This window comes from Cnephaeus nilssonii (genome assembly GCF_951640355.1).
Source record: "Cnephaeus nilssonii genome assembly, chromosome: 3".
NCBI lineage: Eukaryota > Metazoa > Chordata > Mammalia > Chiroptera > Vespertilionidae > Cnephaeus > Cnephaeus nilssonii.
This window is the reverse complement of record NC_137074.1, coordinates 73,312,254-73,384,342: the sequence shown is the minus strand read 5'-3', so window position 1 is coordinate 73,384,342 and position 72,089 is coordinate 73,312,254. Positions and strand designations below refer to the sequence as shown.

Genomic DNA, 72,089 nt, shown 5'->3' with positions numbered 1-72,089 from the left:
CCTTAATGCAAGCCTCCTTTTTGTTGATATTTCATACTTTTGGCTTCTAGTATTCAGATGCAGCTAAATCTCACCTCCAGGTATATCCCAAGTGACAATCCCACATTAAAATCTATGTCTTCCATAGTCATGTCTTTAGGAACCTTAGTTACTCTTGTAAATTAATTTATTATAAACTTTAGTTATTTCATGTTTAATATCTCCCAAATGTACCTGCACTTTAACAAGAGTCTTAATGGATATGTAATGTCTTAACACTGGGGAATGATCCACTAATGATGAAATTGCAGGCTGTTCTTCCTATGCATATGGCCAGTTCCATTTCCTACACACATATTTCTTTCCCATCCAAAAAAAATGTAGTATAACTTGGTGCATAAAACACCTAATTATAAGCAAATTAAAATTTTCAATATGGAGGTCTTTTAAAATAAAATCCTTTGTTGACATAATTATACATATTTTACCAGCACCACACCAGAAGAAATCCAGCATCATTACATGAGGATGAAAGAAGATGGCTTAAAATTGGAAGAAAAGAAAAAAAATCTAAAAAATCCAAATTTATATTTAAAAAACTTTTAAAAAGGATATTAGGGTCTTTATATTCCAACTTTTAAAATTTCTAGATAAATCAACTGATGTCATTAAAAAACCCCACAAAGTAAAGGTCTCCAGGGTTAAGTAACTTATTCACATTGATGAAAAATCCAAGACAATAATTGAAGTCACATGAATTCAATACTTCAATTAGGTTTTTTCCCTAATACTTAATTCATAAAAAATATCCATCACAATTCTATTACATTCCAGTGGAATGAGAACATATAATGATGGCTTGATTGGGATTATAATAGCCAGGTTTTATAATTTCTTTTCATTCCATTTTAATAGAAGTTTTTATAAATTTTCACTGACTCATTGAACTCCAATTTCATGAAGCAAGAAAATGTATTTTATAGATTTCTTCCTAAATCATGGGTTTTTGGTGTTGTGTTTTTGTTTTTGTCAAAATTGTTCCCATGAAGTAGCTTGAACAAATCTTTCCATCACACATTTCTGACCACAGAAATGTTTCTTTCTTCAGTTCTTGGAATTAGCTCTTCAGAAAGAAGCCACTTTGAGGGCCTGGCTTCAAATTCTTTTTGGTAGAAGTGGAGTATAAATAGATTCAATTCAATAATACGAGATTTTTAGGCTTCTTCTTTCTTATCCCCAGCAATACTGGTTACTTAGAGACATGGAGACTAAATGTCCAAAAGTTTTCAAATTGCACACTCTCAAAGGACAAGTGAAGGAGGCATGTGAGATGGGCCTGCAAGGAGCTTTGTCCTCAGACCTCACACAGAAAAGGGTGGCAATAAATGAGAGGAGATGATGAGATGCGTTCAAAGCCATTCTTCAGAGCCCATACACATATACAGCTATGTTCAAAACCAAGGTGCTGACATCATAAACTACCTGAAACAAATATATAAAATATGAAAGAGATTTGTAATGAAGATAGGCAGAGTAGAGCAAAGAACAGTTAGAAAACAAACAAGAAAAAACAATGATGCATTAGCAAAAGATTCCTGGGTCACTCCAAATAGCATATTTAATCATTTATAACTGTAATTAAAATACAAAATAAGAATAATTTAACTTTGTTTTTATAAAGTGCAAGTTGACATCTATTCTTAACAATTTAATGAGAGATAGAGTGAATTTTTAGATAAACATGTATGTCATGTATGATTTATCAGAAAATCTAATAATGAGTTTTGGGTTTGCTGAAATATGAGAGAGAGAAGGAGAGAGTAGAGCATTGCATAAATGAAAAAGGATCTAAAATGATACACTGATTCATTTTTAATTCAAAACAAGAGTACTAAATTAGTCACCAGTAATTAATGCATATCTGTCAATTAGCATTGTCAAAAATAAACATGTTTTGCTGTGATATGGGACTCAAATATTTTTAACTATTAATTACATTCTCAGGTGCTTTAATTCTAATTCTATTATATGGATTAATTTAATTAATATTATATAGAAGTTTTATTCAAATCTCTGGAACAACTTTAATACAAATTTAAGATATGATAGGTATCCACTTTGAATTATAAAATAGGTTTAATGTAACGAAGTTGAGAATGCAATACAACTAAAGACTATCTGCAATTTTTAAAGAAAAGACTTGTGTAAATCTTTTCATGATTAACAGTCATGCTGGCTTCAAGTGATCAAATAGCATGTTATTGTTATCAACTACCAATAACAATAGGTAGTTGTGTGTGTGTATGTGTGTGTGTGTGTGTGTGTGTGTGTGTATGAAAAATAGATGGAAAACTTTAGATGTTAATTATTTTGCCTATACTTCATCACAAGATAGGAATGCACAAAGAGGGTAAAACACATACATTTTGCCATTTAAAAAGATTCAGTGAACATTTATATAAAATAGAATGGTAAAACTAATATGTTTGGTTCCTTTAATGTCTCACTACAAATTTCAATATCACTTTCCTTAAAAATAAACAAACAGTGATTTCCTCAAGTGTTCTATTTCCCCATACTCTTAAAAAATTGGATGTTAATAAGGAGGTGTGATGTAGGCCTATGGCAGTGTGTCTGAGAGAGAAAGAAAGAGAGAGAGAGAGAGAGAGAGAGAGAGAGAGAGAGAGAGAGAGAAGGAGGGAGAGAGGGGGGAAGGGGGAGGGAAGGAGGGAGGGAGGGAAGGAAGGAAGGAAGGAAGGAAGGAAGGAAGGAAGGAAGGAAGGAAGGAAGGAAGGAAGGAAGGAAGGAAGGATCCATTGCCTCAAACTATCATAGGTTCTTTCTATTCTGTTCAGAATTTATGCCTCATAGCAATGCTACACATCCAGACAAATCTATTAGGAGGGAAAATGTACTCCAATGCAAAACAATTTAAATTGTATTTAGAAGCAATCTTTAAATAGTAAGTCAGGCAATTAAGATTTTATGAAAGGTGCTGCATATGAAACCTACAGAAAGTTTCAAATGTCTCAAAGAGCAACCAAAATCAACTCCTGAAGCAGAGGATGAAGATGAGGGAAACACAGAGAAAAAGTAATAATAAATAAAGTCATATGAAATAAGACATTAATCCTTTCTATTTTAATATCTCAGAATAGGATAAACACTACAAATGAAACACTTTAATTTTGACACATTGTCTATTTGCTTCAGTAAATGTACTTTCAAAATTGAATTATGTTTACATTATACTTGCTAAAGATATTTTAGATTGTGTGACTAGAGTACATAAACCAGCCATGCTTAATGGACATTTTGTATATCACTCTATTTTTAAAAATCAAAAGATATCTGTTTTACGCATTCTGTGTGCTTTGCTCTTAGTTAACATGACATTAAAAGGTTTTGTGAATTTGACAAAATATCCTAGATATAATAGCAAATTTTCTCATGTAATTTTTAAAAGCTCCAAAATTATTGGAAACACATTTAGAATTTTGATCAATTAAGAAAGGAAAATTACCTTGATGTTTATAGATTTCATAGAATAACATTGCCCTTTGAACAAATCAGATGTAATTATACCACAGTGCATCTTCATTAAGTTTAGTCATTATTCGGTATACACTGAATTAGAATTTTACTTCTATTCTTAGTTTTGAAAAGGAGTTTATCTGGCATGATAATTTGTCTTATTTAAAGTGCACAGTTCTATAACTAAAATGATAGATCTACTTTAGCAAATGAAGAGTAAATTAGTTATTAAATTACTATTAAAATCTGTTTTTAAAATATGTACAATGCCAATTTTGTAACATGAAGAAAGCAGAAATGCTTTGAAAGCTAAAATGTGGAGTTTTATTAAAAATACAGTAAATATAGAAGGCCTTTCATTACCTTCCCTCATTCTTTTTTTCTAATCTCACCTCATTGTGCTACAGTCATATCAAATGATTAGCTAATCTCCAAATAAACAATTTATTTTAAAGTATGTTACTTCTGTTTGGAATGCCTTTGCCACTCATGGTTTAAGTCTTTAAGCTATAAAAGGTAAATGTCTATGAAGGTTGTTGGCTTAGGATAATATAATTATGGGTGATTTGTCTATTTTTTCCTGTTTGTCATTATTACTATAATAGTGGTTTTGTAAATGAAAGAGAAAAACTACATATAGGTATTCATATATATCTGTGTGTGTGTGTGTGTGTGTGTGTGTGTGTGTGTGTGTGTGTGTACTTTAACCCTTTATAAGTAGCTCCAAACTTAAGGCATAAAGTTAGTATTCAAGAAACAAAGTGATTTTCCTTCCTCGTTATAGCATATATGTAGCTCCTTCTTTTTTTGTAAAGTATTATCACAAAACACATGCTTTTTGACACGAAAGCTTAAAATCACTTTCCTTTCTAAACCTGAGATAAAGCTGGGAAGGAGGTCACTCCTTACGGCCACCCACACGGGAGTGCTGAAAGCACTTCCCTCCGTGTGAAATAAGCCCAGCAGGCAGGGAACATGGTCCTGCACTCAGGGTGCAGCCTGGGACACCTCTGACAAGTAGAAGGAAATTTAAATGCCAGCAGAGCTTGTTTCTACACACTAGCTACCTACAAACATTTCTGCTCAAGAACAAAACTACACCCCTCCTGAACTGTCTACTTGTGCCAGTTACAAAACTTCAATTTGTTCTTGAGAAAATGTTATCCCTGTAATTCTATCCAGTCAGTGCATCCTTAAACGCTCTGTTTTCTATGTGAGGGTTGTTAAAATTAAACCATCTCCCTTCCCAGAATATTTTTTGTAATCATTTCATGGATGAGAAAAAAAAAACAAATTTTTTTCTTAATTGTGCCATTTTTTAGTGTTTACTGCCTCTCAGAAGTGGATACATTGCCCATTGACCCCCATCAGGCATCAATTTATTGCTTCTTACTTGTAGAGCGCAAACTTCTACTTCACATGTACTTTCTAAGTAAGTTATAATAATACCCACGGGGAGCTGCATAGTTTCAATTGTTAATAATAATATCCTGAGTGAGAAGGAATTTACTTTTTGAAGTTAGATTATTTATGTTCTCAGTTGCTATCCAAACATGTTTAGGGGTTGGTTTTGGGGGCATGTTTTATTTTTTTTTTCCCTTGGGGAAAAAAGAACACATACTTGTTGAGCTTAAATTGTCCAAAATGTAGAGCTCAGCCATTTCAGAAGTCATGTTTAATACTCATAATTCACAGATAAAAAAACACACATTTATCTATAAAACAAAGCAATCTTCTTACCAAAGCATGTCATCAGATATAACTTTGTTTATAATACAGTAATCTTTACCAAAACCACATTGGCGTCACTGTGAGTTATTATTCTGTTCACCTCTCCCTTCCCCCTGTTTTATAATTAGCACTTTAAAAAAATGTGCATAGCTTCTAACTGATGTTCTCTGTTTGCTCTGCACTTTTTAACTAAAAAAGCAAACGCAGTTTCTGGAGAAGCTCCTCTGACCATTCTTCACCTCAGGCCAATGCCATGGAGGAGATAGCCACTCTGCCCCTGGGGAGCACCATGCTAAGGATGTGGCTAAACGAGGGAATTTCAGTCTGCTGAATATCAGTGACTCATTCATTTGGTGACTGATTCTCTTTCACCTCTCGCACTGTGTTTTCCATAAAATAAGGAAGTCCTTGTGGCTTCACAGATCCAAATCTACAGTAACAAAGAGGGGCATTATGACCTGGTCGGACTGGTCCAGAAATAACTGAGAAGAGTCAAAGGAGTTGTCAAGTCGTGCAAGAATGTGGCTGTAAGATTCATAAATTAACATAGTTTTTGGACTCCAGATACAAAGTATTTCTTTAACCTGAAAAAGTGACACATGTAATGTCTGTCCAATAAGAAAGGGTGTTTGTTTATGTATTAAAGAGTGTATGGTTATTTTTTTATATAAAATTAAATTTGGGCACAGCTGAACAGTGACAAAGAAAGATCAGGAATTACATAAGATGAGAAAAAGTCAGATAAAATAAATATAAAACATAATACTAACAAAAATATTAAAGAAATGGTAAAACCACATGATTTCCAACCAGAATTATGATATATTATGTCAACAGAATTACTAAAAGCATGTCCCAGCATTCCAATTAATTGGTGAAGCATTTAATATTTTAAAAACAAATAAATAAAATGTATTGTTCCACCATAGTTCATAATATAAAGTAAAGACACATCCTATATAATAAAAGGCTAAAATGCAAATTGTCCCCCCAGGAGTTCAACCACTTGCTATGACATGTGTTGACCACCAGGGGGTGGTAAAAAAAGAAGGAAGGCCCCAGCAAGCAGCCAGAAGGCTCTGATCGGCCCTGATCACCGGCCAGGCCTATGGACCCTACCTTTGCACAAACTTCGTGCACTGGGGCCTCTAGTTTTTAAATAAACAATACAAGGCCTTTCATTACCTTCTCTCGCCTCATTGTGTTATCCTAATATATAAAAACCCTGGGTTGTAACGACCAGTAATGACAGGAGGCTGACCAACCAGAAGTCAGTGCTGGCCCTGCCCCCAAGCAAATGGTAAGGAGCAATCAGGCAGGCAGGCAGAGGGGTTAGGGGTGATCAGGTAGGCATACCAGCAGTTAGGGGTGATCAGGTAGGCAGACGGCCCCTCACCGGGCTAGACCCGCCCCCCAGCAAGTGGTTAGGAGCAATCAGGCAGGCAAGCAGAATGGTTAGGGGTGATCAGGTAGGTAGGCGAGCAGTTAGGGGAGATCAGGTAGGCAGAAGGCCTCTTGCAGGGCTTGCTCCGCCCCCCAGCAAAGAAAGAGGGAGGCCCAGGCCAGCCAAGCCATTGAACCCCAGACTGTCACCTGCAGAGGGAGGCCACCGGTGGCAAGGAAGTGGGGGGCAGCGCTGCACAGCTGGCAAGCAGTGGCAGAGGTGGGGGTGGGGCCAGCTGTCTGCAACCTAGAGAAGGAAAGCCCCGATAGGCCCTGATCTCAGACCAGGTCTAGGGATCCTACCCAAGGGGTCCTAGACTGTGAGAGGGTGCAGGCTGGGCTTAGGGATCCCCCCAGTGCACGAATTTTCATGCACCGGGCCTCTAGTCTATAATAATAAAAGCATAGTATGCTAATTAGACCAGATGTCCTTCTGGATGACCTTCCAGACGAAGCCAGGTTTGCAAGGGATGAGGCAGCCACGTGACTGCGAGTGTCAAAGCAAGTTGCCATGGCTGCGAGGGAAGCCCAGGTCCTGGGTGCCAGAGGGAAGTTGGTGCTGGTGGCCGGGGGAAGGAAGGCATACTCTTGCACAAATTTGTGCATCAGGCTTCTAGTAGTCATATAAAATGATTAGTTACTCTACAAATAAACCATTTATTTCAAATTATGTTACTTCTGTTTGGAATGCCTTTGCCACTCACTCCTCACATTTTTTCTTTTATTTCCCTGCCCAATATACTTCTGATTAATATGAATGCTATTCAAATATTCCTTCCAGTGCAAATTCCTTCTTATAAACTCCTGTAATGTATCCTACTTACCTTTATTACAGCATGTGTCTCATTGTCAAATAACTGTTGACCTGTCTGTGGCATTGCCTAACCTGAGTAAGGAAGGAGTTACATTTTGTTTATTTTAGTATTTGTAACACTCCACACATATTGAAAAGCAAAATTTTTGTCTATGTTATAAAAATGATTGAACAATATTTGTTTCAATACTTTTCTCATAGGTTTGTCAGTAAGAACTATTTTAAATATGCTATTTTATATTCAAAAGCTCATCTTAAAGATATCTTCTGATTAAAACTTACAATTATCCTACCAAGAGTATTTCTTAGCAGCAACTCATGTTTTTGATGTAATTGTCAAGCCAAAAATTATTAATGTATACATTTCTATTAGTAATCAAAGCAAATTATGTAGAAAACATTACTGTATATATCACTTAGTAGTTTTTAAATTAGATATTATAGAGAGACTAGGAGTGCTTAGAAGTCATCAATAAACCACTTATGAAATGATAATACATTAGAAATATTGCTGTCACAATTGACTCAACAGTGCATATTTTCATAACACTTTGTCATATATAATAATTACCTTTTATCAGTTGAAAATACACAGATTTATAAACTTATGTTTACACAAAACCTACACACAAATGTCCATATCAGCTTTGTTCATAATTTCCTAATTTCCTAAAGTGGAAGCAATGCAGATGTCTTTCAAAAAGTTAATGGATAGACAAACTGTGGTACATTTATACAATGAGATACTGTTCCACAATAGAAAGCAAACCATCAAGTCACACCTTAGTCGATACATTTAAAAAACATTTGGCTAAGATAAAGAAGCCAGTCTGAAAAGCCTACATAATATCTGAATCTACTTATGATATATGATAACCTGAAAAAGGCACAATCATAGAGACTGTAAACAGAGCAGTGGTTTTCAGAAGTCTGGGGCAGGGGGAGAGGGGGCACGTTGACTAGGGTTTTTTTACTGTTCTGTGTCTATTCTGAATGGCACTACAATGCTAGATATATGACACTAAGCTCTTGTCAAGACTTTAAAAAACAAAGTGCAAATTTTAATGTATGCAAATGTTTAAAAAAATTGTATGGAAGCTTGGGAAACTCTGTAGGATGGCATGCAGAATGTGACAAAAGAATCCAACTGCACTACATATGTATGAAATGACTTCACTGGAGGGGATGGAGAAAAGGTGTTGACCTCAGTAACTCTGGAAATGAGTGAAATCTATAAGACTAAAGGCAAAAGAAAAAACACAAATGTGTGCACTCTAATAGTTTAACAATTTTTAAAACAACTGTACTGATATGCTGGAATTGAATCATTAAGTAAATGAATAGCCAATAATGGGAGCCAGGTTTCTCACTGCTGGAGTAGGAGGTTACAGATAAGCAAGAGGATAGAATGAGCCATGTGGCAATGGAAGAGATTTGGAATCATCAGTATAAATTCACGCTTAGCTTAATACAGATATGGATAGTTATCCCAAAATATTTATAGAAATGTGCATAAATATATGAATTCGTATATATGTACTTTTTCTGTCAGCTGAGAAGGCCAAGAATTAATGACACCCCAGGAACAATGAGTATACCCAGAGATCAGATCTTGGTTTCTAATACCATTCTCCAATTAAATTAAATAGTGCTCCCTAGCGAAATGACTGATTTTAGAATTGGGGCAGGCAATATACAGATGAACCTAGAGCATTGTATAGTGCCAGAAAATAAGGAAGTGCTCAGAAAACAAAATCTGCAATGCAGGTAAAAATAAGCCAACTGAAAAAACTCCAAATACTAAAGCTGGAACATTTGAGCAACAAAATGAGGTAATATTAGATTCTAACCTAAAGTATAAAATAAATTTTCATGAGTCACCACTACTAATAAACATAAGTGATTAAAAATATAAATAAATAACTGGGGATAGAATAAACAAATTTCTTGGGCAGAAAAATTCCAAAAATATTATATACATACTTTGCCCCTAAGGGCGTAGAATGGAAGTTCTCATTCCCTAAATATGATCTGCACACAGTGACTTCCTTCCAAAAAGTACAGTAAGAAGAGTTGGCGGGGGGGAGGGGACTTTAGATCCAGGTAGTCAAAGTTAAAACCCATAGATACGTCATATTGGTAGTATATTCCCTTAATACAATGGATGAGAATGTACCTCTGTGATTTTTCTCCCCAAAACATTTAAACCCAGTACAATCTTGAGGAAAAAATAAGACAAATTCCAATTGAGGGATATTTTGCAAAATAACTGACCAGGACTCCTCAAAAGTAAGGTCATCAAAAATAAAGTCTGAGAAAATGTCACAGCCAAAAAAAGCCTGAAGAGATGTGACATGATGACTAAATGTAACACAGTATTTAGGATGGGCTTCTGGAACAGATATAGGACACTAGGCAAAAACAAGAAAAACCTAAATAAAGCATGGCCTTTAGTTTATAATAATGTATCAATATTGCTAAAATAATATTCCAAAGACTCTTTTCTTGTTAACCTTTCATTTGCTCTCTCTCTCTCTCTCTCTCTCTCTCTCTCTCTCTCTCTCTCTCTCTCTCTCTCTCACACACACACACATACACACACACACACACACACACACACACACACAAAGAGCGTACACACAATAGTGACTCACATAGTGCACCAAAACTGACACACTATGGCCTGATAAGTATTTACCTTCAGTAACGCTATAGTTATTTCATTTAAAAGAAGACATACCAAGAATAAGTTTGCATGTTTATTTAACATCTGTTCCATGATAAAGATCACCTCTAAAAAAAACAAAATTGTTTTTTTGTGCATATAATTTTTATGAGTCTTTTTAAGTTATTGGGACTTTTATAATTAAAAATTTTTATAGCAATCAGAAAAAATGATTTCATAATGTTCTCATACTTTACAGAAGTACATTTGAATATTAATTATACTATTCTTATCTTCTCAAATTTAAATTGCATAATTTAGAAGTTATTTTTAAAATAACATCTCTCATGTATTTATTGCTCCATTTACCTTTACAATTAACAAAAGGAATTTGGAAGACTTTTGTATAACTGGCAAATTAAAATATATTTTTTGATATTTTGCTCATTTTTAATGGAAAAGTTTTGAAAGTATTTTTATAATAGGATATATACAAGGATAATGTCATCATCTTAAAAATTCTGTGAAGTATTTATTATAACATTTCTCATATAAAAACACCCTTGGTCATGTTGGAAGGTATTTAAAAAATTTGTTTCACTTTCTTGATACGCTGAGAGAAAACATGACATCTTTGGTTTGTTTTTTGATTAGAGGAAGGAATTGCAGATCATCATTGGCACTCATTTAAATTATCAAAATTTCAAGAGCAAATTAATGTTGCTGATTTAGTTGATATTTGTATACTAATATTTGATATTTATACCCAGATAATTAAAATAGAAGAATACTTTGAAAAAGCCATGATGTAAATGAGAAGTTTAAATGACTTTTCAAATCATTCACAGGTAGGAGTGATGGAGCCAGGAGTGTCATTCTTTTCCTTATGATTTCAAATTTTAAAATTGTCATGTAGTAATAACTTATAGTTATCAATATGAAGTATTATATATGGCTAAATGAATCATTACTGTAATATATGGAGTTATGGAGTCACTCAAAATTTTGCTTTGGGATCCAGGGTCAGTAGTTACTCCAGAAGCTCAATGGGCAGTCACTATGATAAGAAAACCAGTGACCAACTAATTATGTCTAAAATCCAGAATAATTATTTAAGCAAGTATATAAATATACAAAGCAAAAATGACAAAACCTCACTCTGCATTTGACTTGGTATAGAGAGATGAAGATAATATTCATTTCATAAATTATTTTTATTTTCTCTCAACAAAGTCATTGAAATTGGGAAAATTTCTTCATTTTTCTGTTTCCTTTTATTTTGACATATTCAAAAATGCATTGTAGTGACTTTATTAATAAGCATTATTTTATAAATATTCTGGATATACAAGCTGCATTTGTAAATACAAAACTAATAAAAACAATAATAACATCATTGAAAGGTGATATTAAAAAATATTATTTCAGCATATTACATTTCAAATTGTGTCATGATAAAAATTTCTGAAAATCTGATATCAGCTCCCCTGAGTGATTTAATTATAAAACTCCAAAATTATTAATATCATCACTGCCTTTTTGTAATACCTGTTAGACTCTTCATAAAACATTAAAGCATAACATCAGATATAATAAAAGTATACTGGCAACAGACTGAGGGCTGCCAGAGGGGACGGGGTTTGGGGACTTGGTGACAAAGGTGAAGGAATTGAGCAGTACAGATTGATAGTTACAAATTAGTGATGGGGATGTAAAGTATAGCATAGGAAATGTAGTCAATAATATTGTAATAATTATGTATGGTGCCAGTTGTGTACTGAAAATATCAAGGGGAACACATTGTAAAATATATAATGTTATACACCTAAAACTAATAAAAATAATATTAAATGTAAACTCTAATTGAAAATTTTTAAATTAAAAAATGTAAAAATATATTACCTGGCACTTTACTCCTATATTATTTGTGGAATGTGGTTGTAGACAGAGGTTATTATGAAAAGTTGGGGAAAATAAGAAATAAATTTAGGTATATTGTACTTGATTTGCACTTGGAAAAAATCCAGAAGATATTAGAGATGGGTAATTGGGAGGCACAAGCATAGTGGAGACTGAATGAATGAAAAGTCTTTCTACTTCAGGTGTGAAGAAAGACTATTATCTGGGTCAAATTATATTTGGGTTGTTTTATGCTTTTGGGAATCTATACTGCTATGTCTGACATATTGAGTCAGTGTCCCAATAGAGATTTTTTTAAAAATATCTCCCAACAGAATCAAAATTAACACTAAAAAAGAACCAATTTGGGTTGGAGTTGGAGAAGGGATAAAGAGGTGGCACACAGGATTTTTAGGAAAGTGGAAATATCCTGAGTGATACAATAATGATGGCTACAAGTCATTATACATTTGTCCAAACTCATACAATGTAAAACACCAAGCATAAACTTTAATGTAAACTATGAACATTGGATGATTATGATGTGTCAATGTAGACTTATCAATTGTAATAGATGTACCACTTTTGTGGGGGATGTTAATAATAGGGGAGACTATGCATGTGTGGGGCAGGGGCTAAATGAAAAATATCTTTCCCTCTAGTTTGCTATAAACCTTACACTGCTTTGAAAAATAAAATCTCAATATTATTAGAGGTAAAAAAAAAGAACCAATCTATTCAGAATTCTTTTAAATGGAATTAAACCAATGAAAGAGTTTTCCTCATCCAACTTTGTGAGCAGTCTCTCTATGTCTACTCTAATTTGGACTCCAATGTGCAAGATTAAATTAACCCCCAGAGGCAAGTAGGTTCTATTGAAGAGGCACCAATAAATTAAGCATTTCTACCTGACTTTACTTGTTTCTTATCATGATAACAAATCTAAAATTATTACTCTTGAGGCAGAATAACTTCTCACAAAAACTTTTACACATGTTAGTTTTAGAGCATGCCATTCCATCCATATTTCACAGAATTAACTTTGCCATATGCCTAATTTCCTTTAATTTCTGAAACTGAAGAATAACTTTTGGAGGCCAATAGGGAGGTCCATGCTAAATACTTCAAACACATAAAGGGTGAAAATGTTTTATACTTCATTTAACTATTTTACTATTTGTACTATAATGTGTTAATGATATGGAAAAACAAACAATATGAACTTTCAAAAGTTTCTTTTTTAATTAAATGTTTTAAACTCCTCCACAAATTCCTTTTTTTCTTATTATAAATACCAAAAATAGCAGCCACATTGTTCTTAAGCAAATGCTCAGTTTAGGGACTGCTTCCAATTATTTCCCTTTAAACTTCTGACCTGGTGAAAGAAGCAGGGCCTCTTTCCAACAGGATAGTTTACTTTTTTTGTGATTCTTAGATGGGGGAGCATTGGGAACGGGAATAAAAGTAGGCTTCATCTCATTTGTCTCTATCTATGGGCACGAGGCCAGAAAGTCAGCATGCCTCCAACTTAAAAAGAGCTGAGAGTGTTATAAAACATGTTTCCACCTTTCTGCCCTTTGGGGGTTAAATACAGGGTGGATTGTCTGCTTTGGCAGCTCCTAAAATTGGTCACAAAAAGATACAGGAAGTCTCATAAAATTCTCACTTTCTAGAATGACATTCGTAGCTATGGGACTGAAAACTGCACCATAGAAAGAGGCAAGATGTAATAGCTTGAAATGCCAAAATTTCATGAAAATATTGTTTCTTGGAAAACTAAGGGGATTACACAGATATTCACAATTTTAAGCTTACCCAAAAGCATACTAAAGGGGCTGTGGCCACCCCTCCCCGACACAGCTAGATTCCAAAATGAACTTTTCACCAGCCCTAACGACTGATTCAAGTATGACTCAAACAGAATTCCATTTGCCTGGTTTTGTTTCACCAAAAGCAAATTGACATTTGCACATGTGAATAAATTATAAGAGCCCCCAGTCCACAAGAATTCATTGAAGCCTACAGAAAATTCAGGTTTCTTACACAGGCATGCTTCATTTTATTGCGCTTTGCTTTATTGTGCTTTGTAGACACTATGTTTTATACAAATTAAAGGTTTGAGACAACCCTTGTTGAGCAAGTCCATCAGCATCATTTTCCCAACAGCATTTTCTCACTTCATTCTGTGTGTCATATTCTAGTAATTCTCTCAATTTAAACATTTTTAAAATACTATGTTTTTAAAATTATTACTTGTTTCTATTATTATTATTATTATTTCATTATTATTTGTTATGGTTATCTGTTATAAGTGATCCTTGATGTTACTATTGTAATTGTTTTGAGTTTCCAAGAGCCTTGACTCTATAGGAGGGTGAAAGCAATGGAAAAACGTTGTATGTATTCTGACTGCTCTACTAACCTGCTGTTCCCCAATCTCTCTTCCGCTCTTCAGGCCTCTTTATTCCCTGAGACACAGCAATATTGAAATCAGACAAATTAATAACTGTACAATGGCCTCTAAGTGTTTAACTGAAAAGAAGAGTTGCATGTCTCTCAATTTAAATCAATCATTAAAAATGATTAAGCTTAGTGTGTAGGGAATGCTGAAAGCTGATATAGGTTAAAAGCTAGATCTCTTATGCCAAACAGTTATCCAAGTTCTGAAAGCAAAGAAAAATTCCTTAGGAAAATTAAAAGTGCGACTCCAGTGAACACAGAAATAAGAAAGCAAAACAACCTTATTGATTATATGGAGAAAGTTTTAGTGTTCTGGAGAGATCAAACCAGCCATAACATTTTCTTATGCCAAAGCATAATCCAGAGAAAGGTCCTAACTCCCTTCAATTCTTTGGAGGCTGAAAGGTAAGAAAGCTGCAAAAGAAAGAGAGAGGTTCGAAGCTAGTGGAAGTTGATTCATGAGGTAGAAGGAAAAAAGCCACGCCTATAACATAAAAGTACAAGGTATCGCAAGTACTGAGGAAGAAGCTGCAACAAGTTATCCAGAAGATCTAGCTAAGATACTTATTGAAAATGGTGACACTAAACAACAAATTGTCAATGTAGATGAAACAGCCTTCTACTGGAGATACCATTTAAGACTTTCATAGCTAGGAAGGAGAAGTCAATATCTGGCTTCAAAGTTTCAAAGGACAGGCTGACTCTTTGGTAGGGGCTGATGTAGCTGGTGACTTTAAGTTGAAGCCCATACTCATTTATAATTCTGAAAAGCTTAGGACCCTTAAGAATTTTATTAAACTGCTCTGATTTGTGCTCTATGAATGGAACAACACAACCTGAATGGCAGCATATCTGTTTACAACATAGTTTTCTAAATAATGTAAGCCCACTGCTGAGACCTACTGCTCAGAATAAAAGATTTCTTTCAAAATATTACTGTTCATTGAAAATGCACCTGAAAACCCAAGAGCTCTTCTGGATATGTACACCAAAATTAATGTTGTTTTTATGCCTACTAACACACCATCAATTCTGCAGCCCATAGTCTAGGAGTAATTTTGACTTTCAATTCATATTATTTAAGAAATACATTTTGTAAGGCTACAGATATTGAGTCCTCTGATGGATCTGGACAAAGTATATTTAAAACCTTCTGGAAATGATTCACCATTCTAAATACCATCAAGAATGTTTGTGATTCATGGGAAGAGTCAAACTGTTAATATTCAATGAAGTTTAAAAGAAGTTGGTGCCAACTCTCATGGATGACTTTGAGGGTTCAAGACTTCAGTGGAGGAAGTAATTGCAGATGTGGAAAGAGCAAGAGAACTAAAATTAGATGTGGAGCCTAAAGATGTGACTGAATTGGTTCCATCTACACTAATAAAAGAGAAACATGCTAATTGACCATAACTTTGCCTTTCCCACCAGACAATCAGGAGTGAGTATGCAAATTAACCCAACAAAGATGGTGGGAGTGGCCAGGGGCAGGGTGGGACACTTCGGTCGTCGCCATGGCAATGACGCAGGTTTCCGCACCACCCCAGCCACTCCAGGCCTCTGGGTAGCGTGGGAAGATGGAAAGGCAGCTCTGGGCCTGAGCAGAAAGGTGGCTCCAGCCAGAGCAAAGGCAGAAGGAAAGCCCATTCTTGCACGAATCTTTGTGCATCTGGCCTCTAGTTTCATAATAAACCTTTAATGGAAAAGGAGTTGCTTCAGATAGATGAACAACAATGAGGTTTCTTGAGACAGAATATAATCCTCATAAAGATACTGTGAAGATTGTTGATATGACAAAAAAGGTTTTAAAATAATACATAAATGTAGTTGATAAATCAAATTTCATAGTCTTATTTTAAGTTACTGACACACCTACCCCAGCCTTCAGCAGTCACCACCTGATTAGTGAGTAATCATCAACTTCAAGAAAAAAAACTCCACCAACAAAAAGAGTATGAATTGCTGAAGGGTCAGATGGTAGATAAGATTTTTAATCAATAAAATATCTTAATTAGATATTCCAGACTAACAGAGACTAAAGAGATGTGACTGCTAAATACAACAAGTGATGCTGAGCTGCATTTGCTTGCTGTAAAGGAATTGTTGGAAGATTTCAAAATGGCGTCATAGTAAGTGGAAACTACACTGACACGCTCCCAGGACCAAATGGGAATTACAACTAAAATACAGAAAAACATCCTGAATAACCAACTGAAGACTAGCTGGAGAGAAACCTGATTACCAAGGATGAAATGTGAAGACTGCATAGAGACTAGTTGGGTGGAGGCATGAAAAGGCTGGCCATGCTCCCCCAGACAGCAGCTGAAGTTCTGGAGGGATATCTCAGCTATGGCAGGGGGTGGGAGGGGGAGGGAATTTTACACGGAGAACTCTGGGGTCTAAACACAAAGTTGGGCTCCCAGCCAACAGCACCTAAACTGAAAAAGTTGTTCAGAGAACATCTGGCTGTGAAAAGCAGCAAGGTTGCAGTCTTCCAAGGAGAGATGGCTGGAAATGCAAACACCTTCTTAAAGGGCCAAATCACAAAATTTCATCTGCAGCCACTCACCTTGGGCTCCGGCAGAGGGAGGGCAGAGTGGACTGGAGCTGTGTGAGGAGAATCCAGGGTTGGGGGATCTTTGGTGAGAGCACAGAAGGCAGACACCTCAATTTCCCATGCTGAGTCATTCCCTCATACAGCAGAGGACATCTTTCTCCTGCAGACCTTTACCATTCAGGTATCTTTTGCCTGGGGGGTCTGAGGGAACAATTTCCACACCCTGTTAGAAAACCTCTTGCCCCACCCTGTAACCCATAGCTCGAGGCTAATCAATCCAACAATAGTTAGACTACAGGCAAAGGTGGGTCTCTGGAGGCTTTGAGTCTTTGTTTGATCAAATTTGGAGCTTGGAGATAGGAAAAGCAGACCCTGGTGCACATCTTGATCCTTCCCAAAGGCACCCAGCCCAAGCAGAGGGAGCCACAAGCTGTGGCTTGCTAATAGCTGCAAACAGATACTCAGGGCCAGTCACAAGCAGAGTCTGGTACTACCCAGTACTAGAGATTGGGAATTATAGCTGATACTAGAAGCCCAGTGCATGATTTAATCATGCACGTGTAAGCTGTCTGTTCACTGGTCGGCAGCTCCGAAGTCCCTGGGCCCCTAGGGCGAGGCGGGGCGGGGGCGTGGTCCTCCTGCCGGAGCCCAGACCAGGGTCTTGCCTTTGTCTCCCGCCCAGGAAGGCTGGGGCCGCCGCCACGTGCTCCTGCGGCCCAACTGCCACCAGACTCCTCCCCGGGGAGCCGCGCCGCCCGCCCACCCCCGCCGCCTCCAAACCTCCAAAACGCCAGCTCGGCTCGCTGCCCCAGAGGCCTGTCTGTGCCGCAGCACAGCCATGGCGCAGATGCTGAGCTCGCGTCGCCGCTGGCAACGCGAGCTCAGCGTCCTGCCGGCCCAATCACCACCCCAGCCACCCCGAGTCCCGCCACCTGTGTCACCCGCTGGCCCAATCATGGGCGTAGCGGAGTGATGGTAATTTAAATATTACCTTTTTATTATGTAAGATACCTAATATATAGACACAAACCCAAACAGGTAGCCAAAATTGGGAAACAAAAAAACAAGCCCCAGATGAAAGAACAAGAGAATTCTCTAGAATAAGAGCTAAATGAAATGGAGATAAGAAATTTATCCGACATAGAGTTCAGAATAATGATGGCAAGCATGCTCAACAACATGAGAAAAGACATAGTAACAATGAAGAATGACATAACACTAATAAAGAGCACAGTGGAAGGAATATACAGCAGGTTAGGGGAAGCCAAGAATTGGACCACTGAATCAGAAGATAACCCAATCAGGGAACCAAAAAGAAAAAACAAAACAATTTAAAAACAGGAGGACAGCTCAAGGGAGCTGTATGTCAACATGAAACATGACAATATTCACATATTATGATTGCCAGATGGGAAGAACCTGAGCAAAGGATAGAGAACATGTTGAAGAAATAAGGACATAAAATTTCCCTGACCTGGTCAAGGAAAAAGTCACATAAGTTTAGGAGACACAGAGAGTCCCAAACAAGAAGAACTAAAATAGGACCATGCCCATACACATTATAATTAAAATGCCAAAAAATTAAAGACAAAGAGAGAATCTTAAAGGCAGCAAGAGAAAAGCAACTTGTTACCTACAAAGGAGCTCCAGCTGGTTTCTCATCAGAAACTCTCAGGTCAGAAGGGAATGGCATGAAGTATCCAAGGTAATGAAAAGCAAGGATCTGAGACCAAGATTACTAAATCTAGCAAGGCTATCATTCAAAATACATGGTGAAATAAAGAGCTTCCCAAACCAAAAAAAAAAAAGGCTAAAGGATTTTATCAGCACCAAACCAGCACTGCAATAAATACTAAAGAGACTGCTGTAATGAGAAGAAGAAACTGAAAGAGAAACATAGGCATAAAGAATTAAAATGGGCCGAAACTGGTTTGGCTCAGTGGATAGAGCGTCGGTCTGCGGACTAGAGGGTCCCAGGTTCGATTCCGGTCAAGGGCATGTACATTGGTTGTGGGCACATCCCCCGGCGGGGGGTGTGCAGGAGGCAGCTGGTCGATGTCTCTCTTTCATCGATGTTTCTAGCTCTCTATCCCTCTCCCTTCCTCTCTGTGAAAAATCAATAAAAATATATATATTTAAAAAAAAAAGAATTAAAATGGCAATAAATAAGTACATCGATAATAACCTTAAAAGTAAATGGATTAAATGTTCCAATCAAAAGACATAGGGTAACTGAATGGATACAAAAACATGACCAAATATATTCTGTCTACAAGAGACCCACCTAGAACAAAACACTCACACAGGATGAGAGTGAAGGAATGGATAAAATATTTCTATGCAAACAGAAACAAAAACCACACCCTGCAGTAGCAATAGTCATATCTGACAAAATAGACTTCAAATGGAAGGCCAACACAAGAGACAATAAAGGTCACTTCATAATACTAAAGGGATCGATCCAACAAGAAGTTATAACTTAGGTAAACATATATGCACCCAATATAGGATCACCTAAATATATATATATATATATATATATAAAACTTCTGGAGGACTTTATGGGAGAGACCAACAACAATATACCCATATTAGGGGGCTGTAAACCCTACTGACTTTACTGGATACAACTTCCAGGCCAAAAAGTAACAAGAAAAGAGTGACTTTAAATGACACACTGGATGAGATGGACTTAATTGATATTTATAGAACATTTCACCCCAAAGTTGCAGAATATACATTCTTCTCAAGAGTACATAGGTCATTCTCAAAGATAAAGCACATGTTAGTACATAATACAAGTCTCTACAAATTCAAGAAGATTGAAATAATTTCAAATATCTTCTCATATCACAATGGAATGAAATTAGAAATTAACTACAGTAAAAACAGTAAAAAATATTCAAACACATGGAGGCTCAATAGCATGTTATTAAAAAACTAGGGGCCCAGTGCACGAATATGTGAACCTTGAAAGGAACTGTGGGCCATGATGCTGCGGTGTGCACAGGGGCGGGCCTTGGCCCATCCTCCTTGCCCCCGCCTGGCCTCTCCCGCTGTGGTCCCTGGTCCCCTGTCTGCCAGCAGCCTCACTCCCTCCACCACCATTCCCATGCACTGACAGCGCCAGCTTTACTCACACCCGCTGATGGTGCTGAGCGATTGGGGCCAGCACCAGCAGTGGGTATGAGCAGGGCCGGTGCCATCAGCAGGTGTGAGTGACGGCTGCTGCCCTGATCACCACTCAGGAGCAGGGGGAGGTGGAGAAGCCCTCAGGGGCGATCAGGGCTGGAAGCTGCCATTCGCACCCATTACAGGCCAACCTCAAAAAACAAGAAAAATTAATAATAAATTATTTAATCCTACAACTTAAAGTATTAGAAAGGAAACAACAAGAAAAGTCCAGAGCAAGTAGAAGGAATGAAATAATAAAGATTAAAGCAGAAATAAATGATATAAGACTAAATAAACAATACAAAAGGTCAATTAAACCAAGAGCTGGTTCTTTGAAAAGATAAATAAGATTAATGAACCTTTATCCATACTCATCAATAAACAAAGAGGGAGGACCCAAATAAACAAAATAAGAAATGAAAGAAGAAAAGTAACAACTGACCCCACAGAAATAAAAAGGATTGTAAGAAAATACTGTGAACAACTATATTCCAAGAAGCTGGACAACCTGGAAGAAATAGACATATTCCTAGAAAAATACAATCTTCCAAAACTCAATAAGGAAGAATCAGAAATCCTAAATAGACCAATAATAATTGATGAAATCAAAGCAGTAATAATAATAAAAAAATCTCCAGCAAACAAAAGCCCTGGTCTTGACAGATTTACAGGGGAGTTTTACCAAACATTCAAAGAAGAACTAACACTTATGCTCCTCAAACTATTCCAAATTATCCAAACAGGAGTAACACTTTTCAGTTATTTCAATGAGGCCAGCATTATCCTAATTTCAAAACCAGATAAAGACACTACAAAGAAAGAGAACTGCAGGCCAATATCCCTGATGAACAAAGATCCTAAAATCCTCAACAACATATTAGCAAATAGGTTCCAGCAATATATTAAAAAGATCATACACCTTGACCATGTGAAATTTATTCCAGGGATGCGAGGCTAGTACAATGTTTACAAATCAATAAACGTGATATATCACATAAAAAAATTGAAACACCAAAATCACATTAGCATATAAATAGATGCAGAAAAAGAATTAGACAAAATGCAACACCCGTTTTTGTAAAAACTTTCAGCAAAATGGGAATAGAGGGATCATAACTCAATATAATAAAGGCCATATATGACAAACCTACAGCCAGCATCACACTCAATTGGCAAAAACTACAAGCATTTCCCCTAAGAACAGGAGTAAGATGGATTTTCACTTTCACCACTCTTATTCAACATAGTACTGGAAGTTCTAGCCACAGTGATCATACAAGAAGAAAGCATAAAAGACATCCAAATTGGAAAGGAGGAAGTAAAACTCTTATTATTCAAAGATGACATGATATTGCACATAAAAAACTATAAAAAGACTCCACTGAAAAAAACTACTAAATTTAATAAATGAATTCGGCAATGTAACAGGATACAAAACCAATACCCAGAAATCCATGACTTTTTTATATACCAATAATGAACTCACAGAAAGAGAAACAAACAAATTAAAAAAAATCCCACTTACCATTGCACCAAAAATATTAAGATACCTAGGAATAAACTTAACTGAGGAGATAAAAGACTGATACTCAGAAAACTACAGAACATTGAAAAAAGAGAAAGAGGAAGACATAAAAAATGGAAGAATATACCATGTCCATGGATTGGTAGAATCAACACCATTAAAATGTCCATACTACCCAAAGCAATCTATAAATTCAATGTAATCCCTATTAAATTACTAATAGCATATTTCACAGATCTAGAACAAATATTCCAAAAATGTATATGTAACCAAAAAAGAACCCAAATAGCCACAGTTATCTTCTGCAAGAATAACAAAGTTAGAGGGATCACAATACCAGATATCAAGTTATACTACAAATCCACTGTATTCAAAACAGCCTGATATTGGCATATAGATCAATGAAACAAAACAGAGATCCCAGAAATTGACTCAAGCCATTACATTCTATTAATATTTGACAAAGTAGGCAAGAGCATACAATTGAGTCAAGACAGTCTCTTCAATAAATAGTGTTGAGAAAATTGTACAGGTACATGTAATAAAATGAAACTAGACCACCAACTTACACCATACACAAGAATAAATTAAAAATGGATAAAAGACTTAAATGTAATAAATGAAACCATAAAAATCCTAGAAGAAACCATAAGCAGCATTATCTCAGACATCTCTCGTAGCAATGTGTTTATGGATACATCTCCTAGGGCAAAGGAAACTAAGGATAAAATAAACAAATGGAACTACATCAAAATAAAAAGCTTCTGCACAGCAAAAGAAACCATCAACAAAGTGAAAAGAGAGCCCACAGCATGGGAGAACATATTTGCCAATGATACATCTGATAAAGGATTAATATCCAAAATATATAGGAAACTCATACAACTTAACAAAAGGAAGACACACAATCCAATTAAAAAATGGGCAAAGGACTTAAATAGACACTTCTCTCAAGTGGACATACAGAAGGCCAAGAGACATATGAAAAAATGCTCAAAGTCACTGATCATTAGAGAGTTGCAAATTAAAATGACAATGAGGTATCACCTCACACCTGTCAGAATGGCTACCATCAACAAATCAACAAATGACAAGTGCTGGCCAGGATATAGAGAAAAGAGAACCCTAGTACACTGCTGGTGGGAAAGCAGACTGGTGCAGCCACTAATGATGACAGTATGGAGTTTCCTTAAAAATTTAAATATGAAACTGCCATTTGACCCAGTGATCCCAATTCTAGGAATATATCCTAAGAAATCCAAGCCACCAATCAAAAAGGAAGTATGTACCCCTATATTCACAGCAGCACAATTTGCAATAGCTAAGCTCTGGAAACAGCCCAAGTGTTTATTGGTAGATGAGTGGATTAAAAAGCTGTGGTATATTTACACCATGGAATACTATGCAGCAGTAAAAAAGCATGATCTCATACTCTTTGAGTCAGCATGGAGGGACCTGGGGAGTATTATGCTAAGCAAAATACTAGTAAACCAGTGAGAGGAAGACAAGTATCACATAATCTCACTCATATGTGGAGGCTAATGAACAAAATAAACTGTGGAACAAATTGATGCAGAGACATGGAAGCATGGACTAGATGTCTAATCTCAGAGGGAAGGTGGGAATGGGTGGGTGGGAGGGAAGAGATCAACCAAAGAACTTGTATGCATATATGCATAACCCCTGGACACAGACAATAAGGTGGTGAAGGCCTGTGGCTGGGAGCAGGCCTATGGTTAGAAGGGTTAATGGCAGAAAAAAGGGGAACATATGTAATACTCTCAACAATAAAGATTTTAAAATATTTTAATTAAATATGTACAGTATTTTTATAGACGTTATGTTTTTGCATACTAAATAGACTATAATATTGTGTAAACATAACTTTTATATACATTGGGAAGCCAATAAATTCATGTGACTTACTGCATTTACTTTATTGCAGTGGCCTGAAAGTGAATCCACAATATCTGTAAGGTATGCCTATATAACAACTTAATATAAATTAAGCCCCATGTTTCCTATATTCTGCTCCTTACCAATTTCACAGTCATTTCAATTTCTGTAGAATTAATTTCTTTGTGCTTCAGTATAATAAAAAAGTGACATTAAATTATGACTGTTCAAATTAGAAAAGCAGGAAATAGAGTTAAGGTTTCCAAATCACAATGACTTTCTTAGTGGCCATACTGTTGTATGAGAAAATGTATAAAGATCATAAGGCAGAGGTATGAGTATGATAAAAATGAATTTTAAGATATCTAGAAATAAATGAGAATAAAATCTCTGTGAGTGATTCAAAATGTAATGCATTAATTCTAAATTTTCTTATATTGTCTTATATAAAAACTAGAGGCCTGACGCACAAAATTCGTGCACTGGAGGGGTTCCCTCAGCCCAGCCTGCACCCTCTCCAATCTGGGATCCCTGTGGGATCGGGCCTAAACCGGCAGTCAGACATCCCTCTCACAATCCGGGACTGCTGGCTTCTAACCACTCGCCTACCTGGCTGCCTGATTGCCCCAAGCCACTCTGCCTGCCAGCCTGATAGCCCCCTAAGTGCTCTCCTGCTGGCATGATTGACACCTAACTGTTCCCCTGCAGGCCCAATCACCCCCAACTGCCCTCTCCTGCAGTCCTGGTCACCCCAAACTGCCCTCCCTTGCTGGCCATCTTGTGACAATGTGGGGGCAGCCATCTTGCGATGATGTAGGGGGCGGCCATCTTGCAATGATGTGGGGGCGGCCATCTTGTGATGATGTGAGGCCAGCCATTTGTGACGACATGAGGGTGGCCATCTTGTGATGAAGTGGGGTGGTCATCTTGTGACAATGTGGGTGGGAATGGCCATCTTGTGATGTGAGGGCGTGAGGGTCAATTTGCATATTAGCTCTTTATTATATAGGATGTTATATATTAAAAGTTTTAAGGCCACAATTATTCCCTCCTATATATTCTAGTCCTTATTTTTGGCCATAAATTGCATAATATTTTTCTAATAAATTACTCTATCATCCTTTTCTCAGATGTCTTGTTCTTCTGTCTTATTTCATGGTTATATATCTTTCAAACCTCAGTCATTTTTTAACTTTGCTTCTGGCTAAAATTAGCTAAGCCTTCCCTCATTTTGGCAAAATAAACCTGGAATATAAGGATCACCAATATCACTGAGCATGAGCAGAAACTTTATTAGTGCAAATAGCAGAAAATATTCAAGTTTCATCAAATAACATAATTTATAGTAAAAATATTTCTTGGTTTTAGCACAATTCTACATTCTGGAATTATATAATTTTTGTCTTATAATTATTAATGTTCAAAGTACAAAACAATAGTGTAAGAAAAAACTTATATGAGAAATAGCTTTTTAAACTTTGCTCCTGAAGTACCTCTGGTCACATACTCAGTTTGTCAGGAATTGGAAGAGTTTTCAACAGTGATGTTTGGCAGTGAACCCCAGAAACATCCAGGCAGGCCAGCGGGTAGTTGGTTACATTAATTTGTGTTTTTGTTGTTTTTTTTTGTTTGTTGTGTTTGTGTGTGTGTGTGTGTGTGTGTGTGTGTGTGTGTGTGTGTTGTGTTTGTATGTTTAGTAAGGGAGCTTGGATGGGATATTTTAAGTGGGTTTTGGAGAAATATAGCTTGAAGTGGCACAAGAAATATAAGAAATTTCTTAAAAATAAAAAATATTTAAGACCCTAAGTTAGCTTTAAAAGTCATGCAATCTTGTATTCTGTATACATCTGTGATCATTTTAATATAAACCATGGGTTTATTTTTTAGTGATGAAAATTTCTTCTTTCCACCTCTACACTTCAAATAAAACTGGTGTTTCACATTTATTATGTGGCTTCAAATACTCTCTGACACACTGCCACATGCCTTTGCAGATTTAAGGAATTACCATTTATATTTCCTAACTATAGTAGTAAAATACAGACTTGTAAACTGTTGAAATATATATAATAACATAACATGTATCAGTTTCTTTCATTGTGAAATATAACACATAAGAAAAGTATACAAAATATAATTACACTGGGATTATCTTATTTGAGCAAATGTTACCCTGGCCAAAAAATAGAATGCCATCTGTAACTACTTCCTAAGCCGACGCCATGGCTCCTCCCAAACACCATCCCCTTTCCTCCCTAGTAAACATCTATCATGATTTTAATGATAATCACTTTTGTATTTTATTATTTTCTTTAGCCACTATGTGCACATACCTATACTTTCATTTTACCTAACTTTTGAGTTTTAATAAATGGTTTTTATACATTTTACAAGTGTATATTTTTGCATATCTGGCATCTTTGATCAATTTTATATTTTTGATAATTGTCATGATGCTATATGTCTGAGTTCATTTATTACCACAAAATTTTAAATTATATAATAAAACATATGTAATCATTACAATGATAATAAACATTTGGATTGCTCAGCTAACAGAAAGAATATTTTGCAATGAAAATTCTCATACACGTCTCTTGCTATCCACATGTATATATTTCTGTTCTGCTATACTGAGTAACAAAATTGCTATATTATGGGTATAAATAATCTTCACATTCGTAGATGATACCAAACTGTTCTTCAAAGTGGGTCTAAAAATTTACAATCCTACAGCAGTATCTCAGGGACAACATAATTTTATATTGTTTCCTATTTTTGGTACTGTCAGTCCTCTTAATATTGGCCATTGTAGAGTGTGTCCGGTAATATTTTATTGACATTTTAGCTTCCATGTTCCTGAATAGTTATTCTGTTAAATACACTTTTTTGTATATTCCATTTGGAGATCCTTCCTTCCTTCCTCCCTTCCTTCCTCCCTTCCTTCCTCTCTTTCTTTCTTCCTCTCTTTCTTTCTTTCTTTCTTTCTTTCTTTCTTTCTTTCTTTCTTTCTTTCTTTCTTTCTTTCTTTCTTCTTCCTTTCGTGTGTGTGAAATACCTGTTCAAGCTTCTTACACATTTCTTTATTGGGTTGTCTACATATATAATTTGTAGCAGTTTTTATATATTATATACAACTTTTGTTCGTTTTAGATGTTCCAAATATTACCTCCCACACTGCAGAAGTTTGAATAGAGTTAACTTTGCCAATAATATCCTATATTGTGAACTTTTGTCACCTGTTGAGGAACTACTAACTTACCCTGAGATATAAACTACCTTACTGAAGTTATTTAAATCTTTAAGATTCCTGATGTTGGCATTTGCCTGAGATTTGGTATAGAGGTTTCATTTCACTTTTAAAACATAATTTTTCCATTTTTTATAGATCAGTTGTGGAAAATTTACCTTTTCCCCTTTTTATCATATAGCAAGAGTTTAAATATTTATGGGTCTGCATATGAAATCACTATGTATTGTGTTCCTACATTCATCTAGGTTGGAACCAGTGCCACATTGTCTGTATTACTGTAGCTTTAAAACAAGTCCTGAAATCTGGTAGAGTAAGTTCTCCCTCCTGCTTATTTTTCTTTAAAAATGGCTTCCTTATCTTGGGAATTTTTGTGTACACAGCTTTGCAGTCATACACACACACACACACACACACACACACACACACAGGCACATTCACACAAACAAAGCAATTAGGATTGCTTTGAAACTATAGATCAAATTAGGAATAATTGAATTATTTGTAGAACTGATAAACTCACCTCTATAAATATGATATGCCTCTCCATTTTGGTAGGTTTCTATCTAATACTAATGGCCCGGTGCACAAAATCCATGCATATTAAAAGGGAATTAATTAGAGGAAATATTTTAATATTGCTATTTGCCCTTTCTCTATAATAGAAGTGTCAGAGGTGAAAGAAAATTAGTGAAATGCATATGAAAATATTCCTCCTGTCAGAGTCTGGGGCATGCTGCGGGACCCAGAGTCAAGTCCCCATCCACCTGCGCGTGCCTCGAAATCATGCAAAACTCTGACCCGGCTGGCCCCACCCCCTTCAAGCCCTGCCAGGCGGGGAATGAAGCCTCAGGTCCCCTGTCAAACCCCACTGGGTGGGGGGTGCAGACTCAGGTCCCCTGCCCTGGCCTGGCTCCACATAGCCTCAGGTGCCTGCTGATTGCTCATTATGGGAACCCCACCTTTGCTGTGGGCACAGCCATCTCATGTTACAGCAGTGATTCTCAACCTTTCTAATGCCGCGACCCTTTAATACAGTTCCTCATGTTTTGGTGACCCCCAACCATAAAATTATTTTCATTGCTACTTCATAACTGTAATGTTGCTACTATTAATGAATCGTAATGTAAATATTTGTGTTTTCTGATGGTCTTAGGCTCTACAGCAGCGGTTCTCAACCTGTGGTCGTGACCCACAGGTTGAGAACAACTAGCAGGATCGTCTAAGACCATCGGAAAACACAGATATTTACACTACGATTCATAACAGTAGCAAAATTACAGTTATGAAGTAGCAATGAAAATAATTTTATGATTGGGGGTCACCACAACATGAAGAACTGTATTAAAGGGTTGCGGCATTAGAAAGGTTGAGAACCACTGTGTTACAGGAAACCTACCTCCACTGTGAATGCAGCCATCTTGTGATGGTTAATTTGCATATTACCTCTTTATTATATAAGATTTTTCTACATTGTTATAGTAACATAATAAAATAAATAATTTTTCTATATAAAGATCTTGAATATCTTTGGCTAGAATAATATTTGGTGTGTCATATTTTATGATGTTAGATGACATGTTTACATTTTATTTTCTGCTTGCTGCTTCTCATAGAAATTTATATGTATATTTTATATCATATTTTTTATATTGACAGTATCCAGCAGCCTTGTAAAACTGCTATTAATTCTCATAATTTATCCATCTATTCTTTTGGCTTTTCCATACACATAGAAATGCATATGGAAAGTAGATTGAAGATTTAAATGACACAGTCACAATCATATTGTCTAAAACCTCACAGAATTTTTCCTTTGTGATACCTATAATTTTAGTCTTATTTATAATAATTACTGATATATTTGGGTTTAAACCTAGCATTTTATCATTTCCTTTCCTCTTAGGTATTTCTTTTTATTTCCTTTCTGGTATTCCTTGGTGCTTTTTTTGTTTTCTGTTAAGGAAATATTTTGCCTAACTAATATTACAAATGTTTTCTGTGTATTCTTCTAAAAGTTTATTTTAGTTCTTACCTTTAGGCCTATAATCCATTTCAAATTAAAATTGTGTATTATATGAAGTAAAGATTGAAGCTCATTATTTTGCATACAGATATCTAACCTCTAGCACCATTTATAGAAAAGACTATTCTTTCTTCATTAAATTAATGTAGCACTTTGGTCTAAAATCAATGACAATGTAAGTCATGTATATTACTGGACTATGTTGTTTAGTTACTCTATATTAATGTCTTATCTTTATCAGTGTGGACTGAAGTAAGTCTTGAAATTAGATAGTACATCTTCCCCCAAATATGTTATTTTTTCAAAAGTATTTTACATATTCTAAGGCATTTTGCCATTTCATATCTTTTGTAATCAGTTTTTCAACTTCTTTAAAAAGCATATTAAATTTTTGATTGGGGTTGCATGGCTGTAAGTCAATTTGGAGAGAACTCACATTTTAACAATATTGAGTGTTTCAATCAATGATCATATAATATTTCTATGATCTATTTAAAGTTCTATGTCCAGTGTCTTGCAGTTTTTATAGTAAAGTTATTTATTCCTAAGTAATATTTTTATATTATGAATGATTTTTTATTTTATTTTCTCAGTATTCATTGCTAGCACATAGAAGCACAATTGATTTTTACATAGTGACCTTGTATCTTGGAACATTGCTGAAGCCACCTAATAGTTGTATCAGCTTTATTCTGATTTTCTTTAGAGTCTTAAACATATTAGATTATATGATTTTTCTTCCAATTTATATGCCTTTTATTTCTCTCCCTTACTTTAACATTGGATATGACTTTCAGAACAATATTAAATAAAAGTAGTGTCCAACGAATCTTGAAATACTGTATTTTCATTATTTATTTCACAATATTCTAAAATTTTCTTTCAACATACCATTTTTCTAAGTCTCAATTCAAATATATTTGTTAATACTATACTTAGAAATATATGGTTTTCAGCTTCGAAATATTTGAGGTTTTTATTGTTATTTTCTTTATAAAATTTAAAAAAATATATATTTTTATTGATTTCAGAGAGGAAGGGAGAGGGAGAGAGAGATAGAAACATCAATGATGAGAGAGAATCCATACCCCCTACTGGGGACAGAGCCCACAACCCAGGCTTGTGCCCTTGACTGAAATCAAACCTGGGACCCTTCAGTCCATAGGCTGATGCTCTATCCATTGAGCCAATCCAGCTAGGGCTATTGTTATCTTCTTATTATAGTTTCTAGTTAAACTCCATTGTGGTCAGTGAATATTTTTTGTATGATTTCAAACTTATAAAATTTATTGCATTATGTTGATGAATTCATGTGTCTTGGGTAACAAATTATGTGCACCTAAGGAGAATGTTTGTTCTGTTGTAGATTACATTTTTAAAATATACAGATCAATTAAATCACTGTTGTTCAGACCTTCTAGGTATTTCGTGATTTTTTAACTTATTTTAATTGTTAAAAGAGCAACCAGGTGCAATTGTTCCTTTCTCTCTTATCAAAATTTGCTCCATATGTTTTGAAACTTTGTATTTGAAAATATGCACACATATGATTATTATCTTTTGTTATATTGCATTTTTTCATTTAAAATATCCCTCTTACGTATGCTAATAAATTCTACTTTAAAATTTACTTTTCAGATATTAACATAGTCTCTCCAGCCTTCATAAGATTTCTATTTGCATGATACATTTTTTCTCACCCATTTACTTTCTCCCTTTGTCATTATATTTAAAATATGTTTATGGAGACAGCATATAGTAGGATTTTTTTCTCATTTAGATAATCTCTGCCTTTCAAGTGCAGCATCTAGTCAATTAATATTAAATATAATATTTTACTTTTTATTTTCTACTTATCTCATCATTTTTTATCTGTTAGGGTTGCCGAAGGAGGAACACACGAGGCCAAAAGGGGTAAATAATTATGAATTTTATTAGGTCATCTGGAAACCCAGATAGGCTGAGCCCCAAAACAGCACCAGCCCCCAAAGACAGGGAGTCAGAGGTTTTTAAAAGACGGTAGGCAGACTTTTTCTGGGTGGAGAATTCTCTGCGCAGGTCCGGATTCTGGGAAACTCCGGAGGGGAGAGATAACGGTCTTAGCAATTGGAATGTGGTCTAAGCAAGTGGAATGTCCATTGTGAAGTGGCCTAAAGGTCAGTTCCCAGGGAGGGGGTATTGATTCAATTATTTTATCAGACCTAACTTTATCCTCTATTGCTCCTTTCTTATGAGATTACTTCAATATTTTCTAATTCTCTTACTTTTCTTGCTTCCTCTTTGGCTATTCTTTTGTCCATTATTTTTATAGCAGTCGAATATAAGTATATATTTGTATTCAAGAGTATAGTCATATAATCTTTAATACAGTATAAGTGCTACATGTAAAATTATAAAAACAAAAATGTTTAAATTATATATATCTGTATCTACTCCCTCCTTTATGTTATAGTTTTTATATAATACAACTATATATTATGCCAAATGGGAGTTCCATTTTTAATTTTTTGAGGAAACTCCATACTGTTTTCCAGAGTGACTTCACCAGTCTGCATTCCCACCAGCAGTGCACAAGGGTTCTTTTTTCTCCACTTCCTCGCCAGCACTTGTTGTTTGTTAATTTGTTGATGATAGCCATTCTGACAGGTGTGAGATGGTACCTCATTCTCATTTTGATTTGCATCTCTCAAATGATTAGTGACTTTGAGCATTTTTTCATATGTCTTATGGCCTTCTGAATGTCCACTTTCAAAAAGTGTCTATTCAACCATTACTTCTTTAAATATTTTTTCTGCCCCATTCTCCTTCTTCTCTCTAGTACTTGAATTACACCTTCATTTAATCATTTGGTATCACCTAAAGATTCATGTAGCCCTGTTCATTATTTTAGTGTTTTTTTCCCTGTTACCCTGTTATCCACTTTGAATATTTTGTAGTTATTCTATATTTGTCCTTTTGCTTTTTTTTTTAAATCTGTAATGCCCATTAGACTGTTATGTCCATCCACTCGATTTTTATTTTGTGTACTGTATTTTTTATTCTCAAATTTCCATTTGGTTTATTTTTATTTTTTCTGCTTCCCTACTGATATTTTATTTTCATCTAATGAAAACATCTTTTGTTTTACTTCATTAATGATAGTTATAATAACCTTTCACAAGTTTATACATTTAGTTCAGCTCAAGGACAGAAGTAACTGATTTCTTTTGCACTTGAAAATGTGTATACTTTTCTTGCTTATTCCTATGTCAGATGATCTTGAACTTTAACCTGGACATCATCAATATAAAATTGCAATGATTCAGAATTTTTTTATTTTATTCCATTGAGTATTTTTTTTTGTTTTTTAAGAGATAATTTTTTCAGCCGAGCTTGAACTAAAATGCATTGTTTAATAAGCAGCAGTTCTGAGGTTTGTTCTGATAGTTTTTCCTTAACTGGGCTTCTTTGCATTGGTTGTACACATGCATATTTGTGGGTCAGAGATATGAGTAGACAGATTTGGGAATTCTTCTCACTAGCTTTTTCTCTTCTGGAATTCCTATATACTTTTCAATATTCACTGTTTCCTGGCTTCACTTTTCTGATTCTCCAGCTAGAAATTGGGCAAGATCTTTTTCAGGGAGCATCTCCGTCCCTCCCTCCCCCATCTCCACTCTTGTGCCTTCTACAAAGACTGAAACCACGCCCAGTCTAAAAGTTATAGTGGGAGAACTTGCTTGATGGTCCTTCTCAATTCATCTTAGTGAATGTGCACTCCTCATAACGTTTGGCCTGCCTTTGTTCATGTGCACACGTATGCAGAGCAGCAGCTCTGGTCTCATTTCAGATTTCTCTCTTTGTATTACTTGCTTGGTTTTGCATGTCATAAACTGCACAAGATAGTTTTATAATTTGAGTTTTTCAATACTCATGTATTTTAGAAAGAAATTAAGAGAGAAAAAGCCAATATAAATTAATTTTGCAATTACTCAGATCAGGGCCAGCTACAGATTTTGTTAAACCAAGGAAAAATTAAAATGTAGAACCCTATTGTTCAAAAAGTGGAAAGAAAGTTTCATTTTTTCTACAACAATCTCTCTCTCCCAAACTGTCATAGTGTTTTCATTTTCTATTCAATGGTACGTTCCCACTGGCGTACCATTGAATAGAAAAGCAGACACACACAGATATCCAGGCTTCCACCTGACTCAGGGCACGAGCACCTGATCCTGAACCTCCTGCTCATGTGCATCCAGGCCCATCCTGGGGTGGAGGGTCGTAGTGGCTTCTGGGAATGGGTGGGGAAACAGGCAGCTGAGACCCTGTCCTGGGATGTGTTAGAGGTGAGACTATGTGTGAGTGTAGGCTCCAAGTACCCAAGACATGTTTCATTGTCTCATTAGACTTCACGTACAAAAGAGAAATTCAAAGTTAAAATTATTAAAAATTTCAAGGTGGTGACCACAGAGCATTAAATTCAAAGCATAGGGCCTTGTTAGGAGCATAGGGTCCTATGTAACTGCTGTCAACTCATGCCTATGAATCTAACCTTGATCCACATATTACCTAATATTATTTTTTAATAATTAATTTTTCATCATCTTTTAGAACTTCCTTTAATATATCTTATTGTGCAGAACTGTTGGCAACAGATTTTCTTCCTTACTTTCAAAGCTCCCTGTCTCTATTCTTCCAAACCAGTGTGAACTCCCAACTGCTTCTCACTCCCCATTACTTTTAGGGGGCTGATTTTTGTACTGTGTCTGGGTGTTAGTTTTTTTATTGGTGTGTGTGTGTGTGTGTGTGTGTGTGTGTGTGTGTGTGTGTGTGTGTTTCTTTCCAGAAAAAAAAGTCTACTGGAATGGTGTTAGTCTGTAGTTCCTGGAAGCAGAACTTGAGCGTTTTCTATTTGGTTCAATTTTCTAGGTGACCTCAGTAGGAATGTCAATATAAATTACAGGGTTTTCAGAATCTGAAGACTAACAACAAACAAAATCATCGCAATGATTGCTTCCCTTCCATAGAATAACGGTTATCTGTTTCTTTCTTTTTTTTTTTTTTTTCTAGCATAGAACATTTCTTTTGAGAAACTATTCTCTGTCCTCTTTAGGTTAGTAGCTGAACATATTTTCTAAAAGCTATGGCGATTATGTGACTCAAGCCTGGTTAGTCATATTTCTCCAACCCCTTGGCTATATCCCTACTGCTAGTATTTAGTGAGGGTCTGCCTAAGAAAGATATCAACAAAGAGGTATATAAAGCTGTAATATAGGTTAAAAAGCACTTCATTGATTGAGTAATAAATTTCTGTTATTATTTGAAACCCTATTACAGCTGTGTCAAACCAACATCATGGCTCAAACTTCTCAAATATGCAAACCAACAGTTTTACTTTATTTGCTGAAGACAGAAATATTTAGGTTTTGTCACTTGCAACAAAATGAACTCTAATGAATTTTGTCACTAATCAATACATGTGGAAATTTTTGTCTCAAGCTCAGAGATGAAATCAAGACAGATTTTCAGGAAGTGTCTTTTTAAACAGTTTTTCCTTGTATACATATTTTAATGGAATGATACTGTACATGCTAATTTTAACCTATTTATTTATCTAATATTTTATGGGTGTTTTATACAAGGTATTTCTAATGGCAAATCTGATAAAGCTTTTGATATCCTCATCCTTCCTGATAATTATAGATCAGCATCCATGTTATTGAAAGAGTAGTAGTAATAGTTTTGTTGAGATATTTTAATACTGTAAATTCATAAGCATAACAATGCAATGTTATTAAAGTATTAAATACTTATAAGACTACCAGAGGCCCAGTGCAAGAATTTGTGCACCTTGAAAGGAATTGTGGGCCATGGTGGGCACAGGGGCAGGTCTCAGCCCATCCTCCGCACCCTTGCCAGGCTCCTCCCGCCATGGCCTCTGGTCCCCTGTTTGCCGGCAGCCCCACTCCCATGTGCTGATGGCGCCGGCCCCACTAGCACCCACTGATGGCACAGAGCAATTGGTGCCAGTGGCAGCAGTGCTTGCGAGCGGGGCTGGCGCCATCAGCGGGTGTGAGCGGTGGCTGCTGCCCTGATCACCCCTCAGGATTAGGGGGAGGTGGAGAAGCCCTCAGGAGCAATCAGGGCCAGCAGCTGCTGCTTGCACCAGCTGACAGTGCCAAGCGATTGGGGCCGGTGCCAGCAGTGGGTGCGAGCAGTGGCTCCAGCGCCAGCAATGGGTGCATGCAGGGCCGTTGCTGGCAGCAGGTGCAAGAGGTGGTTGCCGGCCCCAATCGCCCCTCAGGAGCAGGAGGAGGTGGAGAAGCCCTGAAGGGTGATCAGGGCTGGCATCCACCATTCACACCCACTGACAGAGCCAAGTGACCAGGACCGGTGCCAGGCGCTGGCAGCGGGTGTGAGCGGCAGCTCTGGTGCTGGCAGCAGGTGCGAACACTGGGCAGGACCACTGTGTGGGGGAGCAAAGAATTTTCAGTAACTACCAGAGGCTTGCCCCAATAACAGCATCTGGTGCCCCACCTTGGTCTGGCCCCCCTGCTCATCTGCTCCACCATCCTGCCACAGACGACACCTGCCATGTTCCACACACGCCCCCTGGTGGTCAGCGCACGTCATAGTGACCGGTTGTTCGGTTGTTCCACCTTTCAGTTTATTTGCATATTAGGGTTTTATATATATATAGATAATATATTCATTTTATATAATAAAGAGGTAATATACAAATTGCCCTCATGCCCTCACAAAGATGGCTGCCTATGACAAGGCCGGCAGGGGGGTTAGTGAGGGACAACCAAATGATTGAATGAGCAGGCTGCGTGGGGCAACCAGGCCAGCAGAGGGTGGGGTGGCAGTTGGGGGTGATCAGGCTGGCGGGGGGCAGTTAGGGGTGACCAGGCCAGCAGAGAGGGGCAGTTGGTGACGGCCAGGCCAGCAGGGGGGGCAGTAAGAGGCAATCAGGCTGGTGGAGGGGCAGTTAGGGGTGACCAGGCTGGCCAGGGGTGCAGTTGGGAGGGACCCAGCCAGCAAGGAGGGCAGTTGGGGCAATTAGGCTGGCTGGGGGGCAGTGAGTGGCAACTAGGCTGGGGGGGCAGTTTGGGGCAACCAGGCCAGTGGGGGGGGGCAGTAAGGGGTGACCAGGCTGGTGGGGGGGCAGTTAGGGACCAGGCCAGCAGGGAGAGGGCAGTTGGGGGCGACCTGGCCAATAGTGGGAAGCAGTTAGGGGCAACCAGGCAGGCAGGCAGGTGAGCGATTAGGAGCCAGCAGTCCAGGATTGTGAGAGGTATGTCCAACTGCCAGTTTAGGCCCAATCCCCAGTATTGGGCCTAAACCAGCAGTCGGACAACCCCCAAGGGGTCCTGGATTGGAGAGGGTGCAGGCTGGGCTGAGGGGACCTCCTCCCCATGCACGAATTTTGTGCACCGGGCCTCTAGTATAACATAAGCATACTTTAATAAATTTTCTTAAGCCATTCCTGATAGAAAACTAGATGTACAGCATCCTTTGGGAAGTTCTAGATTACCTTGTCTTAATAGATAATGCTAAACTATCTGCTATTAATGTGTGGAGCATAAGACAAGTGGAATAGTTTTAAGCTAGTATTTTAAAATTTGTATGTGATGTCAATTAAGTGTCCCATTTGAATACTGTGCTCTAGTACTTTACTACGGTCTAATAAGTAAGGTGTATTTTTTTTTCTAGAATTAACATTAAATTAAATCATTCACACTCCATCCAGATATTCTGAATAACCATTAACTAATTATTGAGGTCCATGGTAGATATTTTTAAAAGCACAGTACTTAGCATGTTGTGACACTGAATTAAGCACATAAGTTGGCAGAGTAACTGAAAAAGTAAGCATTGTCATAGGAATGTTGACTTATCCACACAGCAAAGTTCTATATATTAATATATATATATATATATATATATATATATATATATATATATATATATTTTTTTTTTTTTTAAGTGAACCAAGCCTGGCCAAGTGGCTCAGTTGCACCTAAAGGTTGTCGTTCTGTGCACCTAAAGGTTGGGGGTTAAATCCCTAGTCAGGGCATATAGGATCAATGTCTCTCTCGCTCTTTCTCTCTCTCTCCCTCTTGTCCTCCCTCTAAGCATACCCTGGGGTGAGGAATTAAAAAAAAAAGCAGACCAAAATTTTAATTTTTTCTGAGCTCAGCAAATGATGTCTTTCACCCAACTCTCTGATGTCTTCAATCAAAACAAATAAAAGAACAGAAAAAAATGAAAATAGAAGGAAACTTCCTCAACTGAAAAAGATTATATGTGGAAAACACATAGATTATATTATATTTAATGGTGGATGACTGAATAATTTTCCCTAACATTGGAATCAAGACATGGATACTCACTCTGACCATTTTTATTGAACATTGCATTGGTGGTTCTAGCCAAAAAAAAGTATGCATGGAAAAAAAGACATTCAGATTGGAAAAGTAGAAGTAAAACAAATTTTACTTGCAAATGACATAATTTTATGCATAAAAATTCCCAAGGGATACACACACACACACACACACACACACACACACGTATACACAATTAGAACTAATAATGAGTTTTGCAAAATTAAAGAGTACAAGAATAATACACAAGTATTTTTTTTCTATGTTCTAACAAGGAATACCCTTAAAATAAAATAAAGTTAATAAATCAATTATACTTACAATGGCATCACAAAGAATAACATTCTTAGAAAAAAGAACATATGTGTAGGCTTGCAGTAGAGCTGTGTGTTCTAATGAACACAGAGTTTATTCATGTATTATTTATTAATTATTGTATTATTTATTTGTATTACAATTGTAAATCTACTTTTGCCCACCCCTCTAAATATCACATCTTCTGTACACATTCATCTATTTATGAAAACCTAAGTTGCTTCCATGTCTTAGCTATTGTAACTAAAGCTTTAGTGAACATAGGGATGCATATATCTTTTCAAATTAGTGTCTTAATTTTCTTCAAATAAATACCCAGAAGTGGAATTGCTAGATATGAGTGTAGGTCTATTTTTAATTTTTTCAGCCATCTCCATATTGTTTTCCATGGCGGTTGCACCAATTTACAATCCGACCTACAGTGTCCAAAGGTTCCCTTTTCTCTACATCTTTAGCCAACATATGTTATTTTTTTACTTTTTGATAATGGCCTGCCTGACAACTTGGTATCTCGTGGTTTTGATTTACATTTCCCTGATGATTTTTAGTGATATTGAGCATCTTTTCATGTGTCTGTTTGCCATCTGTATGTATTCTTTGCCAATTTTTTATCAAATTATTTTTTGTTGTTATTATTGAGTTGAATGTTTTTAATATGTTTTGGGTATTAAGCCCAAATCAGTTATGTCATTTGCTAATATAGTTTCTCATTTAGTAGGTTGATAACACAATTTTAAAATGTGAAAAGAATTTAAACATTTCCTCAAAAAGATATGTATATAAATAACTAATAAGCATATGAAAAGATATTCAATGTCATTAGTCATTTTGTAAATGCAAATAAACATCACAATGAGATACTATTTTATACCTTCTGGGGTGACTATAACAATAAAGATAAATGATAATAATTGTTGATGAAGATAAAGAGAAATTGGAAGCCTTATATATTAGTGGTGGGAATGCAAATGTTTCAACAGTTTTAGAAAACAGTTAAGAGGTTCCTGAAAAAGTTAAACATACAGTTACCATGTGACCTATAATATATACACTCTTAGGTATGTACCCAGGAGAATTGAAAAAAACATATGTCCACCCAAAAACTTGTGCACACATGTTCATAGAAGCATTATTTATAATAGACAAAAAGTGGAAAGAACTATTCATAAATGGATTAATGCATACACAAAATGTGGCATAGCCATACAATAGAATATGATTGAACCATAAAAAGAAATGAAGTAGTGATACATGCTACTACATGAATCAAACTTAAAAATTTGTTAAGTGAAAGAACCATTACATAAAGGGCCACAGAGAGCATACTTCCATTTATATGAAATTTCTTGGTTAGGCAATTCCATATAGACAGAAATTAAATTGTTGAGTTCCAGCAGCTGGGAGCTGGGAAGTGGGTGAGAGTGACTGTTAATGGGTACAGGGCCCCTTTTTGGGGTTATAACATTTTTCTGAAATTAGATAGTGGTGTTGGATGCATACCATTTTGAATATACTAAAAATATACTAAATTGTGTACTTTAAAAGGATGAATTTCTGATTGGTGTTTTGGGAATCTTGGGATATATTCCCAGAAGTGGGACGACTGGGTCAAATGGCAGTTTCATTTTTAAAAATTTTTGAGGAAACTCCATGCTATGTTTTATAGTGGCTGCACCAGTCTGCATTCCCACCTGCAGTGCACTAGGGCTCCTTTTTCTCCACATCCTTGCCAGCACTTGATTTGTTCATGAAAGCCATTCTAACAGGTGTGAGGTGATACCTCATTGTCATTTTAATTTGAATCTCTCTGATGATTAGTGACATTGAGCTTTTTTTTTTTTTTTTTTTTTTTTTTTTTTTTATGTCTCTTATCCTCTTTGGAGAAGTGTCTACTTAGGTCCTCTCTCTGCCCATTACAGCAGCATTATTTACAATAGCTAAGATCTGGAAACAGCCCAAGTGCCCAACAGTAGATAAATGGATTAAAAACAACAACAACAACAAACAATTCAGGTATATTTGAACAATATAAAACTACACAGTTATAAAAAAGAAGGATCTCTTACCCTTTAGATAGCATGGAGGGACCTGGAGGGTATTATGCTAAGAGAGATAAGCCAGTCAGAGAAAGACAAGTAACACATGCTTTCACTCACATGTGGAATCTAATGAACAAAATAAACTGATAAACAAAATAGATCCAAAGACATGGAAGTATGGAACAGACTCTGTTCCATACTTCCATGTCTTTGGATCTATTTTGTTTATCAGTTTATTTGAAATCTCAGAGGGAGAGGAAAGTGAGGGGCAGGAAGAGATTAATCAAAGAATTTATGTGCATAGCCCATGGACACAGACAATAGAGTGGTAGGCCTTGGAGGGAGGGTAGGTGCCCAGGGAGAGGGGTCAAAGGGAAAAAAAGAGACATATGTAATACTTTCAACAATAAAAATAAACTTAAAAAAGACAACTGAACACAAAACAAATAAATAATAAAAGGATGAATTTTGTGGTATGTAAATCACACCTCAGTAAAACTAGTATTAAAAGAAACACCACCATGGAATGGAGGGAATGATAGGACAAAAGGATCCCATTCTGATCTGATCATTATATAAGCATTGAGCAGAGTAATTTTTAATTAAGGATTATTTCTCTAGCTATCTGAAAGTACTGTATACCTCCTTTATAGTTGTGGTAGAGACTATTGGCTATTTACCAAGCTGGTTTCTTTTTATTTTTGGACAAAGAAACCAATTATTTTCTGTGACCATGTGAGTGAGTCCTGACCAGTGTTGGAAAGGAAAACATTGATATGTGCTTCTTCCCAGCCTGATCCAGGTAATCCTCTCATGTAAGATCCTCCATGGTCTTTCCCACCCATTAGCTTAATACAGACAGACAAGAAGAAACCCATGTGCTGAAATGGCATAGATACAAGGAAAGAGACTGGAACCGCACATCTCAGACAATTATGAACATCTGTTTTGGTATTTAAATACGTAAGAAACAAACTTTTGCTTATCTCTGCATTTCAGGTGTTGGGGGAGCGGTAATCTGTTAAGACATTTTTATAACTATTAAATTGTTCTTGCTAGGTAGATTCCAAAATTAGTAAACCAATTATGAAAACATTAAAATAATCAGAACCATTACATGGGACAATTATTTTGCTTCAGGTAACAGAGTTTATATTCCAAGGGAAAAAATGAAACTAACTCTGAATACTCTTAAAAGTGTCACCTAGCATTCATTACATAAACAAAGGCAAATAGGTGAACATTTCTTTACATGTGGAGTTTATAATTTAAGCTGCTTGGCAAAAACTTTTTTTCACTGATAGAGTTTAACATAAATGGCCATTTATTTTTATTTTTCTCCATGTAATAAGTGGTAGTAATTTAAAATTTTCTGAATAGGAAAATTATAAAACCCTTAATATGAGAATACTTGAAGCCAGGTTTACAATTTGTTTCTTTCTAAATTATTTGATCCCTCAAAATTTACAGGTTATTTATTTAGTTTTGTAAATTCAGCCTATAAAAAAACAAAGATAAATTGCTATAACTATTTCCTTCATACAATTTTCAAAATTATCATTCAACATTTCAATTACTAAAACTATCCTTCAAAAATAAAATACATTATTTAATAGAAAATTATACTTCAGATTTGGAAAGGGAAATTTCACTCAGAGATTTCCATGGTTTACATTTTATTTACTTGAGTACAAAGCTGTTAGCCATATTATACATCATATATTATAAAAATTAAGGTACAGTTGACTAATTTTGCTCAGCTGTTTTGTATGGCTATCATGAAGGTATGTAGTAATATTTTGCATTCCCAAATAAGAATGCCTCATTTTAAGGGTGAATAATGAAACTTGACATAGCCATTTCAACGCAGCTTTATTAATACTGTAAAAAGTAACTACATTAAAAAACAAAAAGGAGTTCTTTTCTTTGTTTTTAATAATTATCCTACATAATAAGAAGGTAATATGTAAATTACCATCACTCCGCTACACCCATGATTGGGCCAGTGGGAGACACAGGGGGCGGGACTCGGAGTGGCTGGGGTGGTGATTGGGCCGGCAGGACGCTGAGCTCGCATTGCCAGGGGCGGCGTGAACTCAGCGTCTGCCCCATGGCTGTGCTGCAGCACAAAAGGGGCCTCTGGGGCAGCGAGCCAGGCGTTTGGAGGTTTGGAGGCGGCGCGGCTCCCGGGGGAGGAGTCTGGCGGCAGTCTGCAGAGGACTCAGGTTTCCACAAAGGCAGAGGAGGAGGCGGCGGCCCCAGCCTTCCTTGGCGGGAGGCGAAGGCAAGACCATTGCCTGGGCTCCAGCCGCAGGAGGACCACGCCCCCGCCCCACCTCGCCCTAGGGGCCCAGGGACTTCGGAGCTGCCGGCCACACCGGTCCCGACCAGTGGACAGACAGCCTACACGTGCATGATTAAATCATGCACTGGGCCTCTAGTAATATATATGCATCAATCTTCTGTCATCTTCTTCCTATCAGTGGCTCCTTCTTAAGTCTTAAGTTTGAGACTTAAGTACTGATTTAGGTTGTGTTCAGTATTGGGCTAAGGGTCGGAAATGGGATGAAGCTCTTATTTACTCACATTACTTGGTAATAAAAATGACAAAAGTATAGTGGCCCAAACACATCCATTAGGAAGTGCTACTTTTCAAACAAAGTTCAAAACAAACTACTTTCACCACCCTCCACTCCATCATTCTTTTTTAAAAAAATGCTTTTATTGATTTTAAAAGAGGGAATAAGAATGAAGGATAGAGAGATAGAAACATCAATGATGAGAGAGAATGATCGATTGGCTGCCTCCTGCATGCCCCCTTCTGGGATGGAGCCCACAACCTGGGGATGTGCCCTGACTGGGAATCGAACTATGACCTCCTAGTTCACAGGTAGATGCTCAACCACTGCACCATTATTGATCTAGCTTCCATAATTTCTTGCGTCTTAATTGATTGTCTTACTTCAAGCTTAAACCTACAGTAAGTCAACATAGAGCATTCTTTAAAAATAAATTAATTACCGTCTTTCTAATCCTCAATGCATTCACTACAAACTTATAAAGTGCTACAAATGCATAAAGTCCAAACTCTAATATCCAGGCTACAGTGATGACATGATGAGGCCCCTGGCTACACTTCTCTCTGCATCCCTATGGCTCTCTACCTTACTCTATGAAAGCCACACTGGCCTCTTCAATCTTTCATTTCTTTGTTTTGTTTTGTCTTTACCTGCTTTTATTAAAGCATACACTGCACCACTAAAGTGTACATTTTGATGAGTTTTAATATATTTATACCATTGTCAACTGTCAACACAGCCAAGTCTTAGGACACTTTCTTCATTCCAAAAAAGCTATCTTGTGCCCATTTGCAATCAACTCCTACTCCTGCCTACAGTTTCAGGGAACCACTTATTTGCTTTTGTACCTATAGTCTTGCCCTTACTGGTAACTAAATAGAAATAGAACCATACAATGAATAGAACCATACTATGGCTGGTTCTTTCATTTAGCATACTATTTTTTAAGGCCTATCTATGTTGTAGCATGTAAACAGTAGTTCGTTCCTTTGTATTGCTGACAAGTATGTTATTTTAAAGCTAGACTATATTTTGTGTTTACTTTCACCACTTTATGGACATTTGAATTTTCTCAAATTTTCATTCTTTTGCATAATGATGCGATGAACATAAATGTCCAAGTCTTTGTGTGAACATATGTTTTCAATTTTCTTTGGTATGTAACCAGCAATGAAATTACTGGGTCATGCCAAAAGTGTATATTTAACTTTTAAAGAAACTTCCAATGTGTTTTCCAAAGTAATGGTACCATTTTTAATGCCACCAGCAATGTATAAGGGTCTAGTTTCTTTATAGCATTGAAGCACTTGGTATAGTCAGTTTTTTCTTATTATAGCCATTCTAGTAGTGTGTATGCAATATAATTATAGTTGAATTTGCATTTCTCTAATGACTAATTTTGTTTAAAGTCTTTTTACTAGTTGTACTGGTTAATAATGCGGATTTTTTTTTCAATAGATGGAGTTACACATATGTTGATATATATGCAATTTGATATGTATGATATTTTGTTGTAATGACAAAAAGCTTCAAAACTTCATATGTCAAATTTGCTGAAGGTGTTAACATCATAGATATTTTTACTCTTAAAAATGTTGAATTTCATGCCAAAAGAAGAGCATTTGCGGGAAGTTTTAATTCATTACTTTATTTTGAAGAAAAGTGCTGCTGAATACTTCGGGAAGCTGATGGTGAACATGCTCCATCTCAAGATACTTGTAAACGCTGGTTTAAATGCTTTAAAAGTGATGATTCAATGTGAAAGACCAGGGCAACCGAAAAAGTTTGAAGACCAACAATTATAAGCATTATTGGATGAAGATGTGTGTCAAACTCAAAAACATCTTGTAGAGCCCTAACTGGTTTGGCTCAGTGGATAGAGCATAGGCCTGTGGACTGAAAGGTCCCAGGTTCGATTCCTGTCAAGGGCATGTACCTAGGTTGCGGGCACAACCCCAGTAGGGGGTGTGCAAGAGGCAGCTGATCGATGTTTCTCTCTCATTGATGTTTCTAACTCTCTATCCCTCTCTCTTCCTCTCTGTAAAAAAATCAATAAAAATATATTAAAAAATACAACAACAAAAATTATAAAAACAACAACTTGCAGAAAGATTAAACGTTGCTCAGCAAACAATTTCCGATCGTTTACAAGCAATGGGAAAGATTTTAAAGGAAGAAAAATAGGTACCGCATCAACTGAACGAAAGACAAATGGAAAACCAAAGTCATCAGTAAAATGTTGCTTCAACAGCAAGAAAGAAAGTCTTTTTTGCATCCAATTGTGACTGGCGATGAAAAGTGGATTTATTTTGAGAATCCCAAATGCACAAAATCATGGGTTGATCCAGGTCAACCATCAACATTGACTGCAAGGCCAAATCGCTTCAGAAAGAAGACAATGCTCTGCGTTTGGTGGGATCAGAAAGGTGTGGTGTATTATGAGCTTCTAAAACCAAGTGAAACCATTAATACTCATCACTACTGACAACAAATAATCAATTTGAACCATGCTTTGATCGTAAAATGACCAGAATGTTCCAGAAGACATGGCAAAGTAATTTTGCTTCATGATGATGCACCAGTTAAAGACATGTTAAAAGATCTTGCCTGGGAAGCATTAACCCACCAACCATGTTCACCAGATCTTGCTCCTTCAGATTACCACTTGCTCTGATTGATGGCACACGCACTTTCTGAGCAGCACTTCAAAACTTATGAAGAAGTAGAAAATTGGGTCTCTGAATGTTTTGCCTCAAAACAAGAAAAGTTCTATTGGGACGGTATCCACAAATTACCTAAAAGATGGGGGAAATGTGTAGCTAACAATGGACATTACTTTGAATAAAGCACTTTTGATGTTTCTCTTGAAATTATCATGTGTTTTTTTATTATAAAATCCGCTATTATTAATTGGTACACCTGTATGTGTTCAGTTACCATAACATATAACTGCCTTGCTGCTGACATGATGCAGTTTTGTTCACTGTTACATCTTAGCATCTAAAACAGATCCCTGAAAGTAATAGTACTAATTATTTTTTGTTAAATGAAGGAATATGGTCCATATCCAGAGAGATGTGCTAAATTGGGCATATCAAAATATTGCAATTCTTTAAAGCAGCACCTGAGTATGTTGCTAACTTTTCTTTTGTTCTAGCTATTTATTAAAAGCAGCAAGATTTGAATGTACTTGTAATTGGATTTCCATTGCTAAAAGTTTCTATCTTTGATAAAACTTATAAGTAAAACAATGAATCAATTGAGAATATTTAATTCCTCTAAAATTGCTACTCTCTACACTATATAAGCTGCTTATTAAGCAGTGAACTTGGGCCAATGCTTTCAAATGCAAATACTAGTATATGTCAGCCTTGCATTATCTTTATTTCTTTTATATATATATATATATATATATATATATATATATATAAAAGAAATAAAGATAATGCAAGGCTGACATATACTAGTATTTGCATTTGATTTCAGAGAGGAAGGGAGAGGGAGATAGAAACATCAATGATGAGAATCATTGATTGGCTGTCTCCTGCATGCCCCCTACTGGGGATTGAGCTTGCAACCAAGGGCACATGCCCTTGACTGGGACCCTTCAGTCTGCAGGCTGAAGCTGTATCCACTGAGCCAAACCAGCTAGCGCTTGCATTATCTTTATATCACTTCACCCTAAGGAATTATATCCTTAACTATAGATGGCAAGGCACATTATTTTACCTTACTATCTCAACTTTTTTTTTTTAATCTTGGTTTTTAATGGTTTGTTGATTCCCATCTGTGACCTTGTTAATCTGCAGTAGATTGATCATGTCAACTATTTTTTCCCTTTCATTATAATGGGAGTCTTTATTGGGCTAGAGAAGGAACATAAAAGTTGCTGTTCTATGGAGTTACAACGCTAGCCTTATGTCTATTCCTTCTTTGACCACCTAGGAGGCTCACTCCTTGGGCTCTGAATACTTTCTGCACACTGTTACTAGAACAATTTCCTCCAAGATACTTTGACTCACTTCCTCATTTTCTTCATATCTTGGCTCAAATTTACCCATATGCAAGCGGTCCCTGACCACTCTATGTAAAATTAAAAATCATCCTCACTCCTAACATGACCTATAGTCCTACTTCCTTGTTTTATTTTAGCACGTACCATCATGTCATGTTATTTAAAAAATGTATTCATTCTATTATTATAGAGAGTTATATGAGTTTACAATCGCACCTCTCTATTTCGTTAACTCTTGCATTCTCTATGATTACATCATTGTCTAGCACAAAGTGAATAACAAATAAATATCAAGAGTGGATGAACTGACTTATTCATATACCAGATAAGGACTGAGAAACTTTGTGAAAGGGTAAGCAGAAAAGATGTGGACTGAAGGCTTTCCACAATGATGTTCAGAAATATAGAAATATGTTTCCTGACAGAGGAAATATTGTAGGACACACTGGGAGAAAATTCATTCTGAGGGATACAGTGCAAGGGCCTGAGAACACGATTCAGTGCCATTGGCTGAGATTAACCATGAATGATAGTCCTGCTCCAGCATAAAATACACCTTCCCTTGGGCAAAGAGTAGCACTCCTTAGTTGTAACAATTGCAGCAAAGATTTTTGAAAGAGCTGCATTACACTTATATCTGTAACACTTGGAGCACTTATGAAACTTTGCTTTACACTTGAAACCTTCCCCTCAATGCATTAAAGCAATTATGAGCAAGTCAGGCCTACATGCCCACAGGTGACAGCTAGTGACGGTGACAGGTGGCTGAATTTAAGCTCTACCAGCACCAGCTCTCAGAGGATGCAGCAGATTTATACTCCACTCCCGTTTGGGTTTGGGCTCATAAGGACAGGAATGTTATGGCGTAGAGCTGCACTTCTGTGAAACTGAGACAGCAAAGTACACACCTGACTAACTGGGATGGTACCTGAAAAAAATTCATCTCTGACCACTGGCACATTGAGGTTCGAGTAAATCTGTGCAAGCCCTCATGGGACAGTAACAAAAAAGGGCAATTTTTTTCTCACTTCTCCGCAGTACCAGCATAAATATGTGATTGAAGTGCCGCGATCTGCTCTGGTTCCACTGGCCCTGGGCGTGGTTTGTTTCTAGTGATGCCCGTATGTATCTGGTGAGGATATAGGTGGCGATGTTGGCATTGCTGATGGCAGCAATGCTCTAGATGTGCAAGCACTGCCATGGACATGTTAGGGAGTCCTGGCACAACTAGCGACTCTGCAGCAGTGATTGTCAACCTTTTTCCTCTCACGGCACACAGAAGCTAATTACTAAAAGTCTGCAGCACACCAAAAAATATATGTTTGCCAATGTGACCAAAAAAAAGAAAAAGATACAATTTTGATTCATTCACACTGGACAGCTATTGTTGTGTTGCTGTTGTCATTTTTATTTGACAGTCTAAGCGAAAAGAGGTCAGTGCACCTGACTAAATAGTCAGGTATTGCATGTTTTAAAAATTCCCACTTAACGCCAGTTGAAAATCGCAGCTCTACAGCAATGAGCAACAATCTGAAAAGAAGTTAGAACACCCTGGATTCCTGAGGGGAGGAACTCTGTAAAAAAAAAGTTACTATTCCTTCAATCACGGAGAAAATGGCACCAAAAGTATAGCCACAAACTGGTGAGGACAAACACTTGGAGAAATCACAATGAATTCTCAGGAATCTATGCTTTATATGCTTATATTTTAAACTTAGAGTTTTTATTAACTGAATTCTTTTAAACTGGCTGCTATCATTGATAATTTTTCACTCAACACATACAAGCAATTTGAACCTTAGAGAAATAAGTTCTTAACTTTAGTACTAGAAAATACTAGTATACATCATTCCTGTCTATTTTCTTAAGAATGGCTGCAAAATGTTGCCTGCCATGTCATAAGGGGTGGTGGTAAGGGCTGTTGAAAATACCTTGGAAATTTTGGTTGAAAAACTAGGCAGGTAACATTCCTTAGTCTTTCTCATTGAACAGAAATTATTACTATGATTGATTCTATGTCACACACTATTAAATAATTCTACTATGTGTAGCAGTCCTTAATTTGTTTTCTGGTTAATCATTTAAACGTCACTATGTTTGTTATACTGGCATGGATGGTGGGAAGTTATATTATTACTTCCGCTTCCCTCAATATGGATTGATCTCTATGCTGGAAATTACATTACCACTATTAGCAATTATGCCAATAAAAAGCTAAGTACATTCAATTCACAGTGCCCTTGGTTACTACACCTTGGATGTAATCTGGAGCGAATTTTATCCAGCCAACTAACCTTTATTATGTCTAGGGTACATAGTTTACTTCCTTATTTCTCCCTACTTTATTCCTATCTTTATAAGCTCAGCCTCTTGAAAACTAGGCCAGGACTAAACTTGAAATTATTTGGAAATGAAATGGAACTCAAGTGTAGAGAAGACCTTACATTCAAATGAAATTCTAATGTTACTCCAAAATATCTAATGTCTAAAATGCCAGAAGTTTTATATAATCACCAAGTCAGAGAAAAGGGAATCCAGAATTCACATTCATAGGATTGAATCTCTGTAATCAATGAGATATCTTAACTTAGCAGCTGGAAGTAAATTGTGAAGACTGGAGGTCATTAAACTAAAGCTTAGGACTTCATCGAGCCTGTCGCTTTCACTGAAAGGTAAATTTAGACATGAATTGGCCAAATGCAAAGTTAACACTGACACTCATATTAGTTAGACATCTTTATATAGCTATTTGATGCAGTAGCATGAAAATGTGAATATAGCTGTTTTGATAATTGAAAATGTATGCAAATAATCATTCATGATCACCTTGGCTTAATCTCTAAAAGTGTAAAGAATAACAAGCCTGGTGTGGGAAGATTTTAGGAAATAGTTTGTGAATTGGAGTTAATCTCAAAAGTGGAGAAGGAATATCTGGTCATTCACTTTATCATTTATTCAACAAATATTTTTGAATGTCTATCATTGTCAAGTAGAGACATCTGTTATATACTTTTCTTGGATTTGTGTTTATTAAACTGGAAGTGTACAGTGTGGTTTTAAATCCACCTTAAACAGTTTAGACTTTTTAAAAAGGAGAATGACAGTTCTGAGAAAATACACCATATCAAAATATATCTTCCTATATTTCTTTGGAAAATGGCTACCCATTTCTCTTTTAAAACAGAAAATGATTAAGGTAGGAGTATTCAGAGCTTCATTCCCTTTAATATCTGCTAAGGAAAATTGAACTTAAATTTGCCTGATTGGCAATGGCCTCTATCATTGTGTGTGTGTGTGTGTGTGTGTGTGTGTGTGTGTGTGTGTACCTTCACACTCAAGCCTTCTAATGAAGAGTGGTCGGAGGGGAAGGAGCACTAGACACTGATTTTGATTTGGGAAATTGCACCAGAGGGAGTAGAAACTGGTTGCAGGATAGAAAAGGAAGTAGGGGCAAAGAAAAAAGGAGGAGAGAAACAACTAAGGCTGGGTGGGCTGATGTCAGAGACAGATTTCTGGATAGTGGATTAGAGGCCCTAACTCCTCTACATGGAAAGGAACAAAAAGATTTTGCAAACTTCTTCTAGATATGCAAATAAAGAGGGAAGATACTTTTTTTATTGCTTTGAAGTTCTTCTACAATGTGATTTTCTTAAGAAATTGGGCCACTGGTATGTATAGGAATTAGAATCATACTAAAGACAACCTAAACAAGAAAGAAATATGACAATGAATTCTATATTATTTTTCTCTACTGAACTGAATTATCAAGAATTGGTGTTTTGTACCTGTTCTAGACCACTACACTTTTACAAAAGTAATGTTTCAAAGTGATTATACAACATAAGCATTTATGGACTTTGTAATACATTTTAATACAGAGATGTCAATTTAACGAGAAAAGCCTGAAAAAATATTTTTTAATTGATTTTACTTTTAATCTTTCAATTAAAAAGAATTTTAAATGGAGATATTTTTAAGTATTTAAAACATTGGGGTTTCCTTAGGTTTACAAATATGTATACTCTAGAGGCCCAGTGCATGAAATGCGTGCATTCAGAGGTGTCCCTTAGCCCAGTCTGTGCACTCTCACAGTCTGGAAGCCCTCGGGGGTTGTCCAACTGATAGCTTAGGCCCACTCCCCAGAGGTGGGAGATGGTCCCGCTATTGCTGCTGCGCTCACCAGCTGTGAGCCCGGCTTCTGGCTGAGTAGTGCTCCCGCTGTGGGAACACACTGACCACCAGGGGTCAGCTCCTCTGTTGAGTGTCTGCCCCCTGGTGGTCAGTGTGCATCATAGCAACCGGTCGTTCCACCATTCGGTTGATTTGCATATTAGCCTTTTATTATATAGGATTAGTTTTTTTTTCTAAGTAAGTTATTCTGCTGTGAAGAAAGTCAGTGAAGGGGCTACAATAATGATCTAGTTGATGTTGCATAATTTACAATAATCATATTTTAGTTCTGACATATACTCAATTCAATCCCAAGTATCATCTAAAATCTCCTCCACAGCTATTGTCATTTTACCATATTAGACTCTATTTACTTCTACACTATATTTACCATGTAGACAATGAGGAAAGAAGGGGGCATTGCAATAGTAAATAATTAATGCCACGGTTCACATCACCCTTTATAAATATAAATACATTGGTGCAGTCAATGTTAGAAGCCACTAAATGCCATCATTCAGGAATAGTTAAATTGACACTCGAATGTGACATTAGCTCTCCTCCATGGTATCAATTTCATAGGATGATTAAAGGAGTGGGAACTTCCCAGCAAGCCAGATTGCTGCTTTTGTCCTGGTGAGATTGCTGCTTTTATCCCAGTCATTTCATAATAATTCATTATAATGAATTCACAGTAAAGATTCATAAGAGTTGCATAGCAGTCTTTCAACCTAAAAAGCCCCACTTTAAAAAAAATACTACCTTATTAGAGATGATAGAATTATGTCTTTAGCAAACATCACAAAACTGATTGCATAGTTTGGATTGATAAAATAACCACCAATTTCTTGCCAAATATTTTCACTTTTAAGTTTTCAATTAAAACATACTTTCAAAGGAAGAAAAGCCCCATCTGTGATTCTAATTCATTTAATGTTAATTCATCTAAAGCAACAATTTTCAACCTTTTTCATCTCATGGCACACATAATGCAATTGCTAAAATTCTGCGTCATTCTAAAAGATGTATTTTTTAGGCAAAATTTTGATTTGTTCACACTGGCCAGTGATTGTTGTGTTGGCTGTTGTCATTCTTTTTTATTCAACAGTCTAAGAGAGAAGAGGGCAATGCCCCAGACCAAATAGTCAGGTATTGCATGTTTAAAAATTCTTGTCACACCGGCTGATCTAAAACATTAAATTATAGGACTCATTTATTGTTCATAAAAGTCATCTGCTGTCTCTATTGTTTATGGTTGTGATTATTTATTTTGCTGTATAAAGCCAATTTTCATTCCTTACTGATAGCTACAGAAGATATTTGATGTTACCTGTAGTGATTAAAAAAGGTCTAGTCCTCCCTTCCCATTAGCAACCCGAGGCTTCTAAACAACCCGCCCTCCCTCCGCACCCCCTGTGGTCCAACCAGGGGCAGTGCTCAGTTTAGTGGGGTTATGCCTGGCCCCTCTTGGTCCTCAAGGCTGCTGATTGCCACCTGGCAGAGTAGGGCCTAAATGAGCACCATCAAAATGAAGTTATTAATTATATGCATTTTGTCCGTTCAAAAAGAGGCTTGAGACTCACTCAAAACTGTAGATTCCTGCTTCCAAGACCTCAAGGACAGCAGGCTGGGCGAGGTCTGAGGCTTTCACCTCAGACAAAGTCTCTGCAGTTCTGAATGGGCTGCAGGCTATGGGCCACAAGAGTTACTTCTGGGGCAGCTTTTCTCGAAAGCTGAGAAGTGGCACCTCAAGCTGCAAAGAGATATCTCTGAACTTGAAACCAGAGTAATTAGAACAAGTTGCAGAATTTGGAAAAGCAGAACTGACATCTTCCACTAAAAAGCCCATCATTCCCCCTGGCAATGGGCAATGAGACATCTGATTGCTGGTGGTGTTCTTATATCAATCCAGGGCAAAGCAGATGTACAGTCCTTAGTTCATCTTAGCTTGATGCCTGTGTTGGTGGCCAGAGCTGTTTCATGCCTGAGGCACATTTTAAAAAATTAAAATAAATAAATAAGCCTGTCATAGACATCATAAAGCCAAAACTTGATCCACTTAAAAAAAAAGTGGAAACAAGGAAATTTGAAGACTTCAAGAACAGAATGAGAAATTGAAGTCAAGGCTGAAGACCATCGAAATGCAGGCTACAAACTCATTGGATGAAAAGTCAAAGCTAGAAAGAGCACTTCGTGATTTACAGCTTGACTGAGGAAATCTAAAGGATTTTATAGAGGCCCAAGACTTGAGTGGAAAACACAATTGCTGCTTTAAAGACTGGCTTTCAGAAGACACTTGAGACAGAAAATCAGAAGTGTCTGGAGGAGAATCTAGTGACAGCCAAGCATCACCTACCCAGGATTCAGGAGCAGCTGAGCATGGCTGAAAAGGAATTAGAGAAGAAATTCCAACCAACAGCAGCCTATAGAACATAAAAGAAATTCTAACCAAGAAGAATAACTAAATCAGAGACCTGAGAAAAAAGACTAGCAGAATATGAGCCTGAAGATTCAAAACTAAACATTTCATCTGGAAGCTGCCATAACAAGCTATTCTCACCTCAGGCATGTATTTTGAAAAAGCTTGTTGCATTTCCTCTCTTTATTTTTCTAATATTTAAACTTTGCTCTGACTATTTAAAACTAGAGCTCCTGTTTTCAGTTGCCTAACTGAGAAGAGAGAAAACCTGGCTCTGGTCAGTTGTCCCAAACTCTTCTTTGCCGAGTGCTCCGGAGTCTTAGTTCAAATGCATTGAGAATTCCGTACAGTACGGAAGAGATTTTTAGAGTGGGGAGAAGAGTCTTATCCTTTTGCAATAGTATAAAGAGTACACCTTTTAAATATATATTAAAGCTAGCAATATATATACTTGTGCATTCCCCAGGGTAAATATAAATACAGAGTTATTGAAGATAGTTATTACAAATAAACTATTTTTTTAAAAGGTCTAAATTTTGGTAGTTGATATTTTGATTAATTGTAACAAAGAAAGTGGTTAATGTGGAAACTTTTGAAACCTTATTAAGAAGATATAGAAATCATTCATTTTTACTAGGTATTTTTTCCCTACAGAATATATAGATTATTTAGTAGAATCAATGGAGATAAAAGATGAGTTTGCATTCTGAGTCTGTAATCTCTAATACCAGTATCTTTTTGATAGATCCTCCCTTCCCCCAACTGATGGGCGGAGTATGACATAAACTCCACCTGCAGCCCAAACATTCCTGAACACCTTATATGGACTATACATTGAACCACCAATCAGCACCTGCCAAATACCCTAAGCCCCCAATTCCTAAGTCCCTAGGTCCCTAATCATGTGCCTTACATGAAACCACCAATCAGCATGTGCTGAGTGCCCTAAGCCCCGTCCCCTCCATTCCTCCCCTCAAAAGGTGCTTTCACCCTGGCACGCCCTCTCTTTTTCCCTCTGGAAGGTCGGCTGGCAGGGGTCTTCTCTCCAATGAAGCCTGTGTCCTGGTCCCTGATCTCTGGCCCTCTGTTTCATCTTTCATAATGGTGCTGATCCTGGGTGAGCATGGATGATCCTTGGAACCTAGCCCCGAGCTTCTGACTCCTGCTCTGGCTCTGCTTGGAAGCATGGTTCTGAGTCGATTGGTCTGCTCAGAACACTTCTCAAACCCTGCCGTTCCAGGACATGTGGGAATCTCGTGGCTTCCTTCTAACCGGTAGGCTTCAGTGACCTTCCCGAAACCCCCCTGACCCCTCCACCCCCCGGTTCCCTTGACCTGGAAGGGCCTCAGAGTTTTCCCATCTACTCAGCTCTATGTTCTACATTCTACAAACGCCCAAGTACCTGGCTGGGAAAACTCTGCTCTACTCCATGGGAAAGGTCTCAGGGTGACGACCTTGGAACCTTTTCTCATCTCTTTCTTTCTACAGGTTGGCTGAGGGAAAAGAAGGACTCTTCTTATTCCTTCCCCAACTTCTCAGTGGCCCTTTTCCTCCAGTCAAGGGAACCCCTCACCTTTAGGGTGTCTTCTCACCAATCTCTCAAAGAAGCTCTACCTGGCCACAATATAAACTCAACAATGTCTCTCTGTGGTCTAAAAATGGCATTTTCGATTCCAGTATCCTCTGAGATCTAGATCGTTTTTGCCACCTGACAAGGAAGCCTCAAGATTCCTACAAACAGGCTTCCCCTACCCACCCACCCTCCTGCTCTCCCCCCTTGCTGTACTCATGTTCCACCCATCAGATCCTCCTCATGAAGTCCTCTTTGTCCTCTCAAACCCCTTTCTCTGCCCTCTGACTCTTTCAACCCAGTGGACCATTCCTCTCCACGTGTCTCATCCTGCCACCTCCTTACAACCCTGAACCTGTCCTTCCCTGACTAAGCTCTCTTTTTTCCAGTTCAACGCCGGAGTGCAGGAGTACATTTAACCATTGTTGTTTTTTTCCTTAACACACACTGGTCCCGCCCACTGACTGGCAGTGGTGGCAATTCTAACCCCCCCCCCCCCCCCCGCCTTCCCCTGTGCTCTCCGCCTAATCTCCGCCCCTGTGACCACCAGCAATGGAATTCTCAGGTTGCCAGCCAGTTCCCCTTGCATGGAGGACATCATCCAGGTGGCCATTTCCCTTCTCACTCTAATCTTTCTCAAATTGAAAAACGCCTAGGCTCTTTCTCTTCAGACCCTCTTAACCAGCAGCTGCCTTCTCCCCAGTCCCTGAGAGCTCAAATCCTGAGAATCTGAGCTCCAAAACAGCCTTTCCCATCAAACACTCATTCTCAGGCCTCCCAAAGACTGCCTCCCACAACAGCCTCTTCTATTCCCACGTCTACTCTACCCCTGAGGGAGGCAGCAGGAACTGAGGGCACACTCTTTGAGTCCATGTCCCATTCTCTAAGTCCAGCCTCACAGATTGAGAGGCATCTCAGGTTTCTTTTTCCACTGACCTGACCACCTTTACTCCCCGACATACGCCACAACTTCAAAAATAGATACAGGTCCACAAACCCCTCAAAAAGACCTCGTTAACCTGATCTTTAAGATCTTTAATAATAGAGACAAGGAGACCCAAATCCAAAATCAAGCGAGATCAGGCCAAGGCTGAGGCCCAGTAGGGGGTCTTCCAGCTCCTAGCCACCGCTCTCACGAACCCCAAACGGAGTGCCAGTCCTCCAACCGCGGGTAAGTCAGGGGCTAAGCCTCCTCCGGGCCCATGCTTCAAATGCAGTAAGGAAGGACACTGAGCCAAGTCCTACTCAAACCCGAGACCCCCGCCTGGGCCCTGCCCAAGGTGCGGAAGGAAAGGCCACTGGAAATGAGACTGTCGTCTGGCTTCTCCGGGTCTGGCCTCAGCCAGTCAAGCATGGCCACCCTCTGGATCCAGTTTGGAGCTCCCAGACCTCCTGGGACTGGCCACGAAGAAGCTGCCCAGGCCCTGACAGGGCCCCACAGACTTACATCACCAGGACAGAGCCTCGGGGAACGACTGTGGTGGCAGGTAAGCCGATCTCCTTTTTAATTGACACTAGAGCCACTTACTCTGCCCTCTCTGAATTCGCTGGGACCCTTGTCCACTCCTCAGTCTCTAATATGGGGACTGACGGATTAGTCTCACAGCCATTAGCCACCTCATGTCTACACTGCATCTTACTAAATTCCCCCATTCACTCTTATCTCATTCTACCTCGGTGCCCAGCCAGGGCTGCCATGCATTCCCTCATAAAACCCAGTTGTCCCAAACCAAAGTCACCTACCTCAGTTTCACTCTCTCACCCCACAAGGCCCAGCCATTCCTTGGACAGTAAACGCCTTATCTCCTTATCTCCTCTATGATCATTATCTGTAGGAAGAATGCCGAGGATTGGGACTCAAGCATCTAGAGGCCTGGCTAGCCTGGGAACAGACTGTGGAGCCTGCTCCCTCCACCGCTGCCTGCCTTTTAGAAATTAAGAAAGAAAGAAGTTGCTCTGAGCAAGAAAGTGAGGCTTCAGTCTCCAAGCCTGGCAGGACAAGGTTGCTGTATACTTCTTAAGCTAAACCAGAATATTCAGTGTCTAACCTCTTATCCAACCATCCAGGTCCCTGGCTTCCACTACTCCTTTCCTTCCTTTTCCCTCCCATTTTCACTGCAACACAATCTCAATCACTCATCTGTCACCCCTTATTGGTAGCGCCATGGTGACCACCCTCTAAAAGGAATCTCATACCCTTTAGTCCACCTCTTCTCTTTTCACCTATCAGCTTGTCTCCGTGATCAGGGATTTTTCTTCCCCTGTGGGAAAACACATATATCTGTCTCCCCATCAGCTGGACAGGAACCTGTATTCTCATCTGTCTCTCACCCAATGTAGATGCAGCCCCAATAATCAGTCTTTACCTATCCCCGTAACCCATCATATCTGACACAAAAGAGGAGTCCAGATCATCCCTCTCCTCCTAACCCTCATCATCACAGCATGAGTTGGAACTGCCATAGGGAGCTTAATCACTGCTCTACCTACTTTGAAACCCTGTCTCAGGACCTACAAGAAACATGTGGATGCCCAGCAAGGGGTAAAACTGGGAAAGCAAGAACCTCACTCCTAGGGTAACCTATTCTCCCCTTTCATATCACTAGTGAGGCAACTGAAACCCCTACTCTTTTCCCCCCTAAAAATAACATCTAGGTCTCAGTTGTATTTCAGCTCCAGGCCCAGAAAAGCAGCAAAAACAGACAAGTGACGCTGTGGCATCCTCAGGACCAGCTTTTACCTCCCAAGTGACTCAACAGGCTCAAGACTTCACCAACCAGTCTCTTGGGAAATCATGCTGCCGCACCCCTCATCCAGCATGGAAAACACTACCTGGTTTTCGCTCACTTACCCCATGGCTCCTCCCACTATTAGGCCCACTGGTATCTATACTCTTAATTTTGCTCTTTCTCCCATGTCTCATGCGTTGTTTCACTAGTTTCTTGCAGAACAGAATGCAGGCGTTCACCAACCAGAAGGTGGGAGAGATCTATCTGGCACTGAATTCAGAACCTAACACCAGAATCCTTGAGACCCTGGGTAGACGCCCCTAACGATGCCCCCTCTCAGCTGGAAGCAGTTACGGAAGATGGACCTTTACCCCCTGACCTTGCCCGGACTCTCAATTTTTTTTTTTAATATTAACAAAAGCCTGGAATGATAGATCCTCCCTTCCCCCAACTGACGGACGGAGTATGACATAAACTCCACCTGCAGCCCAAACATTCCTGAACACCTTATATGGACTGTACATTGAACCACCAATCAGCACCTGCCAAATACCCTAAGCCCCTGATTCTTAAGTCCCTAGGTCCCTAATCATGTGCCCTACATGAAACCACCAATCAGCATGTGCTGAGTGCCCTAAGCCCCATTTCCTCCTTTCCTCCCCTCAAAAGGTGCTTTCACCCCGGCACGCCCTCTCTTTTTCCCTCTGGAAGGGAGCCAGTAGGGGTCTTCTCCCCAATAAAGCCTGTGTCCTGGTCCCTGGTCTCCGGCCCTCTGTTTCATCTTTCACTTCTTTGAAAGTGTTCAAAAATATTATGTTGTCAATGGATATATTGTGTCAACCTAATTCATAATGTAATATAATATTGTTTAGTTACATACTTTCTCAATAAATTACTGCATGATTATATAGAAAAAAAATCTAGCTATAAACTAAAATGTTAATAGTGGCTATTTCTGCTCTGCTTATCTTTACTATTTCTTTTGCCTATTTTTGTTTGTTTCTAAATTGAAGATGTGTAACATAAATTATCAATTAACAATATTTATATCTCATAGTCATCTACATATTAAAACAGCCTAATAGAAACTAGATTAAATTTTTGATATATATTTTAGAAATCAGGAAACAGATATATACATAGTAAAGATCTTCAGATTTTTCACTATTTATGACATTTCAAATGAGGAAATGTAAAATGCTTAAAATTCACTTGAAAATTGCAAAAGATGAAACTGGAAAATAATTTTATCAAATAAGTGATTTGCAACATGCTGAAGGATATGTCAGGTTTATAGGCATTTGATATTTGCAAGTTTGGTTTTTATACCATCTAAACTTCCCTGTGTTATAATTTGTTCCCCTATGCCTTCTGAACTCAGAATTTAGAATTTTGTGCCAGCAGACAAATAAACATTTCAGGATTTCCCTTTGCACTGTGCTGTGTTATTTTAAAGCAAATATAAAACAACAAAAAAGAATGTTTTGCTAGTGATAAAAGGCATGTCTCTTAAACTTAATATAATTGAGATAATGGTTATAATCATCAGCTATGCCAAATGTGAGAAAACTTCAGACAGTCTTAAGACCTAAGATTGTCAAATGTGGATTTAAATGTGAATTAAAAGTACAAAATTAAAGCATAGATACAAAAGCCTGGATATGTCATCAAAGATCCTAAGAGGTGAGGTATAATTAAGGAAATTATTATAATCTTTAGTCATCTCAGTAAGGAATCTTTTGTATAACATGTAAACATATTTTCTGACTTATTTTTAAATTTCCCTTACATTTGCAAATAGGCTCATAACAATTTTGCTCTACTGAATGTTGAGCACTAAATTATCTTTCCACTGTCTTGTAAGTTAGATATTATTTGCTCAATTTCACAACAAAGAAACCAAGAATAAAAAAACAAACAAAACTTAAAATATTATTTAAGATCCAAATTTCAAGATTTAAACCAATTTCAAGAAGAATCAATGAAATCAGGAATAAACTCATTGAACATCAAATCTGAAGGAATCTTGGAAGTTATCTAATCCATATATATCCTTGTGTGACTAAAGAATTAGAGGGTCAAAAGATAAAAGATAGGGTAACTCCTTCTGATGGTTAATCTGACCCCTTAATAGCAACTTCTTGGGTTTTCACCAATACAAAAGTGCTATGTAATGAAGAGATATACTTTCAAGTCTTCATATCCTTCTCTTACTTCTATCCTTTACATCCAAGGAATCCAGCATCTGTTGCCAATTAGATTCACCACACTCTATCTGGGGATCCCTGCTGTACCACTCTCTGTTAGTGGATAGCAGGGGCCTATGGCTGCTTGGCTAGCATTTAACCTCCACCCTGCCAGGATCCAAGCATGACCTATTCACCCCACCACAGTGATCTGTAAGAGTAAACACATATGCAATCAAGGTTCCAATGCCATGGTAACCAATGGGCAAAAAAGTCACTAAGAACACAGAATAGTAGTTGGCACTTCTGCACATTTTCTTGGCTTCCAGCTGAGAAAGGCAAATACAGTTTTCCAAATACTACCTACAGCTACTAGGAGTCATCAGGATGTAGCCTTTTAGATGCAGATGGAAATGACCTGTAGGTTTGAAGTTTTAGGAACAATTGAGAAGTTATTCCTTGTTCTTATTCTGATTTTTGTTCCACGTGCTCTGTACATTAGACGTTCTCATGTAATGATGTTAATTTAAGTTTGCATGTTATGGAATAAATATATTTTTATTTGTTCTCTGTGTGTTTACATAACATATAATGAAGTGTATATATATATGGAAATATTTTTAAAAGGTTCACATCTTTATTCACTTCAGATCTAGATTATTTAACTAATTTATGAATATTATAATCTGTTGTCTTTGAAATTGACATAAAAGGAAATAAAGCATTGACTAAACGTAATTAAATTAAAGACAAAATTATATTAATATTGGCATTTTTAGTGTAATGATTTTTTTAATTATCTTTTTTACTTATTCTATTTTTGACATTGTTAGTGAGGCCAATGCTTTGATATCCATATGCATTGTGAAATGATTACCACAGTCAAGCTAATTCACACAGTTACCTTTTTTCTTTGGTGAGAACACTTACGATCAACTCTCAGCAAATTTCAAATATACAATATAGTATTATGAACTAGAGTTACTATGCTGTAAAGCACATTTATAGTACAGTCATTTTGTAACTGAAAGCTTTTACATTATTTGTTTTTTGCTACTCAGTTGTATGAGCTCCTTATATATTTTGGATATTAACCCCATATCAGATATATAGTTTGCAAATATTTTCTCCCACTCATAGGCTGCCTTTTCATCTTGTTGACTGTTTCCTTTGCTATGCAGATGCCTTTTAATTTGATATCTCATATATTTACTTTTTTATTGCCTATGCTTTTAATGTCATATCCAAAAATCATGCCAAGACCAATGTCAAGGAGCTTTCCCCCCTATATTGTCTTTATAATATTTTTTATAAATCTTTATTGTTGAGAGTATTACAGGTGCCTCCCTTTTCCCCCAATTGTCTCTGTCCACCCTATTGCTGGCCCATCCCAGGCCTTCACCCCCCTATTGTTTGTATCCATAGGTAATGCATATATGCATATGTTCTTTGGTTAATCTCTTCCTGCCCCCCTCCTTCCCTCTGAGATTTGTCGGTATGGTTCATGTTTCCATGCCTCTGGTTCTATTTTATTCATCAGTTTATTTTGTTCATTAGATTCCTTATTTGGTTTGTTTTTATTTTTAGATTCAATTATTGATAGCTATGTATTTATTGCCATTTTATTGTTTGTATTTTTATTCTTCTTTTTATTCTTCATCTTCTTTTCTTACTTATTTTCTTTTTCTTCTTAAAGAATATCCTTCAACATTTCATGTAATACTGGTTTGGTGGTGATTATTCCTTTAACTTTTTCTTGACTGTGAAGCTCTTTGTCTGACTTTCATTTCTAAATGATAGCTTTGCTGAGTAGAGTAATCTTGGTTGTAGGTCCTTGCAATTCATCATTTTGAATATTTCTTGCCACTCCCTTCAGGTCTGCAAAGTTTCTTTTGAGAAGTCAGCTGACAGTCATATGGGTGCTCACTTATAGGTAACTGTTTTTATCTTACTGCTTTTAAGAGTCTCTCTTTGTCTTTAACCTTTCACATTTTAATTATGATGTATCTTGGTTTGGGCATCTTTGGGTTCTTCTTTGGGACTCTCTGCACTCCTGGGACTTGTAAGTCTATTTCTTTCACCAAGTAGGGGAAGCTATATATCATTATTTCTTCAAATAGGTTTTCAACATCTTGTCCTCTCTTCTCTTTCTGGTACTCCCATGATGTGAATGTTGGTATGCTTGAAGTTGTCCCAGATTCTCCTTACACTGTCTTCATATTTTTCATTTTTGTTATTCTGATTGGGTGTTTTTTGCTTTCTCATTTCCCAAATAGCTAATTTGATTCCAGGAATCCTCTACTCTACTGTTGATTCCCTGTAAATTATTCTTCATTTCAGTTAGTGCATCCTTCATTTCTGACTGGTCCTTTTTCATGTCTTTGATGTTCTCATTAATTCCTTCAAATTCTCACTAAGATTCTTGAAGCTCTCATTATGATCCTTGAGCATCCTTATAAACATTGTTTTAAATTCTGTATCTAGTAATTTGCTTGCTTACATTTAATTTAGTTCTTTTTCTGGAGATTTCTTCTGTTCTTTCATTTATGACAGGTGTTTGTTTTTTTTTCCATCCACATTTTAGCTGCTTCTCTGTGTATGTGTTTGTTTCTATGTATCAAGTAGAACTGCTATGTCTACTGGAATAGGTAGAGTAACCTTGTTAGTAGGGGGCCTGAAGGTCCCAGTGGCTCAGCCTCCCCATGCCACCCGGGCCACACCTATGCATATTTTAGGCGGCTTTTCCATCACAATATAAAACAATGGTGTCATTTTAATATCAGGTTCTTAAAATAAATGATCCCTCTTTAACATATTTCTCCTTAGGCCAGTGCCAAAGAGTTCAACAATGCAATGACTAACATTCACCAGATGCTCTCTCTAATATTTGAGAGATCTCATCTAAATGATATGTTAAATTTCCATTTCTCCAGGCCAGAGCTATATTACTATATTATTACATCTGGTCTGTATTATCCTGCTTTACCCCTGCCCAGAACAGTTATGCCTTCACAGTTACAATGCAAAGCTATGTCTTCAATTTTTCTTTCATTTTACTTCACTAGAAACATCAATTTAAAGTGTTCATAACTTTTGCAGTCCTGCTGTCAAATATATTTGGATATTAAAATTTGCTATTTATTGTATACCCAGACATATGATTGGTTTTTCTTGAAACTTATTATAAAGAAAAATCTTAGCCTTGCAAATGAAATTGTACCTCTTTATTAAATTGAAATATATATATATATATATACATATATATATATATATATATATATATATATATATATATATATGGTGTGTGTGTGTGTGTGTGTGTGTTTTACTTTGTCTACCCAAATTATGAGAGAAAGAGTCCATAATCAATGAATATAACTGACCATTCTGGGTTAATGGGAAAATGACCTTTCTTTTCTATCTCAGGTAGTGGTCCTGATATTTCTAGACCTGCTAATCCTTGGAGAACCTGACCAAACTCATTAGCCATTCTCCATACTAATGAGCACATACACATAAAATTGAACATAAACAGGGATTTCAAAAATCCTAACTGTGAACACTAGGTTAAAAATTCTTCTTTCAATAGATTTCTGACCCACCCTTTTTTTGAGACTCCCCAATACTTTTTTTTTGTTTTTATAAATTTACTTAAAACACTCTTAGTAGAAAACAATGTATGTTATTAATTAACCTTAATATTAGTAAAATAAATTTCAAAAGTAATATAATAATAACAAAATAAATAATATCAATAGTTTATTATGGTTTTATTAATATTAAACAATAATAAATTAAATTCTAATTTATACAATATTCTCTCTTTTGGTTAAGAATGGGCAATGATGAGACAAAGAAATAAACAGAAACCCAAGGTATTAAACTACATCCTAAATATGTACATTTCATCTCCTGACACCCCTCATTCAAACATTATTTCAAGCTGCAAAACTCTGGTTAAGCCATATAACTGGCCCCGGATTCCTTGGTTATTTATTGTGCACCTTGATTTGGATAGACCCTGAGAATCATTTCCCAAAGCACATTAATAGAAAACCAAAGCTTATTTATAAACAGAATGAGATGTGGGTGAACAATCTCCTTGAAATTATTATCATGACTCTTCGTGATCTTTGTTATTCTATCCAACACATCAAAAATGCTAGTGTAGCAGGCATTTATCATCACCCTATTTCTCAATTGAAAGTGTTGTGGCAAGTGACTTTTTTAAAAAGCTACTCCCCTATTTAAATATCTCATATAGAGTCAAATACACATCTTTAGAAAACTGAAAATAGAATCTGCGGTTTTAGATTTAATAAGAAAAATTAAGATTTCAGCAAGAAAAAAAAAGGCCACCCACTCTGTCCATAACATTTACAACACAGTATGTAAGGGCACAGTAAGAGAGTACAAATTAAGTTATTGAAGCATCATCCACATATTACAACTCCCTTATTTAGCTGTGCATATCCAAGACAAAGAAAATAAAGCAAATGTTTTTATAACTATCTTTTAGTCAAAATTTTTCTACACCATGCTTTGTAGAGTTAATATTCATATCCTTGAATATCACCTTAAATGTTGTGAAGAAAATCCAAAGTATAGATTAATCATCCATTTGAGGTGCTCCTGGCTCTGACTGTATTAGTTTCATAAGGCTGCTGTAACACATCTTCATAAAGATAGAGGTTTAAAACAGCAGAAATTTACATTCTCATAGTTATGGAAGCCAGAAGTCCAAAATCAAGATGTCATTGGGATTGGTTCCCTCTGGTGGCTTTGTGGGAGAATCTGTTTCCTGCTTGTATCCTAGTTTCTGGTGTTTCTTGGCTGTGGTTGGATACCTCTAATGTCTCCCTCTACCTTAATACATCTCTCGGTGTCTCTGTACTTTAAATTGTACTACTCTTTTATTTCATCAGGACCCCAATCACTAACTTGGGGGTCCACTGGAATCCAGGATGATCTCAAGATCATTATCTTATGTACATGTACAAAGATCTTTATTCCAAGTAAGGTCTCATTCTGAGGTTCTTGGTGGACATGAATTTTTTGGGAGAGAGTATTCAAATCACTCCACCTGCCTTAGAAATTGCCTCTAAAATGTAATTTAGCATCACCTGTTAGTTTGTTTTTTCCTTCTGGTGTTCATGTTGTCTTCATTATATACTGTTGTAATAATTAACTTTTAAAATAGCCTTTGCTTTTACTTTGAAATCCTCTAAAATGCTATTTTTTCTATTTACAAAAGCAAAAAATGTTTATTGTAGAAATTTTGTTAAATGTGAAAAACCACAAAAATAAAATAAAAACCACTTTACTCTCAGAATTAAAGATTTTTTATATATTTAAATATATAAATTTGCTAGTTTATACAAACATCCATATGCATTTCTTAGAATTAGATACCATAGTGGGCATATTTTTCACATAATAACTTACATTATCTTAAATATTAATCAATTTTACATCAAGAATATGTAGTTTACTTATGTCATAATCAGATACCATAAACTTTACCAGGCTATACGCAATCTTACAATAACCCTACTTAGGGGGCTGACTATTGATACAAGACGACTCCAGGAGAAAAAGTATTTTAGGGCATATCATAAATTCTAATAAGAATTTAGTCAAGAAACCTATCACCCATATGAAGGATGCACTGTTGGAGTCCCTAATAAAGGGGCTCTCGGGAGAGTCAACAAAAATACATCACACAACATATATGGGCTACTGCCACACAAAGGTTCCTCATAGAAGATTCCAGTATTACCAATATTGCCTTTTCTAGCTAATACTCCTTATTTTCCCCACTTCTGGTGTATTCAGAAGCAGTCTGGCGAAAGTGGACAAAAGTTGAAAAGATAATATTCCTTTCACCATTCTGAGTGTGAAGCAGGTGAAAGACCAAGTGGAATTTCTGAAAGCAGTAAAAGTTTTAACTTATATAGGACAAGATTTTTTCATTATATATAAATGACTTTAGCTCTATAATTGACCACAAAGTACTGAGATCTGCAAAAGATTATGCTAAAGGATGGAAAAGAAAAATACAGCAGAAATTACTGAAAGCATTAGGAAAAGAAATAATTCTAATTGTATCTTTCCAATTTCAGCTTGTTCATGAAGAGTTAAAAGAAGTTATGTTTTTATTGATGCCTCTTCATACCCAGATGAATCATATAATCAATATACAAAATTTCAAAGAGTTATATTTAGATTTGAAAAAAAATTCTTTTTTTTCACTTTTAAAATTTTATGATCACTACTACCATAAAATAGTTATGCCTCGTACTTCTTCTCTAACATCATGCTCATAAATAGTTTGGGTTCTAACTTTTAAAACATTCTCCATTCTTTGTAATGTTTCATTACTATAAATGCTCCATCAACAAAGTTGGGTTATATTCTTTCTGATTGTTGGTTTATATAAGCTTACTATTTTTAAAAGTCAAGGCAGAATATAAAAATATCTTTTCAGACTAGATTTAACCCATTTCAATTAATATTTATTTTGTGCTTACTTTTAGTGTATAACCAAATGTTCATGGATTCAGGAAGTTTCTACTATCTGGTGTTTATAGTCTAATAAGGGAAGAGAATTTGTAAGAGAAAGAAAAGAAATTGAGTGCAATACACATGGAAAACAACTTCCATAGAAGAGAAAAAAAGAAGCAATTAATTTTGTGTGGGCCGTCTAAGAACTTCAAGATGAGTTAGTCATGTTCAGAAACTACTGAAGTTAATATTTGAGTCTAACTAGATAGGTGACCTACAATTTGATAAACATTAATTTTTATATTCTCTCTGCCACTGTGATTAAGAGACATCCTGCAAAGTATAATTTTTAAATTTATATATAATCCCTAATATATATAACACTTTTCCTTTGGAAGAGTCTCTTTTGTACCATTTGTTCACTCTTTGTTTGGTTAAACCTTTATCTTTCATCATGAATCAATAGTTTTGATATTTAGCTTGAGCCAAGATTAGTAGATAGAACAAATATTTCCTCCAACATAACTTAGCAAAATAAATATTTTTTACATAATTTTATTTAGAGAAATGAAGCTCAGTGTACATTATTCCCAAAGCAGTGATAATGAAACCTCTGTGTTCCTCTGTGTTCTCAGAGGGTATTAAGGATGCCAAAGCTATTTTCAAAGACATGTATAACTGCCTTTGAATGCAGTTCAGAATCTCTAAACATTCAGTCTACTAAAAGGTAATGTCTTTAGTCACAAAAACTAGTAAACATACTGAAAGAGGGGAATTTTATTGCTGAGGAATGTTAAAAATGTGGCCTCACTATGGTGCCATTTTTCACCTTTGAAATTACATTCCAAAGAGTGACAGTTTTTAGAAGCAACCTCTACCACACTTTCAAAGGTCAAATTTTCTTGAATAAGTAAAATATTACAGTAGGTAAATCTGAATTTACAAAACACATAAATTAGAAAGGTATAATTCGCAATATAAATGATTCACAAAAGGGTTTCTTTAAGACTGTAGTAAATATTTTTTAAGTAGTTGTTTTCAGTACATTAACTACATCATAGAAAGACTAGAGGGAATGGAATCTTAATGCCAAAAAATTCCAAAGATCAACCATATATATATATATATATATGGTGATATATATATACTAGAGGCCTGATGCACAAAGATTCGTGCAAGATTGGGCCTTCCTTACCCTGGCTGCCAGCACCGCCTTTGCTCCAGACCAGAGCCGCCTTTCCGCCTTCCCACTCTGCCCAGAGGCCTTGAGCAGCTGGGGTGGTGCGGAATGCCCCCGGCCACTCAGCGCCTGCGTATGCAAATTAACCTGCCAGCTTTGTTGAGTTAATTTGCATACTCATTCCTGATTGGCTGGTGGGCGTTGCGAAAGTACGGTCAATGTGCATCTTTCTCTTTTATTAGTGTAGATATATCACCATATATATATATGGAATTGGAAGGGCCTGAAATAATTAGGTAAAAACATTTTACGTTTGAGGTAAGAAGCCAAGAGAAGGTAGGACTGCCCTATGTTATCCAGCTAATTACCTGAACTCAGCCTTTCTAACCCACAGTCTGAAAGTCCCTCCATTACAAAACCAGCTAGATATGGTTCAGTTTACAAAAATGTGATCACAGAGAGACTTTTCTGGATAAATATATCTATTCCAGAGTGAATATTTATTGCACTTACTTTCAACTATACATTAAAAATTGACAATTTTATCACATGCTCTATGGATAGAAAGTATAGCAGAAAGGATGAATAAATGTCATTTAAAATACATTTTCTAAAATAATAAAAATTGAAACTAGTTGAAAAACTAGAAAGTAATCTAAGGGATACATACAATAGACTATTGTCTATTTGTGTTACAGATTAAATCCTCCAGGAAACAAGTCTGAGAGTGACTTTAGTGTTTAGAATATTTTAAAGTGTATACAAGTTGGTCAAGAACCTCAACCAAGCACACAAGAAGCTTTGGGATTAAAATAGTCCATCAGAATTGTCTTATGTTGAGCCAAAATAGTGGAATGAATAAATTTAGTCAATGAATGAATTTAAAAAGGGCATGGCCTTGGACAGAGAAGCTCTCTACCACTGAAGTTTCTTTTAAGGAGCAGTTGAAGAAATATACCATTTATTAGAGAGATCTTGGCAGTGCATTAACATGTCCATCACACTTTTCAATTTGGAATTTTACGTATAATCTTTGAATATCCTTAAAACTAGATTGAAATCTCTGCTTTCCAATTCCTGCAATGGGACTTTGAATAACTCACCTAAACACTCTGAGCCTCAGTTTCTTTCTTTAAACCAAGGTAAATAGTGCTTACCTCATAGAATCCCTTAGTCCTTAAAAGATGGTTAATTAATAGTATCTCTTAGGATGTGACTTACTGATTATTCTCTGAATGGATGGAATTGTGTTTTTCATACTTTGCATGAAACAAATAACAATTTCTTCTAAGTATTCATCTCATGATCTTTTTCATGGGGCCTAGAGTGGTTTGGATTAGCACTGTAAAAATGATCCTAAGATCTTAAAATTATAAAAGAGAACTACAAGGTCTTAATAATATTATTAGGTATTTTGTGTACAGCTGATACTATTTAATATACAAATGATTATATATATATATATATATATATATATATATATATATATATATATACTGTATGTATGTCTATATATACATATATATGTTACTATACTTGACATATTTCATTATCTCACTAAATATACCCAATGACTATAGTAAACATCCTGACTATATCTACTTTATAGATGAGAAAATTCAATCTTAATTATATTAAATGATTAGCCCAAGATCAGTTTCAGTCCCAAATCTGATACACTATACTTTCTGGTTAAGGTTGAGAGACCCAGAAAATTTCTATTGTGTAGATGTACCACAGTTTTTTTATCCCCTCATCTACTGATTGGCAATTGGACTATTTCCAAATCTTTGTTTTTTAATATATTTTTATTGATTTTTTACAGAGAGAAAGGGAGAGGGATATAGAGTTAGAAACATCCATGAGAGAGAAACATCGATCAGCTCCTCCTGCACACCCCCTACAAGGGATATGCCTGCAACCAAGGTATATGACCTTGATCGGAATCGAACCTGGGTCCCTTCAGTCTGCAGGCCGACACTCTATCCACTGAGCCAAACCAGTTAGGGCTATTTCCAAATCTTAGCATTGTAAATTTTGCTGTAATGAACATAGGGGTACATACATCCTTTCTGATTGTTTCTTTGGGTTTCTTAGGATCACTGTGGATAACTGGGTCAAATGGGTGTTCCATATTTAATTTTTTGAGGAAACTCTATGCTGTTTTCCCCAATGGCTGCATCAGTCTGCATTCCCACCAGCAGTGTACTAGGTTACCATTTTCTGCACATCCTTGCCAACATTTGTCGATTGTTGATTTGTTTATGGTAGCCATTCTGACAGGTGTGAGGTGATACCTCATTGTCATTTTAATTTGCATCTCTTTGAGCATATTTTCATATGTCTCTTGGTTTTCTGTATGTCCAGTTTGGAGAAGTATCTATTTAAGTCCTTTGCCTATTTTTAAAATTGGACTAGTGTCTTCTTTTATAAAGTTGTATGAATTCCTTATATATTTTGGAAATTAACCCTTAGGAGATGTATTGGTAAACATATTGCTACGAGAATTGTCAGAGATTTTGCTGCCTATGATTTCTTCTATTATTTTTATGGTTTCATGAATTACATTTATGTATTTTGTCCACCTTTAGTTTATTCTTGTATATGGTGTAAGTTGGAGATCTATTTTCATTTTATTGCATGTACCTGTACAATTTTCTCAACACCATTTATTGAAGAGACTGTTTTTGCTCCATCGCATGCTCTTGCCTTCTTTGTCAAATATTAATTGAGCATAATGGCTTGGGTAGATTTCTGGGATCTCTGTTCTGTTACACTGATCTATATGCCTGTTCTTGTGCCAGTACCAGGCAGTTTTGAGTAGTGGCTTTGTATTATGACTTGATATCTGGTATTTTGATTCCTCCAACTTTGTTCTTCTTTCTCAAGATTGCTGTGGCTATTTGTGCTCTTTTTTGGTTCCATATATATTTTTAGAGTGTTTGTTCTAGATTTGTGAAATATGCTATTGACATTTTAATAGGGATTGCATTAAATCTATAGATTGATTTGGATAATGTGGACATTATAATGATATTGATTCTACCAACCCATGAACACTGTATAGTCTTCCATTTGCTTATATCTCCCTCTATTTCTTTTTTCAACATCTTGTAGTTTTTTGAGTATACAAGTCTTTTACCTCCTCAGTTAAGTTTATTCCTAAGTATCTTAATTTTTTCTTGCAATGGTAAATGGGATTGTTTTAGTAGATTCTCTTTATGAGAGTTTATTATTGGTGTACAAAATTGTCATTGATTTCTGGGTGTTAATTTTGTATCCTGCTATATTGTCAAATTCATTTATTAAATCTAATAGTTTTTGGTGGAGTCTTTAGGGTTTTCTATGTACAATATCATGTCATCTGCAATTGACCACAGTTTTACTTCCTCCTTTCTAATTTGGATGCCTTTTATTTCTTCTTCTTGTCTGATCACTGTGACTAGGATTTCCAGTACTATGTTGAATAAGAGTGGTGAAAGCAGAAATCCCTGTCTTTTTCCTGCTTTTAGGGGAAATGATTTTAGTTTTTGCCCATTGAGTATGATGTTGGTTGTAGGTTTGTCATATATGGCCTTTATTATATTGAGTTATGATCCCTCTATTCCTACTTTGCTGAGTTTTTATAAAAAAAAGTGTGCTGAATTTTGTCAAATACTTTTTCTATGTCAATTGATATGATCATGTGGTTTTTGTCTTTCAATTTGTTTATGTGATGTATAACATTTATTGATTTATTAATATTGTACCAGCCTTGCATTCTTGGAATAAATCCCACTTGGTCATGGTATGTGATCTTTTTATATATTGCTGATTTCAAATTGCTAATATATTGTTGAGGATTTTAGCATCTATGTTCATCAGGGATATTGACCTGTAATTCTATTTCTTTGTAGTGTCTTTATCTGGTTTGGGAATTAGGCTAATGCTAGCCTCATAAAAGGAGCTTGGTAGTTTTTCTTGCTCTTGTTTTTTTTTGGAATAGTTTGAGGAGAATAGGCATTAGTTCTTTTTCGAATATTTGGTAAAACTCCCCCAATCATGATCAAGGCTTTTGTTTGTTGGCAGTTTTGTGATTACTGCTTCAATTTCATCAGTAATTATCAGCCTATTCAGGTTTTATGATTCTTTCTGACTGATTTTGGAGGATTTTATTTTTCTAGGAATGTGTCCATTTCATCCAGGTTGTCTAGATTATTGGAATATAGTTGTTCATAGTATTTTTTTACAATCGTTTTTATTGCTTGGGGTCAGTTGTTACTTCACCTCTTTCATTTCTGATTTTGTTTATTTGGGTCCTCCTCTTTGTTTCTTGATGAGTATGGCTAAAGGTTCATAAATTTTGTATAGCTTTTCAAAGAACCAGATCTTAGTTTTATTGATCTTTTGTATTTTTTTATTCTCTATGTAATTTATTTCTGCTATGATTGTTTTTATTTCTTTCCTTCTACTTTGGGATTTTCTTGTTCTTTTTCTAATTCTTTAAGTTTGAGTGTTAGATAGTTTATTATAAGTTTTCATTGATTTCTGAGGTAGGTCTGTAGGGCTATGAACTTCCCACTCAGCACTGCTTTTGCTGTGTGCCATAGATTTGGGGTTGTTGTATGTTCATTTTCATTTGTTTCCAGGAAGTTGTTTATTTCTTTCTTGATCTCTTTGGTAACCCATTTATTGTATAATTATTTTCTATGTATCCTCCATATGTTTGAATGTTTCTCAGTATTTTTATTGTGGTTGATTTCTAATTTCATGCCATTGTGTTTCAAGAAGATTCTTGATATGATTTCAATCTTTTTTAACTTCTAGAGATTTAGTTTGTGTCCTAAAATGTGGTCTATCTTTGAGAATTACCCATGAGCACTTGAGAAGAATGTATATTCTGTAGGTTTGGGGTGAAATGTTATGTAAATGTCTATTAATTCCATCTGATCTAGTGTGTCATTTAGGGTCGCTGTTTCTTTGTTGATTTTTTGTCTAGAAGATCTATCCATTGATGTCAGTGTGGTGCTTAAGTCACCTACTATGATTGTATTCCTGTCCATCTCTCCCTTGAAATCTTCT

The 72,089-nt window shown here is 36.5% G+C and overlaps 1 pseudogene across 1 annotated transcript; it reads left to right on the top strand.

Moving 5' to 3' along the window:
* Positions 1-41,454: 41,454 nt before the first annotated feature.
* On the top strand, positions 41,455-54,782 carry LOC307096727 (leucine zipper transcription factor-like protein 1; annotated as a pseudogene). Its single transcript has 4 exons — positions 41,455-41,460; positions 51,947-52,300; positions 52,473-53,005; positions 54,537-54,782. The product of its transcript is annotated as a leucine zipper transcription factor-like protein 1 (transcript).
* Positions 54,783-72,089: the final 17,307 nt, after the last annotated feature.